The sequence below is a fragment of the Adiantum capillus-veneris genome, chromosome 5 (assembly GCF_014529385.1).
Source record: "Adiantum capillus-veneris isolate H3 chromosome 5, ASM1452938v2, whole genome shotgun sequence".
In the NCBI taxonomy this organism is placed as follows: Eukaryota; Viridiplantae; Streptophyta; class Polypodiopsida; order Polypodiales; family Pteridaceae; genus Adiantum; species Adiantum capillus-veneris.
In genome coordinates, this window is record NC_140935.1 from 12,409,487 (window position 1) to 12,481,575 (window position 72,089).

Consider the following 72,089-nt stretch of genomic DNA (forward strand, 5'->3'; position numbering starts at 1 on the left):
CGGCTTAGACAACACACCTGGCCGAGACAGGGAACACACCTCTGGAGTGAGAGGAGAGAGACTATCCACTTGCCCACTCCACACAGACACACACACACACACACACCCAAAAAACTCAGCTCAAAAGAGGATAATTTCTGATTTTTAGATACAATTGAGCTTGGGCCAACACCAATGGGGCAAATAGCTCACACAGTATGGGTAAAATAAGCCAGATACAATCACAAACTAGAGCAGAAACTTCGCTCATAGGAGAAACTTACACAGAAAAACAGCAGGAAAAGAGAGAGGAATTTGGCAAAATGGACAGCGCCATCGCGTCCGGAACGGCCCAAAACCCCAGTCTACAATGTCAAAGTGCTCAAATCCGACCTCGGATGAGCAGTTTACGGCCAAAACAGGCTCCAAAATGAGCAAAAACACACCTGCGGCTGTTCCTCCTCTCTTCTCCACATTTTTTCTGGTCTTCTCTCTGTTTTTTCAGTTCCCACACTTAGCTTTATTAGTTGGGCACCCTTGGCCTTTTAGATGACCTCAAATGGACCCCGAACAGGCCAAAAACTGACCTCGCAGTGCATAGTTGTCACCTTTTTGCATCATTCGCACACCTGGCACTCAACTTTTTTCCAATAATGCATCTCGCCACCACGTGAAGTGGCCCCAAAAAGTGATCCTAATGATGACCTTTCTGCGTATCTCTCACAAGAAAACACCCACGTTGTGTCCGTCCTCATCTGCGTGCAAATATTGACCTCGTTCGCCCTCCTGACGACACTAGATGCCATCTGACGCACCTGCTGACCTCATGTCGTTGGCCCGCGGATAGCTTCCTCGAGAATTTTTACGCGCTATAAACTCCTCATTATTGTAGAAAAAACATATTGGTACCGGTGATAGTGAAAATCGATGCACTATGTACATGCTGTCCTACCTGTACACATGTGGGCCCCACGTAACCACCTGGCTAAGGAAAACGGGCAATCCTTTATTTGATGCACCATGCATGTATATGTACATATGCACAATCCCTTGCTCAAAAAAACTCCTGACAGCGTGTTAGGTGACCGACACGGAGGATCTCTGCCAGTGATTCTACAGTTGGACTACACTTATAGTGCCAGCCTAGCACGCTTCTAGCGAGTTTACACTTAGTGATCGCATGTACATATGTGTTACTTTTCAACTTTTGCAGTTAGTCATTTTGTACTCTCTTTTCTTAGTGAAGAAGAAGAAGAAGCTTTCCATCTCTGTGTGCTTTGTGCTTGTCTTGTGTAGCTCTCTTGCATGCTTATTCTTTACAAAATTGGTGTCAAAGATCATAGTTATAGAGATGTAGAGCAAACCCTGGGGGAAGAATTAAACTCCACAACTGATTTTGAAAGCAAAGCGCATATTTGGATGTACGGAGCTCCTAAGATTGTAAGTCTGAGGAAGGAGGATTGTATTCTCGATCGACCTGTGGAGGAAACACACTATGTTCCAGAACCATTTCCAGAGGAGTTATTTGAACCCTTTGGATGGGATCAAATACTGGCCACTCTTGATGTGTGTGTGAATGAGGTGACCCTGAATAAATTTTGCAATGAAGATGGGTATAATATAACTCCCTTATTTACGATAAAGGTGTTGAAGGAAGCTAATGAAGTTTGTGAGTGTGAAAGCAAAAAATATGAGACAGATAGCTACATCATGGAGCATGATGCCAAGGTGTAAATGAAGGAATGAAGGAAGCACAAAGAAATCACAAGAATATGTCATCATTGACATACTTGAAGAATTGACAAAGACTGTTTCAAAGAAGTCCACTTCAAAAAGGGTGCAAATAAAAGCACGTGAAGGAGCAAAGTTTCTAGTTTTAACGTCATATGTTCAACAAATGCAAGATCAAAAGAAGAATAGGGACAAAGAAGAAGATCGAATGTCTCCTCCGATGATCAAATTCAGCATATGCGGAGAAACAGGACTCAAAATCACATGTTCAGCTGTGATAGAGCCAGAAGCAACAAAGAATATAATGACTTATGGTACGTGGATCATGATGGGAAAGCCACCAATCAAAGAGCTAAAGGAGATAGTGTACACAAGTTCTAAAACGCCAATTACTAGCTTCAGAGTGGTAGAAGTTGTACTCAAGTTGAGTACCGGGGAGTATAAGGATACTTTCCACATAATCGACTCCCATCACATAAAAAAGAGTCTAGTCCTAACAAAAAGTTGGAGGAACATCTCCTTTTGACAACAATCAAAAGCTTCAACAACAACAACAGTAAGACTTCATGAAGCTTCTCAAATCCATGCAAAGAAGAAATAGCCAACCATCATGTAAAAAGGTAAAGGAAATATAAACACTGAATTATATCAACCTCGCAAGACGACTTTACCTTCAACGAGCCTCTATCAAACTTCCCACATAGCCTCTACATCAAGAGCCAAACCATCAACAATGCAATGAAAACCAAAGCACAAAGTGCACCAACCAAAGTTTCCATCACAAAAAAGAATCCAGAAGAAGCCAAAGAATGTCAACCAAGTGTTGGTATCCAAAAAGCACATCAAAGTCAAAGACCCAATTTAAATACATGAAACACAAGTTCAGCATCAACAACAAAAGGTGACAAGGTGGGTAGTATCAAACAAGTCAATCATTACTCAGGGCTACTTCCAAGGAAACGCTAATTTTTTGGCCAAAAAGCCTAAAGTAATAGCCTGGACCGACCACCTCAACTAATGTGTTCTACTAGAACAAGCCGAGCTATCAACAAAAGACAAAAAACTCAACTAGGAGAAAGAAAAATAGCAAAAGACAAAAGAAAATACCTTCATAGGAGTAAGCAATGTGACAAGTATGGGTACCAAAGCTAGACTTCAATGAAGCTACCCAATACAAACAGGTGCAGCATGGAATGATTCCAATCAAGCTAGTCGAAGCACAAGGATTTTATGAAGGTAACACTCAAATATGGTTACCAAAAAGTGTAGCTCAATCTGGAACAACCAAGAGAAATCATGCAGCACAAGCTTCCACCCAAAGGCAAGCAATGATAACCAAACAACCAATAAAATCCAATTACAACCAAGGCTGCTGCAATCTCCAGATGGATACCTTGTCATCAATTACAAAAGCAAGGCTTCTACAACGTAAATCATCAAATATGGCTACCGAAACCTAGTGTATCCATCAAGCCAAAGCAGAAGAGAAGATTCCAAAGATGGTCACACAAGGACCAAAAACAAGATGGGTTCAAAAATCGCTAGTGGAAACTCAATTACAAAGAAACCAAACATATCAACAATTGCTTCTCAATGAAATAACACAAAGGCTACATCAATCCCTACGAGAGTTGAAGGACTTGTTTCACAAAAAGTAGTGACAACATACGACAAGTAAGTCAAGGGGAGTCAAAGTAGTGACAACATACGACAAGTAAGTCAAGGGGAGTCAAAGTATGCCAATCTAAGCAACACAGTGGTGGTATCCAAAGACCAATAGAATGGAAGATCCTAAATTTCTAGAACTTATGGAGTTTGGGTTTCTGGCTTGAACAGGTAAGTCCAAGTCGCCATTAAAAATACATGGCATAAAAGTCAGAGTCAGGTAGCTAAGCCACTAAACAAGCGAGGTGTGAGTCCCAAACCTTCATGTAATATTATATGTGGTCTAAACGTCATAGTTATTCTAGGTACTACTCAATCTAGAAGAGTTGAGCATAATTACTTTGTTTTCGCTCATGCTGGTATAGGTGAGCATAAGAGTAGAAGTCGTTGTAGTATAGTGGTAAGTGAAGGAAGAAGTGCAAAAGAAACTCGCGCATTTAGCATAGTGAGGTATGAGTGGAGAAGCTTCTACATCAAAAACCCTTCTTGGAAATGTGGAAGCTATTGAGACATTCTTTGATGTCACATGTGCTACATTTATTCCTTGAAGCACCCATCAACTCCATCTCTTACACTACATGATTTTATTCAACAAATTTCTTGTATGCATAGAGTGTCCCATAATTGACACTTGCATTAGGCACTCTTCCTTTGTTTCTCCCAAGCACTCACCTTGCATGACAAGTACTTCAAGTCCAAATGCTCAACTCCAATAAGAGCGTATACGAAAGGCACTTTTTTCCCACCAAATTTTTTCCTTTTGGTCATCCAAGTTTTAAGACCATAATCTAGAAACCCTCATCATCAACTTCTTGTATATATTCCTTCTACATCAACAATAAGGAAATGGCTACCCAAATCAATCAGAAACAACTTGGAGCTACAACTGTAGATATCATCGTACTTATCAAGAGCATATCTTACATTCAAGTAAACAACAAGTCTTCAGCAAATAATGGCAAAATGAAGAATGGCCCACAACAACAAGCAATGAAAAATTCATCAAGCGAGCTATCCACAACAACCATATGTAGCTCAAACAGTGTTTCAACATTGGCTACCTATTGCGGAAAACTCAATTGCAGTGGATCTTGAAAGAAAATACATCATAAATTCCACGCAACAAAGGGGATCAGTTCTAAAAGCTCAAACAAATCAAGATCCATCTTTACGGTAGCTAAGATTGGCAACAAAGATGTCAATGCACAAGAAGAAGAGAAGTTGCATCAAAAATTAAAGATCAAATCACGTATCAACAACATGGAAAATATGAATCACTCAAGAAAGGGGGGAGAGTCATCAAAAACAAAGCACTTCCCAAGCTGAAGACCAACCTTGAAGACAAAGCTGAAGACAGCCTATGACAAGACTGCACAAGGTCGTGTCATGGGACGACACGATTTAGGAAGGGGGGAATGTTTGAGGACAAACCAAACGGGCATCCACCTGGCCGGATACATAGCCGGACACCATATTTTTAGTTTATTATTTAGCCGAGCTAGTGTAGTGATACTCTGTGTAAATCCTAATTCTAGCGTAACAGGTCAATTCCATGAGTTGTAATTCTGTCATGATGATTGTAAAGGTCCCTGTGAGTAGCCATTTAGAATGCCCTAGGTATAAAGGTCAATAACCTTAATATGAAAGGGAGGGCTTATTTTTAAAAGAAGGGAGCTTTGAAAACATACGCTCAAGCTACGAGCTTCTCCAACTTGTAATCATCACAGCTAATGATTGGGTAATCAGCTTTCAATTCCAAAACTTGCATTGTGTTCCTCTTTCTTTGCTCTTTCATTCAAGTGTAAGCATTGTCAGTTTTGTTAAGGTTCACGACCACACATTAGTGAGCCTAATCATCAAATTTGAGTGCTTAAATCATTGTTTTTAGTCATTTTGACCATAGGAGAGTGTTCCTAGACCATAGGGCGACCTTTCTAAACTAATCTCTTGCAGTTTTCTACACCTTTTTAATGATGGATTGTGACTTTGATACCTTGTCGAATTGCGACCAGAGTTGGTAGGATAGTGTCCTTAGGTGTCCTAGACATCCTCCTAAAGTTTTGTTGCATTTTGAGTCTATGCACGTCTGTCACACGTGTCAATGCAAGGGACATGCCGTACACTGTGTGCAAGCCACAAATGGCTACAAGCACACAACTAGACTAGTCTAGCAAGCTCAAGAGAGCAAGGGTGTGTCACTCACCGCCCTACGCTCGCCTTCGTGGAGGATTCCTTGCCGCGATGAAGAGGGGAGCTACCGTCGTGCCGCGCTCAACCGCCTCGCCGTCATCATGCATTTGTAATGCTTGATCTCTCTCTCTCTCTCTCTCTCTCTCTCTCTCTCTCTCTCTCTCTCTCTCTCTCTCTCTCTCTCTCTCTCTCTCTCTCTCTCTCTCGCATACACACACACACACAAGGAGAGGAAGAAGAAGAAGATGGAGATGGAGCAAGAGAACTCTTCAATTGCACAATGAGAGAATGAATCATTTTTAGGTTTAGGTGAATTTTATATGAGCTCGCCCATTCACACTTAGGCACCCATGCTTAGCCAACTAACCCTTGAGTGTTCCAGTAAGAGTGCACCTCTCATCGATTATCACTCTTACCCTTTTCCTATTGGACCGACAAGCCCGCGGGCCCATGACTAAAAAAAATGTAATGTCTGTGGATGTGCCAACACCTTTGCCAAGGTTAGCACCAATCGATAGGTGGTGTTGGGCAGTCCCCAACCCTCCTAGTTGCCTAGTGTTGACTTCACTGTCGCATATCAGTCTTTGACACCAAGGTCAACACCAAGCGATACGTGACATTGGGAAGTCCCCAAGCCTCCTATTCGCCCAATATCAACTCTATTGCCTCTTGTAATGTCTTTAACCCCAAGGTCAACACCAAGTGATAGGTGGCATTGGGCAGTCCCCAAGCCTCCTATTCACCTAGTATTGACTCTATTACATGAATTTTAATCACATCACAGAAAGGGTCTCCATCGTCTATTACACCAAGGTCAACACCAAGCGATAGGTGGCGTTGTGCAGTCCACAAGCTTCCTATTCACCCAATGCTGACTCCACTGTCTGACTTGTCGGTTAACATGCCCCCCTTCTTGATGTAGATTCCGTCCTCGGAAGCTATTGAGTTGAAGCTCGTTCATCGAGGTGGAAGAGCCTTGGAGATGAATGTCCTTAGCCTTCTGCAAAATCAAACAATATTGGCACAGTAATTGCACTCTCATATACAATTAAAAAACATATGCAATTTAACACAGACAATTTGATTGGTAACAAAATTTTAAACCATTTGCAGCAATAAACATTAAATTGTAATATAATCAAACACATAAATAATTGTAAAGGTCAAAAACTAAACAAGTCTGGGGTCGCTTTTTCAACGGTCAAAAGGCACTAGAGATCAACTATTAATACCATGGGAAAGCTTCTCAATCTTTCTCGTCAATTAAGTTGTTTAATCGCGAGAGCCAAGTATTTCATGTTCTAGGGCTGACTAGAGGCTATACCTAGAAGACCTTTTAGTTAAGCTACAATAAAAGGAATTTCTCATAAAATCATCGCGTGACTGATTCCCTTTTCTTTGACCCCCCAAAATCTTTTCACCTTGATTCAATTTTAATGTGTGTGCTTATTTTGTATACCTTGGGTTTTTTGCTTTTCAAAGAAAAGCACCCACACTGGGAACCTCTAGGGCTCTAGTACCATAGGCGATACATGTAAGTGAAGTACCAAATCAAGCTGAGATTTCTCTCCCGCTAACAATTTTACATTATTGCACTTTGATGCTTTTGTTTTTTTGTTTCACCGTTTTAATTTTGTAACTTTGGGGGGTTATATAACATTGTTACCCTCCCCAGGCTCATCACACTAGTAAACTCCCTTTACAATACTTAAGCTAAAGGTCAATAGGGACTAAGCCCACTAGAAAGCCCTAGTACATTGCACATAATGCTGCCTAAATTGGATTAAGAACCTAAGTAACCATTGATTATTAGGAAGGCATTCCCCATGGTATTAAGAGAAGATCTCTAATGCCTAGCTTGGTCAAACTAGCTTAGTCAGGCTGCTTAATTTTTAAAACTAGACAAGTAATTATGACAAAAGTTTACATTGAATTTAATGTTTGATACTAATACTAAGAAATTGTGCTCAATATTATGCTATCTATCACAATTAAAGCAGAAAAACATGGATGCAAAAAAGATAAGGAACAATGCTAATGGATAAGAAACACCTGTTCGTGTTGATGATCATGATTGATTTGAAGCGTGAATGAGAGAAAGATTCCATGAAGGTCCAAATCCTAACAACAGTAACACTTTCATGTACACACTAGAAAACACAAAGAATACCTCTAGGAGGCACATCAATAGGAAGAGGTACCAACCCTTATTGAACAGAATTAAACAACATAAGGAACCCTAACCTAATTATTTCACTCCCCCTAGAGAGTCAAGGGAATAGGATATTGTAGAGATTGAGGGGAACCGGAAAGCTAAACCCCTATCCTTATCGTCGAGAAAAACAAAGTCATCATCCATGAGACCATATGTGTCATCTGTGTAATCATGTAAATTGTCTTCATCGTTAGAGGCACCAATGTCCACTAAAAAGGTCACTAGACGTCTATAGTTATCTTGGTCAAAAGGGTAGGCTTGTGCAATCGGGGTGACGTCCTCTACTAAGTATGGATCAATGTGGTCAAGAGACGTATCAGCCATTCTAACTCCTCGAAATTCCTCTCACATGCTAGTGTACCTACCAAATCCCATTCACCGAAAAGACCATGAGAAACACTTGTGAAAAGTAATGAGGGTACCTCTCAACCAATGCAGGAGTGGATGACTCTAGCATACTAGCCATATCTGTACACACAGATAGAAGATGTTTAGAGTGTAAATATTTTAAGGGTTGTGTCAAATGGTCGTGTTCTTGTGCATAATGTTTTTTTTTTAAATGATTTTGGGCTATGTATAGAACTCGTAGGTTTACAGACTTTTGTTTGGTGGCTCTTACTCTTTACTATACTTTTTTGTTTTTTGTGAGTATAAGGCTTTATATATATATTCCCTAAGATTGGATATTGAGAGGTCAGGGAGGAAGGTTGAGAGGGAAGCAAGTGAATGATGGATGTCAGCAAACACTGCCCCCTTCCTTGGGTAGATCATACTTTTTGGAATGATGACGTCACCTTTTGAAACCAATTGTTCGAAGTTGTTATGGGTGAAGGCTTTAACCAATAGTTTTTGGCCGTCCTATGCGTTTAATATTGTTGCAAGGGTGGTAAGGTACTCTCCCATGATTTTATCTGCAACGTTGTTGTAGGTGGTGAACTTACAACAGGATGTGCAAATTCTTCCTTGTTTCTATGAATATGTACAATGGTAGGTGGAGGTTGTGTTGAAGCTTCTATTTTCGTATAGGAACTACATGAAGAGCAAGAAGCTTCATTTGACATCCCTGTTTCTGAGTTAGGTGGAACAAATCATTCTTTCTTTGGTAACCAAACTAACTCTGGAGCGGGTGTGTAGCATTCTGTGATTTTTTTCCTTTCTGCGATCATCAATTTGTTTTGGAGCTACAGGATTGGGCTCACATAGGCCAGGTGACAAGTAAGAGAAAAATTTACATTTTGGCACCCATATAGGAACTACATGAAGAGCAAGAATCTTCATTTGACATCCATGTTCCTGCGTTAGGTGGAACAAATCATTCTTTCTTTGCTACCCAAACTAACTCTGGAGCAGGTGTGTAGCATTCTGTGAATTTTTCCTTTCCGCGATCATCAATTTGTTTTGGAGATATAGGATTGGGCTCACATAGGCCAGGTGACAAGTAAGAGCACAATTTACATTTTGGCACCCGTATAGGAACTACATGAAGAGCAAGAAGCTTCATTTGACATCCCTGTTTGTGAGTTAGGTGGAACAAATCATTCTTTTTTTGGTACCCGAACTAACTCTGGAGCGGGTGTATAGCATTCTGTGATTTTTTCCTTTCCACGATCATCAATTTGTTTTGGAGCTACAGGATTGGGCTCACATAGGCCAGGTGACAAGTAAGAGCACAATTTAAATTTTGGCACCCAGATTTGATCATTTCCTTCATAGTAGCCTTGGGCTTCCAATAGTTTTTTAGGAATCCAACGCAATGTTTCTTTACATTTCTTGGGGTGAGCGGGACGTCTCTTACCAGGCTCCTGTCTTTTAGCACTAGCTATGGTCGCTAAACAAGCTTTTGGGACCCACTTGTATGTTTTCTTCGTTATATTGAGATGGGTCTTGTGTGTCTCAAACTTTATTTCAACTACAGCAATTGAAATCTAGAGAGTTGGGCTATGGAAACATATGGTTCAACCTCTTGGACATGCAATGTTTTGGGTTTTATTTCCTTAAGAGAAAATATCTCAAGGACTATCGCTTGAGTGGCAGGGCTAAGAGTTAGTTTCTGCGTTGTGACACCCCCAAGTCCCCCAATCAATAGTCCATTTGGCGGCTATCATCCACGTGTGTCCTAGGTTTATATTACCCTCGATAGTTCTAGCAGGCATGACCAAAAAGTCTTGAGCTACAACCCCATTGTCATAATTGACAGAAGTGTGACAGATTCCAAAAACCGTAGTTTTTTTCTTGTTGACACCCTTCCTTTGAAGTGTATCGTTAATGATCAAGAAAACATAAATATATATATGTAAGAAAGAGAAAGAAGGGGGGGAGGGGGTGCTTGTTGCATTAATACCTTCTTACAAATCTGTCATGACAAATCAAGTGAGATTAGTATTTGTTCAACAAAGCTTGCGTAAATTTCACCACAACACATCACAAGAAAAGCCACCCCACTCATTGTCTTAAAGCCAGGGGAGTCCTCTCCACCCTGTCGCCCTCTTACAGTATGTGGGATTTATGGCTAAATTGATGACAACACTAGAGACAAGCTATCAAGAACTTTTTAAAAAAAAAAAAAACACCAAGACACTTACACATCATTGTTGTCCATTACTTCACGTGGGAAGGGAGACAAAGTATCCAAGCTTAGTCCAAATCCACCCTCCTTGATTCAGCAAATGTTGGGCTTACACTAGTAGGAGAAATGATAGATTTCCTACTCTCAATTGAGTGATCACTCTCTCTCTTACAATGGCATAGAGTTCCCTTGCTAATCCCCTATTACAACACATGCACATGCATAAGACAATGAGCTTCCACTCAAGAGCTCCTTCTAGAGAGGTTGAGCTCCCTCTTTTGTGCTAGCTACACCCTCCTTTTATAGCAATTTTGAAGGCTAGGGTTATTCCTCTAACCATGGTTGGGTTAGATTTTCAACAATTTATCTAATTTCTTTTGCTTGGAATTATCAAGAAGTTTGTGGGGAAAGAGAGAGGAGAGAAATGGAGGTGATAGGACTTTTCATAGTGGGTTAGTGTTAGTAGAGTTAGTATTAATTTACAAATGGAATTGGATATTTACAATGGGAGTATCCATGTAGGATACAAATAAGGAAGAAAAACTCTTAAGAGGTAAGAAAAGGTGGCTTTCTTACAAGGTTGATGCTCCAAGTGTCTTGAGTAGGGCCAATTTTGACGCTTGTTGACGGTCCACTAGCTTTGACGGTACATTTTTTCTCCACTCTTGACCTTCCTTGAGAGACAAGGTAATTGAAGCTGAGTAATCAACCACCATGATGCTGTCTTTTAAGAGAAGAGGCTGAATTTTGTGGTTTTTTTATAGATATGGGTAATTTGGAAGAGGAAAAATGAGACTATGTGCTCAATTTTGGAATGGAATTGTGTGTGGGAGGTATGAGTTCACCATGGTTTCTCTTATTCTTCAAGGTTGAGGAGAAGGTGAGTAGGGTGCAGAGAGGAGTGGTGAGAGAGGTGGGGATGATGAGTGGAGAAGTTTGTGTGAAAGAGGAAAATGATAAAGTGGAAGAGAGAGTGTGGCTGCATAGCATGGAAAAACTGGGGTCCACTAATAAAATCATAGCTCACAGCTCGTAGCTCAAAAAAATATGAAAAAATTTGAGGCAAAATTCAGCTCACGAGCTACAACTTTTGTTTGTATCACCTTTTCAAATTCGGAGAGCAAGTGAACTTTAAACATTCAGCAAAACCGATCGTTTTTTTCCACTGCACAAGGTCCTTGTGGGGTCCTTCTTTGGATGATTCTTTTGAATACCTCCAAGAGTGAGCCCTCCATAGTGCATGTATGCATGCCACCTACCCTTGACCCTATTTGGTAGGTCTATAATTGAAGATATTGTTGAGATTATGATATAAGTGAATAGTACAACTAAGAAAATCAAATATTGAGGGGTCTAAAAAATATGTACATGTCAAATATAAATAATATAAGTGGAAAAAATATAAAGGGGTCAAAAGAAATCTCTCTCATTATGAGGCTACCATAAAAAGATAAATATTTTTGGTGTTCTAATTTTTTAGAAGAAAAACAAAATAGATGTAGGAAGGGAAAAATCACAATAGTGAAAAAATATACACATAAATAAAACTAGTTTTTTTGGATTTTTGTTGGGGTGGAGTTACACCAAATATAAGAGAAGCTTACATGAAAATATTTCTATATGGAATAAAGAGTATGAAAAATGGTAAGAAAAATTGTGGTAATGGTAAGTCAATGTACATAGCATAAATAACACACCATAGGTAGAAATATTTAAATAAATACCACAATAATTATGAAAAATCCTTTTATTTAGGCCCTATATACAATGAAATATTTACACACAAATGGGCCATAATATACTTATAATTTTTATTTTTTATTTTTTTTGGCTCAACTAGCCCAATGACTAGCTAATTGAGGGTTTTTTAAGAAGATATGGGAAAAGTCCCGTTACTCACGCACGCCTATATACAGTGAAATGGTAGGGATAGCCACAGTGTTTGGGTGATTTTGGTAGGGTGAGGTAACTCACTGTGGCAATTACAAAGAGCCGAAAAACGGCTATCATTAGCCCTCCCCCTGGATGATGGTATATTCATGTACCATCATAGAGCATCTTTTCCAAAGAGAGTGCTTCAGAGTCCTTGACGAGATCTTTATTGTTTGGCCCCTCAGAATTTTGGCTGGAGTTACACTCATGCTGCATGTAACAATACTTACATGAGACAGTGGCCTTTTGACAGATCTTTGGTAGATCCTTTGGTAGAAGGCGACTCAAATAGGGCTTCAAGAGATACCCGTTTACTTTCCTGGAGTGCTCTTTACCATTCAAGTCCATAAGTTGATAGTAACTTGAATTGAAAGCCTTCTTGACTATGTATGGCCCTTGCCATCTTGTTTCAAATTTGGCATCAAAACGATTATCGAGTCGATTGTCATACCTTAGCACAAGATCTCCTTCATTGATGCCTTTGTCCTTCAGTTTCTTGTCAAGCTTCTCCTTTGTCTATGTGGCTTTCCTCTTATAGCACTCGTATGCTGCTTCTCTTTTCCACTCAAGCTCAGCTAAGGTAAGAAGTCGATCCATCCATGCTTCTTGATCATATTGTGCTGATTTTCCATGAAGTCGCATTGTTGGAATGTTTAGTTCAATTGGCTGTAAAGCCTCTTGACCATAGACCAAGTGAAATGGTGTGAACTCCGTGGCTTCCCTATATGTGGTTCGATACGCCCACAAGGCACCATCCAAGAAGTCATCCCACAACTTTGTCTTGTTTTTCACCATCTTTCTAATGATGCCTGCAATGACACCATTAGCTTTTTCTACCAAACCATTTGATTGGGGATAGTAGGGTGTACTGTGACGATGTAGAATGCAAAGTTCTTCACAGACTTCTGTGAGCAATCCCTTTCTAAACCCTGGACCATTATCAGAAACAATCTCCAAAGGTGTGCCAAATCTACAACAAATGTGAGTGTAGACGAATTTGCTCATTGTCCTCTCATTTACCTTTGCCACACTTTGTGCTTCCACCCACCTAGTCATATAGTCTACAGCCACTAGAATGTAGAGTTTACGATTTTTTGTCCTAGGCAGAGGACCCATAGCATCAATGCCCCACTTTTCAAAGGGTCCATTTGCAAGCACAATTTGCCTTGGACCATAAATCAATCTTCTATTCCCATTTACCTGACAATTGTGACAACTTTTACACCAATGTTGGACATCCACATGCAGACTTGGCCAAACATACCCCGCAAGCAAAATCTTCTTCACAGTTAATTCTTGGGCAAAATGACCACCACATGCCTCTTCATGCAAACCTTTTAGAATGGCTGGAATTTCCTCAATAGTTGGTACTCGTCTGCACACTTGATCCTTCCCTCTTTGATAGAGGGAGCCTTCTAGGAAGAGATATACGCTTGCCTTCTTCATGAGTCTCCTCTTTTGAGCTTTTGTGAAGTCTGGTGGAAACTCACCCTCCAAAATGTAGCCAATGATGGGAGCCAATGACTCCAATCCCTGGTACCTCGATTGCTTCACAGCAGCCGCCACCATGATGACCTGCACTTCTTTCTTTACACATGCAACGGCTTGTTGTGCAAGTAAATCAGCATCTTCATTCTGTTTCCTAGGAATATGATATAGTTGCACTTCTTCAAATTGATTAAACAATCTACGAATGGCATGAACTTTTGTCCGTAAGCTCTCATTCTTGCATGCCCAAATGCCTAAAATCTGTTTAACAATGAGAAGTGCATCTCCCTTTACCATGAGGCGTTGTATCCCTTGGACAATGCACATCTTCAAACCATGAATTAGTGTGTCGTATTCTGCTTCATTGTTGCTAGCTGAACTTGGTAGATTGAACTTCTCTTTCATGACCACCTCTCCACTTGGGTTGAGCAACACTAGCCCTCCCCCTGCTTTTCCTGTGGCTCGACGAAAAGCTCCATCAAAGAACAAGGTAAAAGCATTAGGAATACTTTTTGGTGGTGGTAATGGTAGGGTATTTACTTCAGGCACCTTAATCTCCTTTTCATGCACCCTATAAGTGAGAATCCCTGCCAATTGTGCACGCACACTGTCTTCTACCTTGAAAGAGTATTGAAACTCTTGCAACTCCATAATCCACTTTGAGATCCTATTACTAAGATTCATTTGAGATGACACCCAAGGGAACAAATTCTCTGCAGTGAGAATTACAAAAGGTTTTGGTAGCAGGTAGGATCTAAACTTTCTCACCGCAAACATGAGAGAAAGCATCATGAGTTCTGCTTTTGTGTAGTCTCTCTCCAAAGCATTCATGACCCTACGAGCAAAGTAGATGGGTCGCATCCTTGTACTATGGGGATCTTGTTGTAGCAACACAGCACCAATTGTTTCCTTCCCAACACTAGAGCTAACAAAGAATGTGTACTCCCAACATGGAGGCATGAGTGTTGGTAGCTCTGACAAAATGACTTTAATGTTACAAAAGTACTCTTCAAGCTCATCAGACCATGCAAATTCTACTTGTTGTGTCAACTTTTGCAAAGGATGAAGCAACTCTGAAGCTAAGTGAATAAAGCGTGACATATACTTCACTTTTTGAATGAATGATATGACCTCTTTGAGATTCTTGGGTGAGGGGAGCTCAATAAGAGCCTTTGCCTTCGAAGGATCCACTTCAATGCCTTTGTAAGAAACTTTATGACCAAGCAAGATTACTTCATCCTCACCTATATGGCACTTGTTGGGGTTGAGTTGACCTCCCATGTCGTAGAGCTTCTTTAAACCTTCTTCTATCCTTTGTAGATGCAATGATTTTGAGCTATAAATACAGAAATCATCAATGAACACCCTAATTGACTTTCCAAAGAATGCTTGAAACACCATGTTCATGAAACGTTGGAATGTTGCAGGAGCATTTGTCAGACCAAATGGCATGACTCTAAAAGCATAACAACCCCAAGGAGTGATAAAGGTTGTTTTCAATTGATCCTCCAATGCAATCCCTATTTGAAAGTAACCTGAGTAGCTATCACACACAGTGTACTTCTCATTACCAGCTACCTCATTTAGTATCTCATCCTGAAATGGGAGGGGAAAGTGATCTCTTTTTGTTGCCTCATTGAGTGGACGGTAATCCACACACACCCTCCACTTTCCGTTTTTCTTAGGAGTGACAACAACGGGAGAGACCCACTCTGAATTCTCCACTGGATAAATGAAACTTGCTGCTAGAAGCTTTCTTACCTCCTTGAGTAGAGCCTGCTCCTTTATAACTCCTAGCCTTCGTAGCTTCTGAGCTTTAGGTGTGGCCTCAGGCTTTAACTCAATCTTGTGTTGAACAACATCTACCCCACGTACGTCGGTGTAGTCTTTAGCAAAAAGCCTAGGAAAATTCCTTAGCACACATTTGAACTCCTCTCTTTCATCCTTTGTAAGTGTTGTTGATAGCATACCTCCCAGCATCCCTTCATCTTGAACACCTTCGTTCTCTTGAGGACCTACCTCCTCCAAGCCTTGACAAGAGGTCTCCTGGTTGTTTGGCTTAAACCTTACCCCCATGACTTCAATGGAGGACTCCTCTTCAGTAATGCTGCCGCTACTTTCTTCTTCTGAAGTGTTTTCAGTCCAATCTTCTTCCGTCTCACTTCGAGATGATTCTTCATGGAGCTCCTCTTGGCGTTGCTCCTTCATGTCAAAGACAACCTTCTTGTGATTGTCATTCCTGCAAATTAGCTTTCCACTCTCCCAATCCTGCAAAGCTCGCATTTTCATTAGCCATGGTCTTCCTAGGATAAATGGATAACCACTTCCCTTGGTCGACATAACATAAAAATCCACCGCTTTCTTAATGCCAAAGGCCTCTACAAAGACATTTTTACAAATGCCTACACACCTAGCCTTGCTATTGTTTGCCATCTTGACTTTGATTTCAGGTGTCTCATGGATGTGCATGCCTAGTCTTTGCATGAGTCCCTCTGTCATGATGCAAATTTGTGCACCCCCATCCACTAGACCTTTCCTAACCAATCTTCCTTTGATGTAACAGTCTAGCACCGGTGTAATGTCCTCATTCATTTCAGCTTGTGCAATTTTTACAACAAGCACACTCTCTTTTACCTTTCTCCTAGTGCTAACTGCCCTTGTTAAATCCCTCCTTACTTGTGGACATAATGTAAGAAATTGAGGCCATGAAATATCAGGACCCTTACCTCTCATGTCTTCCAACAAGTTGTACGGAGCCATACCATGTCCAAGAGGGAAGTCTTGGAGGTTGATACGACGTACAGTCCTCTTGGTTTCCTTGGTCTCCTTTGCCTTTTTGCCTTGTCCATGGTCACTCTGTGATGTGACTCCTTCTTTCTCTTTACCTTTCCCTCGGCCACGCTTAATGCCATTGGCTTCCATGTCAACCTCATTTGAATTTGTCACCTCTACCACATGCACATTTGGATCTGGCAAAGGTGGAACTCCTTCTACCCCTTGTGGAGGTGGTCTCGGTCCATTTGGCCTTTGTAGAAGCCTTGGTTGTTGACCAGCTCCTTCTCCTGCATTCATCACTGGGTAATTCAAGTTAGGTCTCCCTGGCTCTCCACGGGGCCAAGGACAATTATACATCCCATGTCCAGACTCTCCGCAATTCCAACATTGCAAGACTCTCCTAGTTCGTGGCTCTCTCTCTTCTGACTTCTTTGCTTGTCCCTTTGGACCTACAGCTTGTGCAAGGTGAATTGACAGGCTGCTTAAAGATTCATTTAACTTCTCAATCACTTCAGCCATTACCTCAGGAAGATCCCTAGATGTTGATGCTTGTGACTTACCTTTGGGTCTAAGAACTTCTATTGGAACCTCTCCCCTTAAGCACTTGAGTTTCCTATACTTCTCAGCAGCCCTAGTTTCCGCTGCATCAAAAGTAGCAGGTGCACCCGCCTCAACTTTTACCTTAAGGTCAGGAAAGAGTCCGGCTATGAACCTCTCCTTCTTTAAAAATTCTGCACCATCACCAGGGTTAGCAACATTTCGTATCCATAGAGCCCAAAGACGTAGAAACTCTTGCTTGTACAAGTAGTAGTCATCTAAGTCTTTTTGCTTATGAGAAACAATGTCTTGCCATAGTTTTTGAGTGTTTTGGGGATCAAAGAAGTATCTCTTAAAACGATTCAAAACTTCTGTGTAATTCCCCTTAACTTCCTCAGGCAAAGAGTCAAACCAAGTACTAGCATCTTTCCTAAGGACCACCTCAAACATTTCTACACGTTCTTGATCGGTTACTATCCTCTTGATACGGCAAGACATCTTGAAATTTGCTAAAAATAATTCTGCATCCTCTCCAGGCTCTCCAAAGAAAAGAGGATATCCAGACATTTGGCGTTGGCTCTCCATTATTATGAAAGATTACAACACGAGTTACGATACGGGATACAATAGAGATTTAGAACCACTCACTTGCAAATGAAGAAGTAAGAAAATACCACTCTAGGTTTTCTTCTTCAGCTATCCAAACTTCAATAAGGTCTCGATTTGTTTGATCAAAACAAAAAGGTAGACTATTGATGAGCTCTAAGAAGGGTTGAAATTCTTCAAAGCTAAGGCGATAAACAGAAATCTCTAGAACTTCATTTTCTGGATCCAAAAGAGCAACCACGTCCCAAGTGATAAATTGCACTTGCTCTACAATTCCCAACGCACAAGCGGTTTGTATAAAAACTAGATCTTCATGCTCGTCGAAGGCCGTGAGAAAGTAGCAATTGACTAGGAGCTCCTTTCCTTCGAGTTCCACACAGTCGGAGTGAGGCAACCTTCTCACAATTTCATAAAGAACATCCTCATCAAGTCCAATCAAGTTTGCAAGATTTAAAGACTCCACTTGTGCTACAAAATTCCTGGACAAAAACTCCTTAGGATTATGGTTAAATCATTCAAAAGCATAAAGAGATTTACAATGTCTCTATGAACAAAGTGTCATAGAAGGTAGAGAAGGATGAGAATTTATACAAATTTGCAATCTTCTCTATGCTCTCTTTATTAAGACAAGCTCTGAATAGCTCCCTATCTCCTTTGTTGAAAGCGAAAGGAAGACTATTAATAAGACGCAAATGAGGGAAAAATTCACCAAATGTGAGTCTATGGAGCATGAACTCTGGCCGCAAGTTTCCTGAAGAGTCTTCCTCAATGGTGAAATGCACTCGCCAAACGCCAAATTTCACTCTATTTACCAATCTTAGGGCACACACTAGTTGGATGAATGCGCGGTCTTCCTTAGTGCCCAACAACAAGAGAAAAATGGAATCCACGCGTAGGACCTTCCGTCTTAACTTCACCACCCTCTTGTTATGAGGGAGACGCCTTACTACTTGCTCCTGCAACTCAATTGGTAATAGAGCTAGATCTCTAAGGATTGAACTTTCACTGCACACACATTCCCAGTTAGAACAAATGATCGTTTTTTTGTTTCTTGTAACAACTTGGACAAAGAAAAAACAAACATACACACTATTTTGCCGGGCTGCACTTCATTTTAAAATAAAATGAACACATGTACATCAAAAGAAGTGTGGTAGTTGATTAGAGGTAGAATGACAGGGTTTGGTGATGCAAGAATTTCTCCTACTCTTTGGGCACCAAACATGAACACCATTCGTTGTTGAAAATGAATCTTTCTACTAATTGCAACGTTTATTCTAATGTGTGGAGTAAAATGAAAGGGAAAACCCTCTATTCCTGGGTCATTATCCATGGCCTATGCATGTCCTAATGCTTAAAATAACACAAAAATATAGACGTCCAAGCTAATATCGTACCTAATGAGAGGAAAAATAAAAGGATTTACCGAAGTGTTTATCTCGGCTAACCTAAGAGGACCTAAAATTCTACGAATTACTCGTTGAAATTGCAACTTAGTACTAACAATTATGTGTAACTTTTGCCTTGCAATGGGAATGAAGGGATCATACAAATTCTCGTGATTCATGCAAGCTACTTGATTATGCTAAAGGTTGAGCCTTCACAAAACATACACAAGCCTGTCCTCCGTGGGGGCACCAATTTGAGGCGGTCCGGGGCGGGCAACAAGAAGAGCAACCTCTAGACACCCTTCAAGGCTCCCGTGCTGCTCAATGGGGCTGGGGCACAACACAACACAAACCAAAACAACAAACCCACAGCCAAATCCCAACTACACAAGGGGCACCACCTAGTTTAAGAGCGAACTAGGACGCAAAAGAGGAGAATCGTTAGAGCAACCCACAAACAAGCAAGGAATTTACACTAACCCTAACACCAATGGAACACTCTCACACACTAAAACACGAGAGAGAGAGAGAGAGAGAGAGAGAGAGAGCGATGGTGCTCGGGCTGCTTTGAAGTGTATCGTTAATGATCAAGCAAACATAAATATATATATGTAAGAAAGAGAAAGAAGGGGGGGAGGGGGTGCTTGTTGCATTAATACCTTCTTACAAATCTGTCATGACAAATCAAGTGAGATTAGTATTTGTTCAACATAGCTTGCGTAAATCTCACCACAACACATCACAAGAAAAGCCACCCCACTCACTGTCTTAAAGCCAGGGGAGTCCTCTCCACCCTGTCGCCCTCTTACAGTATGTGGGATTTATGGCTAAATTGATGACAACACTAGAGACAAGCTATCAAGAACTTAAAAAAAAAAAAAAAAACACCAAGACACTTACACATCATTGTTGTCCATTACTTCACGTGGGAAGGGAGACAAAGTATCCAAGCTTAGTCCAAATCCACCCTCCTTGATTTAGCAAATGTTGGGCTTACACTAGTAGGAGAAATGATAGATTTCCTACTCTCAATTGAGTGATCACTCTCTCTCTTACAATGGCATAGAGTTCCCTTGCTAATCCCCTATTACAACACATGCACATGCATAAGACAATGAGCTTCCACTCAAGAGCTCCTTCTAGAGAGGTTGAGCTCCCTCTTTTGTGCTAGCTACACCCTCCTTTTATAGCAATTTTGAAGGCTAGGGTTATTCCTCTAACCATGGTTGGGTTAGATTTTCAGCAATTTATCTAATTTCTTTTGCTTGGAATTATCAAGAAGTTGGTGGGGAAAGAGAGAGGAGAGAAATGGAGGTGATAGGACTTTTCATAGTGGGTTAGTGTTAGTCGAGTTAGTATTAATTTACAAATGGAATTGGATATTTACAATGGGAGTATCCATGTAGGATACAAATAAGGAAGAAAAACTCTTAAGAGGTAAGAAAAGGTGGCTTTCTTACAAGGTTGATGCTCCAAGTGTCTTGAGTAGGGCCAATTTTGACGCTTGTTGACGGTCCACTAGCTTTGACGGTACATTTTTTCTCCACTCTTGACCTTCCTTGAGAGACAAGGTAATTGAAGCTGAGTAATCAACCACCATGATGCTGTCTTTTAAGAGAAGAGGCTGAATTTTGTGGTTTTTTTATAGATATGGGTAATTTGGAAGAGGAAAAATGAGACTAGGTGCTCAATTTTGGAATGGAATTGTGTGTGGGAGGTATGAGTTCACCATGGTTTCTCTTATTCTTCAAGGTTGAGGAGAAGGTGAGTAGGGTGCAGAGAGGAGTGGTGAGAGAGGTGGGGATGATGAGTGGAGAAGTTTGTGTGAAAGAGGAAAATGATAAAGTGGAAGAGAGAGTGTGGCTGCATAGCATGGGAAAACTGGGGTCCACTAATAAAATCATAGCTCACAGCTCGTAGCTCAAAAAAATATGAAAACATTTGAGGCAAAAGTTCAGCTCACGAGCTACAACGTTTGTTTGTATCACCTTTTCAAATTCGGAGAGCAAGTGAACTTTAAAAATTCAGCAAAACCGACCATTTTTTTCCACTGCACAAGGTCCTTGTGGGGTCCTTCTTTGGATGATTCTTTTGAATACCTCCAAGAGTGAGCCCTCCATAGTGCATGTATGCATGCCACCTACCCTTGACCTTATTTGGTAGGTCTATAATTGAAGATATTGTTGAGATTATGATATAAGTGAATAGTACAACTAAGAAAATCAAATATTGAGGGGTCTAAAAAATATGTACATGTCAAATATAAATAATATAAGTGGAAAAAATATAAAGGGGTCAAAAGAAATCTCTCTCATTATGAGGCTACCATAAAAAGATAAATATTTTTGGTGTTCTAATTTTTTAGAAGAAAAACAAAATAGATGTAGGAAGGGAAAAATCACAATAGTGAAAAAATATACACATAAATAAAACTAGTTTTTTTGGATTTTTGTTGGGGTGGAGTTACACCAAATATAAGAGAAGCTTACATGAAAATATTTCTATATGGAATAAAGAGTATGAAAAATGGTAAGAAAAATTGTGGTAATGGTGAGTCAATGTACATAGCATAAATAACACACCATAGGTAGAAATATTTAAATAAATATCACAATAATTATGAAAAATCCTTTTATTTAGGCCCTATATACAATGAAATATTTACACACAAATGGGCCATAATATACTTATAATTTTTATTTTTTATTTTTTTTTGGCTCAACTAGCCCAATGACTAGCTAATTGAGGGTTTTTTAAGAAGATATGGGAAAAGTCCCGTGACTCACGCACGCCTATGTACAGTGAAATGGTAGGGATAGCCACAGTGTTTGGGTGATTTTGGTAGGGTGAGGTAGCTCACTGTGGCAATTACAAAGAGCCGAAAAACGGCTATCAACACCACACTCCATATGATACCAGATTATACTTAGAACCTGTGTCCAATAAGGCGTTATATAGTACTTTTCCATAGGTGTTGTTTAGCTCAATAGGGTATCGTAGAGGTGTATCAGAGTCCAACCAATCCTCATCGGTTTCAATGTGGAATGCATGTGTAACTCCAAGGTTAGCCTCTTGTTGGCGTCTTATGAGTTGGTGTCGCTCCTTAGCCTTAGCTTGAGCTTGTATATTCTTCAATTCTGTTTGTGCCTTGGCTGCTTTCTTTTCATTTATTCTAGCACGCACATTTTCTCAATATCGTTGTCTCTTGTATGACCTACTTGTCTTGCTAAGGTTGCGATTTTGGGTTATGTTTGAATTAGACCCACTTGACATGTCTTTGCTTGTACCCTCTTCACTCTCGGATAAATCACCATAGGTTGTTGTACTAGGCCTTGAGTGTTTAGTTTCTTGACTTGATTCATTGGTCATTTCCTCTAGCCTTGAATCAATCTCCCCCTAAGATTCCGTTTCTGAGGTGTGTTGGTTAGAATCCCCTTAGGTATCATCAGTTTCACTCTTAGGTAGGTATGCCTCTCTTTTATTGTCAGAGGTTATATGCGCTACACCTAACATGTTTATTGGTACGATTTGTGGGATCTCTTGCCCCTTATTTACATCGATAGCTCCATGTTCGGAGCGAGTGGCTCTACTAAAGATTTCCTTCAAGCAGCTAAGCACGCTCGGTCCAGATCGTGGGCCCATGGCATGCATGTCTTGGCTTGAGCTATCAGGATCAGGCATTGGGTAACCCTCCATGACGTCGTATTCAGAGGAAGAGTCACTGGATGCAATATGCGGGTCTTGAGTGGTACTACCTTGGGTCCCCGCCGAGGGCCCGGAACCTAAGGTAGGTAGGTATAGAGAATCAGCGTAAGTCAAAGTGCTCGCTAGTTGCTCGGCCTCTAGCACATGACAAGAGCGCAGATGCATGTACCTTTGGCACCCTACAAGCGTCGGTGAATACCCTCGAAGGTTAACCGCTTGAGTTTTTAGGCGTTATGCACCCCGTTTTCACTCCTTTTTTGATGTTTTTAATGCTCGGTTTTTGGATTAGAGCATGTGATAGCTTGAAACAAGAATATTTCTCAGGGGGTTGTGGTGTGCTTTACAGCATAGCGTTCGGTTACTCAAAGCTCCATTGGTCCTTAAAAGGGTCGATTTTTACTTAGAGGTGAGGCTAAAAATAAGTAATTTTAAAGGGTGATTGAGGCCTGAGCCTAAGCGTGGGCCTGGGCTTGGGCCCAGGGAATGTTACGATTCCTGGTCCTATCTTTAAAAAAAATTATTTTTATTATTTTATTATTTTATTTCTTGGATAAAGTCACCGTGGCCACGCTGCGCGCGTGAGTACACAACACCTAACCTACCTATTTACAACTAACAGAGCTACTATTATACACTAACACAGTACTACAACAACTCATTAGCTAACAAATCTACTTACCGTACCTTACAGAGCTAACTTTATAGATCTAATACCTTAATTCTAACAGCTTATCAACAGAGAACACAGTACCTTACATCAAAAAACTAACACCTTATTAACAAAAACAATACACTGCAGCAAAAAAAAACTCCTTCTCAACACACACACCTTCCTTCTTTACCTTTACTACATTTCATAATGCACCACAAAGCAGCATAGAGTGCTACTCGAGCTTAGTGTAGGACATTTCTCCAGTAGTGGCACCAAAAATGTGCACCTCTGTCGCACGTGTCAATGCAAGGGACTTGCCGTACACTGTGTGCAAGCCACAAATGGCTACACGCACACAACCAGACTAATCTAGCAAGCTCAAGTGAGCAAGGGTGTCTCACTCACTGCCCTACACTCGCCTTCATGGAGGATTCCTCACCACAATGAACGGGGAGCTACTGTCGTGCCGCCCTCAACCGCCTCGCCGCCATCGTGTCTTCATAATGCTCTCTCTCTCTCTCTCTCTCTCTCTCTCTCTCTCTCTCTCTCTCTCTCTCTCTCTCTCTCTCTCTCTCTCTCTCTCTCTCTCTCTCTCTCTCTCGTGCGCACACACACACAAGGAGAGGAAGAAGAAGAACTTTGGAGATGGAGCAAGAGCACTCTTCAATTGCACAAATGAGAGAATGAATCATTTTTAGGTTTAGGTGATTTTATATGAGCTTGCCCATTCACACTTAGGCGTCCATGCTTAGCCAACTAAACCTTGAATGTTCCAGTTAGAGTGCACCTCTCATTGGCGATCACTCTTAGCCTTTTCGTATTGGACCAACAAGCCCGGCCCATGACTCAAAACAATGTAATGTCCGTGGATGTGCCGACGCCTATTTGCCAAGGTCAGGACCAAGAGATAGGTGGCGTTGGGCAATCCCCAAGCCTCCTAATTGCTGGGTTTTGACTTCATTATCACATATCATGTCTTTGACACCAACGTCAAAACCAAGCGATAGGTGGCATTGGGATGTCCCCAAGCCTCCTATTCGCCCATTATTGACTCTACTGTCTCTTGTAATTTCTTTAACCCCAAGGTCAACACCAAGTGATAGGTGGCGTTGGGTAGTCCCCAAGCCTCCTATCCGCCCAGTATTTACTCTACTGCATTAATTCTAATAACATCCCCAAAAGGGTCTTCATCATCGGTTACACCAAGGTCAACACCAAGCGATAGGTGGCGTTGGGCAGTCCCCAAGCTTCCTATTTGCCCAATGCTAACTCCACTGTCTGACTTGTCCGCTAACAAAGTCCGTTTGAGTGCCAAAATGGCGTGATGACCTAGAGTTGTGAGAAAGGGCATAGGCAGATTTCCCTGATCATTGAGTGTTGGTTTGCTTTTAAAGTTGTTGTGTTTTCTTATTAAGGTTCACTTCTTGAGATTGACGATCTCAAAGATTCTATGTGTCCCATCCGAGTCACTTACCTGAGTATTGACATTATGATAGTACCAAAAAGCTATGTTGCAAACGTCCATTCGCGGTGACCTGCTAACGCACTCCTATCAAGCCTACATGCACACACAAGCAAAAGAGGGTAATCACACAAGATTAGAGATGGATTCACCACTAATTAGTTACAATCTAGCTAATCTAATCATCATAGGCAATCATAAGAAGTATGAGAGATGTATAGTGAAAGAGAATTAAGCATTGATTAGTGTTAACCAAGTCACATGAGCAAGGAGAAGCTCAAGGACTCCATAGCCACACACCTCAAGAGCTCTCACCAAAGAGTGCTCTCAACAAATGAGCTTGAGAACCCTAATTTCCTTTACACACTGCCTTATGTACCTAAGGTAAAAATATGCAATGTCCGGGTGTCCAAGGCCTTTAGGACTCCACCACTTACTGAATCTGCTACCTAGGCACAGTAATTGATCTATTATTTACAGTTTGGAACTCCCATTGAGCCCATAACACATTAAAATATTACAATGGCTTGAAATAAATTGGGAATTTACAATACGTGACCATTTTGGAAAAACGTGAAAAATGTGTAACTCCAATTTTTACTGCTTCTTTGTATTCATCCTCAATGTGCATTCGTAAGGCTTTAGTCTTTAGCAACTTCTCTTAATTGACATTGACTCAGTTAACTTTCCCCCCTTCTGATTTTAGTGTCCGTCCTCTAGCACTATTGAAAAGTTTTCGTGGAGATTGTGGAAGGTTTTTGATGGTCTAATTGTTTTCATTTGTCATTGAATTTGTTGATGAGGTTCAATTTGCTGCACCATCTTCATTGATCCGAATAGGCCTGATGTGAGAGATGATGTTGCATTTGTCCATTGTAGCATAATGATGAGACTTTTCTTTATTTATGAAAAGTATGTACAAGGGAAGTAGAATGATGAGATTCTAAATTAGGATCTAATACCTGGATGACCAAAGGGAAGAAAACCCAGTGGGAAAAGAGTGCCTTTCGGATAAGCTCATTATTGGAGTACTTATTAGCATGGAAAATATTAATAAAGTACTCAAGGGAATATTTGCTGATAGATATGGAATTAAAAAGGTAGCAAATATGAGAGGGTAGCATGATGGAACGTTGGTTTTCATGTTGTAGTTCACTCAAGGTGCATAGGTGGAAGCAAAAAAGAGTGTCTAATGCATATGTCCAATGATGGAACATCATTGGACATATGCATTACACATAGGTGGAAGCAATAAAGAGTGTCTAATGCATATGTCCAATGATGGAACATCCTAGTTATGCATACACAGAAATGCATGGAAAAAAATATGTTGTGCAAGAAAGATTTTGAGGGGTTCTTCAGAAAGATAGTGTAGCTATAAAAGCCTATGACATGGCTTTGCAAGCTGGCACCCCTTTAAGAATGGCTTTCTTTGACGAGGATATGTGCTCTCATCTTACTATGCACTGCGTGAGTGTTGGAGTCTACGACACTCCACCAATTGTAAGTTGATAGACTTTGCCTCTTATGCTCATCTCATCCAGCATGAGCAACACGACTTAGATATGCTCAAATCTTCTAGCTTGAAAGTAAGCCTAATAACTACGACTCTTAGCACAGAGTTTAATATGACTTGAAGCTTTGGGACTAATGCTTTGCTCATTTTATGGCTCAGCAGTCTGACTCTGACTATGCCAAAGAGTGTTTTTTACACCCTGGCGACTTGACTTTGTACATTCTTGTGCTTACTACAAACATTTCTTAGGTAAAAGTAAGCTTGAATCCTCGAAAAAGAGAATTAGTGAAGGACCAAGCTGGCATTGAAGGTTTCTTTTTCCATACTTGCTTTATATTCTTCGAATTTGCATTCGTGTTGGTTGGGTTGTCCTTCTTTGATTGTGAAGACTCCATTATCGGTTTGATTCTCCAATTAAGCCTGTTGTAAGAATTCTTTAATGTTGTTGTAGGCCTCTGTTAAGACTACACCTCGGTGGAGTAGGATTTTGACTTTAAAAGTGACTATGTAATGAACCTTAATATGGGGTGTGTCTTTTGGGATCTTAAGTGTAGGGATGTTTATTTATGTCAAGAGGTGTTCGGCAATAGGCAGTTTTTTAGTTACGATGATGAAGAAGATGTGATGGCAGATTCCTGCAGTATCAAGAAAGTGCAGAATGTTTTGTCAACACTGTCGTCTTCTTTCTCTTTCTATATTCATCAATGTAGTATTCTAAATGCATAATGGAAGCAGCGAGTCTTTCCAGAGTATGTATGCAAGTCTGTACTGAAGTTTGTAGCAATGGTGGAATTCTATGAATGTCAGAGTGTTTGTCAGATTGTTTGTCAGAGTTGAATGATGTTTAAATGGGAGAGTTAAGGGCAATAATACACTGGCGATCACGGTGTTGGTGACGTGTGTTCATGGTCGAAGTTACTCTCTTCTGTGAGAAGGTGGAGTGCCAAGATGAAGTGGAATCAAAAAGGCATTGGCAGTTATTATGACATTTTGGTTTTGAAGAGGTCAAGTGCCATTGGGTAAGTAGTTCTGGATATTTTACCACAGCCATCACATTCTTATTTGACAAGGTTGGTTGCGAGGCAGTGGGAGTTGCAGCCAACAGGAGAATCGTGAAGACAGAGGTGTCCAAGTTGACAATTGGAAGGAAGCATCAGAGCCGAGTACGGAGGATTTAGAGGACAATGAGCAATATGGGGGAATTTTCCATGAGGCTGAGGAGAATAGGCCATTAGACCCTGGATATGTTGGAGGTGAAGTGTTGCAGGAATTGTTTCTAACAAGGAGAAGATTAGAATATGACTCTCTGGGCATTGGCAAAAATATTCCACGGCAACCAGTAATACCAGGATCATCATCATTATCCTCAGCAAGGTAGTTATCTCCAAATCATCATCATCATCCTCAGCAGGGCAGTTATCTCCAAATCCGCAAAGGAATATGGCAGCAGCGTCTAGAGCAGATTTATGCATTAAGTTTAGGACCTTCTCAGGGAAATCCAAACAGGACCCTGATTGCCACGTAGCTCAATGTGAGACAAGATGACAAGCCAGAGGATTTGACAGAGTATATGATGTAGCAGCCAAAATGAGACAATTCCAAGCGACATTGGAGGGGAAATCCATGCAGTGGTTGAGTAATTTCAATGTGGGACATTTTGTGGATTATGATGCATTGAGAAATTCATTTCTGAACAGATTCCGAAAGGAGAAGACACCAAATGATGTGCTTAATAAAGTGAAGGGCATTTAGCAGAAGAAAATGTTTGTTGAGGATTATACTCAATGGTTTAATCAATACCTGAATAGGCTTACCTATGTAGAGAGACCTACAGATGAAATGTTAAATGGATATTATATGAATGGGTTGTAGAAAGAATTGTGGAATGCAGCCAGGTGTTGATGTTGGAGCAGGATTGGATAATTTGGTAGAAACTTCCACAAGGGCAGAGAAGAGGTTTGGAGTTGTTAACCCGGGTTCCTCTAAAAAGAAGTCCAAAAAGAAGGAGAAAAAGGGTAAAAATAAGAAGAGATCAGTAGATGACAGTAGCGAGGATGAGTCAAATTCCGATTCAGATTCGGATACGGATACAGATATAGATTCAGATTCAAATTTTGGTAGCAATTCAGACTCCGATGAGAGTTCAGACTCCGATTCTGATTCAGAGAACGAGGACAAAAAGAGGAAGCATAAGAAGAAGGGTAAGAAGAAGGCCAAAGGGATGTCTACGAGTAGTACAATGGAAATGATGGTAGAGAAGAAATTGAAAAAGTTGAGTGTCAAGCCGGAGTCATCTACCAGGAAGCTCCATTGTGACATTTGTGGAAAAGATGGTCATGTTACACTTAATTGTTGGTATAATCCAAATTTTCGAGGACCAATCCCAGAGAGGATTCAGCAGAAGATTCAAAAAAATTTGGCACAAGCAAGTGGAGTCTTTTCGGATACACGTGGACAACAGAAGGTATTTAATAATTTGGGATGGCAAAGAAATCAGCAAGCCGTTCTCGGGGTGGAGACTGCCTTTTAATCAGAATCGACCATTTCGGGGAAATTTCATTCAAGGATTTTGACCAAGGTTTGGAGAATATTAGAATTTTAGGCCATGGGGAGGAAATTGGAATCAGCATCAAGACTGGCAGCAGCCACCACAGGGGTGGCAACAACCACAAAATTGGAATCCACAAGGGTGGAATCCGCAAATAGGGAATGCACAGGTACCACAGTTGCCTGCACCACCAGCACAACATGCAGCAACAACGGAAGCGGCTCAGAGCAATTTAGTTGGTGTTGAGGTTCTTCCAGATCACAAAGAGAATACGGTTTTGGTAGATTATCCTTTAGAATGTAGTCCTTCAAAGGATATGTGGGAAGATTTGGATAGTTTGGTAGTAACACGTTCAAAAGCACGTCTTAAACCACCTCTGGATTGGGAGGAGAAAAGAGATGTAAGAGATGAACAGTTGAGGAAGTTCAGAAGTTGGGTCCTAATGAGACAATTTCTAAAAAGATGCAAAAGCAGATGCAGAAAGTGGTCAATTCTAAATTACCGTCAGCAGCATTGTTTGAAGAACTGCTAAATGCTCCTATGCACTTTACATTGGATCAATTGCTTTCGTTGGTACCAATTTTTCGAGATAGACTTTATTCTGCAACCAGGATGACAAAAGTCCCCATGATTTCAAATGCATTGGAGAAATCAATTGGGAGTTATCAAATTAATCCAAATGATGTGGATTTCACTATACCAACAGTGCGGCTCGAGTTTGATGGCCGTGTGTTTCTAGAAGTTATGTTGGATGGTGGATCCGGGGTGAATATTCTGTCGGAAGCTGAATTTCAAAACATGACAAATGTGAAGTTGGAGCCTGCACCATTTCAGGTGCGGATGGCGGACAAGCGGAGAGTGCAGCCTATTGGAATGTTGAGATGTCAAACTCTTAAAGTTCATGGATTGTCTTTTACTGCAAATTTTGTGGTGTTGAAGATGCAAGATGCTGGTAATGCTTATTCTATGTTGTTGGGTAGACCATGGTTTAAGTCAGCAAATCTTAAACAGGATTGGGAAAAGAATGAGGTCATTTTAAAGAAGGGTAAAAAGTCAATAAGGATTCCGATGAGTTCCAAGAAGCATTTGTTGACATCGATGAAACCAATGTTGGCTCAGACTATAAATTTATCTGATGAAGTTGAAGATGATGAGGAAGCATGTTTTATAGAGGCTAATCCTACAGTGGTTCTAGTGTTTGAAGTGGATTTTGTGAAGATTGTTGATAAGTATGTGAATCAGGGAGAGTTGAAGAAGTCAACTAATAAGTTAGAAGCAGTAGATGCAAATCTGAAGTCAGGCAAGAAGTCAGAGGAGAAGTCACAAATTGGTCACAGTAGTGCAGAAAAGAATCAAGATAATTTAGAAGGGGATATTGCACCAAAGGAGGCAATCCTCAGAGCAGACTTTCTTTATGATAAATTGATGGAGAAGGTTTCCAGAGTTAAAGAGGATGAATTGCAGGATCTTGATTTGGGATCTCAAGGGAGTCCTAAAGTTGTCAAAATAAGTGTTCATTTGGATGATGCATTTAAGAAGAATTGAAGCAGTTGTTCACAGAGTTTATTGATGTTTTTGCTTGGGATTATTCTGATTTGAAGGGCATGGATCCGGCTGTGTAGAAGCACAAAATCAACTTGAGGGAGGATGTAGTTCCAGTGATTCAGCAGAGATATAGAATGAAGCCCAATTATGCTAAGCAGGTTAAAGAAGGGTTGGACAAGCTTCTCCAAGTGGGATTTATAGTTCCAATTGATCAAGCAGAATGGTTGTCACCTATAGTGGTGGTTCCCAAGAAGTCAAGGAAGATCCGTGTTTGTGTGGATTACAAGAAGTTGAATGCAGCAACTATAGCAAATCCATTCCCATTGCCATTTGTGGATTCAATCTTGGATGATGTAGCAGGACATGAGATGTATAGTTTTCTTGATGGATTTTCAGGGTATAATCAGATTCGGATGGCAGATGAGGATGTAGCTAAGACAGTATTTATTAATGAGTGGGGAGCTTTTGCATCCACAGTGAGGATGAGTTTTGGATTGAAGAATGGACCCCCTTCTTATTCAAAAGCAGCATTTAAGACATTTGAACCTTATTTGACAAAGTTCATGAGGATTTTTATGGATGATTTTTTGGTATTTGGTGAGAAGATTAAGCATTTGGAATATTTGAGGAAATGTTTGGAAAGATGTCGATTGTTTAGGATGTCGTTGAATCCATATAAGTGTGCAATTGCAGTCCAAAGAGGGAAATTGTTAGGGAATATCATTTCTAAAGAAGGGATTTCCATAGATTCAGACAAGATCAGTGCAATTCAGAAGGCAATAGCACCTGTTAATGTGAAGGAGATTTCTAGGTTCATGGGACGGATTAAGTGGCATAGTCAAAATTTGAGGTATTTGGCAGATGTTAGTGCACCCTTGACTCATTTGACAAAGAAGGATATTGATTTTATCTGGGGAGATGCTCAGGAAAAGGCTTTTCAGTGTTTGAAAAAGATGTTAGTGGTATCACCTATTATTCATCTTCCAGAAAGGGAGTTGCCTTTCCATGTGTTTGTGGATGCATCGGATATTGCAGTAGGAGTGGTGCTGATGCAGGAGAAGATTCGCAGATGGTTCAGACCAGTATATTATGCAAGTCGGATGTTGAAATCGGCTGAGAAGAACTATACTGTTATGGAGCGTGAGGCTTTAGGGATGCAGTTTGCCTTGGAGAAATTTCGACATTACTTGTTGGGGAATAAAGTGGTTTTCCATGTTGACCATCAAGCACTTATCTTCTTAGTTAAGAAGCCAAATCTGGATGGTAGACTTGCCAGATGGATGCTTTTGTTGCAGGAGTTTGATTATACAGTGTTGCATACATCAGGGAATCAGCATGCAGTGGCGGATTATCTTAGCAGATTGGAGCATTTTGAGGAGACACCAAGAGTGTCAGATCAGTTTCCAGATGCGGATTTTTTTTTTGTACAGGGGCAAAATTGACAATTGGTATGACCAAATGTTGCAGTTTTTGACAGATGGAGTGTTGCCTTCTAATATGTCATCAGATCAAAGGAAGAAGTTTGCATTGAGGAGTAGGCCATTTTTTATTATTGCTGGAGCATTGTATAGAAAGAGAGCAGATCAGATCATCAGGAGATGTGTGCCTGATGAGGAGCAAAAAGCGGTTTTACAAGAAGCCCATTATGGAACAGCAGGAGGACATTTTTCTGGAGAAATAATAGGGAGAAAGATCATGCAAGCTGGCTTGTGGTGGCCATTGTTGCTTAAGGATGCACATCAGTTTGCAAGGGGATGTTTGTAATGTCAAAAGATTGGACAACCTACTTCAATGGATAGGATGCAGGATCACCCAGTTTTACCACTTGAACCATTTCAAAAGTGGGGACTAGATTTTGTTGGGCCAATATCACCAAAAGCTAGCAGAACAGGAGCAAGATACATTTTGGTTGCAACAGAATATTCTACCAAATGGGTGGAAGCAGTATCTTTGAGGGATAATAAAGCAGCAAGTGTGGCTCGATTTTTTGTATTCAAACATTATGACGAGATTTGGATGTCCCATTGAGTTAGTGTCAGATCAGGGTGTGCATTTTCTGAATATAGTAATTGCCGAGTTGACAGCTACATGTATGATTTTGCACAAGAAGTCAACTCCATATCATCCACACAGGCAAATGGTCAAGCTGAGAGTACAAACAAGGTGCTAGTGAGAATTCTAAAAAAGATTGTCTCAGAAAATAGAAAGGATTGGGATGACAAATTGGATTCAACTTTATGGTCGTTTTGTACAGCATTTAAGGTTGCCACAGGGATGACACCTTTCAAATTGGTTTCTGGGATTGAGGCTGTTGTTCCCATGGAGTATGTGATTCCAAGTCTGAGATTGGCAGTTCAACATAGGCTGAGTCCTGAGGATCTTGTGTTGCATAGACAGAGGGAGTTGTTGAAGTTGGAAGAGGATCGGATTCATAGTGCATATGCAAAAGATATTGGACAAAAGAGACGATAAGCTTGGATGACAAGGCAGGTTAAGTTCAAAAAATTTCAGAAGGTTGATTTGGTGATGTTGTACAATTCCAAGTTGGGACCACACCCAGGAAAACTGAAGTTAAGGTACTTTGGGCCTTATCAAATTGTAAAAGAATTAGGCCAAGGAACATTCAGATTGAGGGATGTTTTTGGTACACCTGTTGTGAAACCGGTCAATGGCTTTAGGATGAAGAAATTTTATGGCAAGGTTCCCAAGATTCCAAGATGGATGGTAAACAAGGCTGAGGAAATTGGAGTGAAATGGGTACAACCAGTGTTGGAGTTCAAGGCGGACTCTTTGGGGAGCACTAACCGCCATACAGTGTCCAGCAGTGGGTTCATGTTGCAGAATGTGGTCGGATTTGGTTTTGACAAAAGTTGGCATTGGAGAAAATCCACAGCGGAATTGCATTGGGTGGCATTGTCCAAGGGTTATGTCATCAAGGAAGTCACCAGTTTACGACGCAGAATGTTTTTAAGGGAGATTCCCTTGAAGTGAGTGGTCCAATCAACACATGTTTGCGGGGTATTAACACGCACTTTCAGAATAAGGACCATCATGGGGTGGTCAACACCCAATTTGAGGTGAAAGGCCACACTCATTTTGCATGCAAGTATCTTGCGTTCATCGTCAAAAGAAGCTTTCCCACTGTGCGTGCGTTTCCTATCACCTTCGATGCCATGTCTTTTGAAAGCTTCAAAAAATCTGTCGTGCCTAAATAGCAGGAGCTAGGTGAGGAGGAGATGACGCAAACCCGTTCAATGAAGATGGCCAGGGAGGAGCTGTTACGTCCCCGCAGAGAAAGTATTCAGAGCGTGGAGGACATTGAGGGGGCAGAATCCAGTGGAGACGATGCTGTGGAGGAGATGGAGGTCGACGAGATATTCGACGTTCATGATCGTGATATAGAGGTATGGTTGCGCCGGTTTGGCCTTTATGAGTATGAATGTTTACCATGGGCTCTTTGGGAGAAGAACGAGTTTGCAGAGTCGCACCTTTGCCACCTTAGGAAAAATGCTGGCTATATCATGGAGGGGAAGGACGTTTCCCCAAAGTTGGTGGTAGAGGTTTTTAAGGTTTCTCACAATCCTTTGCACAAGGCAAAGAAAGTGACAGATGCGATGATGAGATCCGAATTTGGGCAGCTAGAAGGCAGCAGGGCTTATTACATGGTGCGGAATTGTGGCAAACTCCGCAGTACTCAATTATTTTGGTATTCGGATAGGGTTTGTTTGTTGGCAAAAACCACCTATATGTCCAAAGAGGTGTTTGCCCCAATTCATCATGCAGAGCGAGGGAAGAAGGTGGATTGGGCATCCTTCATTTTTGACAGGCTGCAGCTTTCAAAGCCAAGGGATAAAAGGAGGTCACCATTTGTTACCAAGGTAGCTCCTTACTTGCAGGCACAGATGAAAAGGTGCAGTCATCAGGGAAAGTCACTCTTATCCCTTCTAGGACAGGATTTCCAAAAATCGACACCAAGAGCCGTACCATAACTCTGTTTCTGTGGAAGGTTCGTGAGGGTTCAGGGGAACACACCCCGGTGACAGAGGCCATTAAAACAACCCCTTTTGCTAAACCTACAAGTGTTAAGTTGGATGGGGTGTTCTCAATTCAAGATGTTGTTCAAAGTTTGTCGGACTTGAATCGGTTTATCTGCAATCAGGAGGCTATGATCCTCACCCTCGAGATGCAAAAGGCTCAGGGGGAACGCATTGATAGCTTGGAGTGTGAAGTCGGTCAGATGCAGAGTCGGGTGGATGAAGTATTGAAGGTTATTACAGGAGGAGTTAGCTCGGATCAATGCGGATATGCATAATTGCATTTCTGAGATGGCAGGAATTGCACATGAGTTTCAGATATGGGCAGATGGGCTTAAGGATGCCACAAAGAAGCGGTTTCATGAAGTGGAGGATAAGATTGCACATCTTATTGCATATAACAATTTCTTGATGAATAGGTTAACTCCATTCGTGGATCTGGAGAGGTCCACTTTGGATGGCCAGGGTGTCACAGGTGTGTTGATCTCTGATGCATATTTGGATGTTTTGAAGAAAGAGGTGTTTGATTACACCAAGGAATTGTAACACCAAGCAGCAGGGATTTTTCAAGAACACATGGCAAAGTCGATTGATAATTACAAGTCGTGGTTTGAAGCTGCTGGAGAGCATAAGGTCCGAGAGGAGAATGTCGAGCTGCGTGAGTGGAATGCTGAATTGGAAATGAAAATGGAATCAATCTGCAAGCAGCTGATGGAGCAGCAGACTAGTATTCAAAGGGGAGCACAAGCTGCAAATGTGCAGGAACTACATGAGAGTAGCATGGAGACAGTTGCAAAAGGTTCACTTCTTGTGGTTGATGTGGATGTAGAACCGATGGCAGTACAGTTACCTATGGTAGAGGATGCAATTGTTGAAGTGGAGCAAAAGCAGGGATTGAATGCAGAAAATCAAAGTGGCTGAACATGGATCAAGGGATCATGGATCCGAGGTCAGCCTATGGCTCAAGCCACTGGGCTATGCCAAGTGTTAAGGCTACACCTCGGTGGAGTAGGATTTTGACTTTAAAAGTGACTATGTAATAAACCTTAATATGGGGTGTGTCTTTTGGGATCTTAAGTGTAGGGATGTTTATTTATGTCAAGAGGTGTTCGGCAATAGGCAGTTTTTCAGTTACGATGATGAAGAAGATGTGATGGCGGATTCTTGCAGTATCAAGAAAGTGCAGAATGTTTTGTCAACACTATTGTCTTCTTTCTCTTTCTATATTCTCATCAATGTAGTATTCTAAATGCATAATGGAAGCAGCGAGTCTTTCCAAAGTATGTCGGTGAGTCTGTACTGAAGTTTGTAGCAATGGTGGAATTCTGTGAATGTCAGAGTGTTTGTTAGATTGTTTGTCAGAGTTGAATGATGTTTAAATGGTAGAGTTAAGGGCAATAATATAGCCTCTGTTCACTATCGGCATTTGATTTTGACTAGGAGCATTGGAAGACTTAGAAATCCAAATCTTTTGAGGACCTTTGTATCTCCATTGTTGACTTTGCTTCGCTCAAGGTCTTGTTAAGTTCTTGAGATCTTCATGTAGGTCTACTGTAGTTGCAGTTGGCTTATGGTTGACTAGTCACCAAATCTGTGTATACCCTGTGTAAAATCCTTGTCCAAGAGGAACATTCTTTGAGATCCATCTTTGTTCTGTATCCTCTTGAGAGTCATGGTTGACTTTAGCAACTTTTAATGTTGTTCTGTTGTATACCTGCTTCTTAGGTATCCTAGGATATTGTTGAAGTTGATACCTTGTGGGCCTTCTCTCTTGGGAGGTTCTTGATGTTACTTCATATGCTCTAACCTACGGTTTTGGCACCCATATATGTATGTTACCTCCATAGTACTCCTAGTATTTTAAGCCCCATTATGATGCTATCCATCCCATGTGTTTGTCTTTCTATGTTGAATTCCTATCTTTAATCCAAACCGGATCATTGACTTTGACTAATTTGCTCGGAAAAAACACTTGCTCGACTTTCCTTTGCTTTTGTGAGTAGTTTGGTTGATATACCTTTGATTTTTTGGGTGTCTCCTTAGAGGTTCTAGTTGGGCCAGCAATTGACTTTAAGTTTTGAAAGCCGATCCATGAGGGTTCTTTGATGTAGAGGCATATGCTATCACAACTTCTTTGCTAGTCGATGAAGGGTCCACTTTGGCCTTACCTTTGTCTGCAAGATTTATCTTTGATTCTTTTAACTTTTACAACACTGAATCTAGCCTTAATAGTACCTGTAAATTATGTTAGCTACCTCTTGGAAAAGAGAGTATTAGCATTTTATATTCTTTGTAGGCCTTGTGTTGGTCTAACCAGTGATGTCCAAGGATGACATCTGCATGCATTTCCTTTGAAGGCTTCACCTGAAATTTTACTTGCTCTTCATGTTACTGGATGCTAAGGGTAGCAACCATTTCTTCTTGACTTGTAGCCTTACCCATGATTTCACTACTATCTGGCTTGCTCTGAGTAATCTCTAGAATGCTTTGAACGTTGTTTGTAACCATATTGAACTTTGCTTCCTTATCCAATAGAGCATTGCATCAGACACTTGCTCCTTTTGTAGTGCTAAGAACTATAGCTATTCTTGTTGTTGGTTCTATTTGAAGATCTTTGTCTCATGGTCTCATCTTGATCTAGCTGTGTCTTTATGGAGAGTAGCTGGAGACTTTGTTTTCCAATCTAAATTTCATCAATTGATTTGACTGGCAATGACTGATTGATCTTTGGATTTCCTATTGCTTCCTAGTTGATTGCAACCTCGTTCTTCTTGTAAAGAATGAGGATGCAAGAGAGCTACACAAGACAAGCACAAAGCACACAAAGATGGAAAGCTTCTTCTTCTTCTTCACAGAAAAGAGAGTACAAAATGACTAAGTGCTATAGCTGAAAAGTAGCACATATGTACATGCGGTCACTAAGTGTGAACTCGCTAGAAGCGTACTAGGCTGGCACTATAAGTGTAGTTCACCTGTAGAATCACTGGCAGAGATCCTCCGTGTCGGTCACCTAACGCGCCAGTGAGTAAATGCCGTAAGCGGCCAAGACCCGTAGTGGATGCCAGCTCAAGGTGTAGAGCTCGACATCTCAACACTCCCCCTCGAGCTCTGCATGTCGCAGAGTCCAAGCATAGTGCGGAAACGTCGAAGCTTCTCAGCTCCAAGGGCCTTGGTAAAGATATCCGCTATCTGCTCCTCTGTGCTGACGTAGACCAAGTCGATGTCGCCCGCCAACACTCGCTCTCGAATGTAGTGGTAATGGACCTCTATGTGTTTGGTCCTGGCATGGAACACTGGGTTCCTAGCCAACTGCATGCTGCTGAGGTTGTCACAATGGATGAAAATCTGTTGGTCCACCTGCACTCCCAAGTCCTCAAGTAATGTGCGTAGCCAAGCTACCTCGCACGCCGCAACTGCTGCACCTCTGTACTTGGCCTTTGTGCTCGATAAAGCAACCGTAGGCTGCTTTTTGCTGCTCCAAGTAACAGCAGCACTCCCAAAAGAGAACATGAAGACACTCGTAGATCTCCTATCAACAATGCTACCTGCCCAATCTGCATCTGTATACCCATACAATGCTAATGGTGCATCTGCTGCATAGAACAATGCGTAGTCAAGAGTCCCTTACACATACCTAAGTGTGCGTCGTACTCCATCCAAATGTGGCTTCCTCGGAAGCTGCATGAACTGACTCTCCAAGCCTACTGTGTAGCTCAAGTCTGGCCTTGTGATAGTCAAGTAGATTAGACTACCCACCATCTTCCTGTACATATTGACATCCTCAACAACATCACCCTTCTCTGCACTCAGCTTTGCATTCACATCCAAGGGAATGGAAATCGGCTTACAATCAGCCATACCATACTTTGACAACATGTCCAAAGCATATTGTCTCTGTGACAGCCATACACCCTCTGGAGTCCTGATCACCTCAATGCCAAGAAAGTAGCGCAACTCGCCCAAATCTTTCATTTCAAACTCCTGTTTGAGAAGACCCTTCACATGGTCAATCTCCATAGCATTGTCACCAACAATAATAAGGTCATCTACATATATGGTAATGACCACAATCCCCACATCACTCTCACGTACATAGAGTGAATGATCAGCATGAGCTCTCCTAAAACCAATACTGACAAGATACTTGGCAATCCTGTCATACCATGCTCTAGAGCCCTGCTTCAAACCATACAAAGCTTTGAGAAGTCTGCATACATAATCTGGGTAACCTGGGTCGACATAACCAGGTGGCTGATCCATATACACTTCCTCTTGCAACTCACCATTCAAGAAGGCATTCTTTACATCCATTTGATGCATAATCCATCCTCTAGATGCAGCCACTGCTATGACAGCTCTCACTGTCGTCATCTTTGCCACTGGAGCAAAGGTCTCCTCATAGTCTATGCCATACGTCTGTGCATAACCCTTTGCGACCAGCCTTGCCTTGTGACGCTCAATGTTACCATCAGCCTTATGCTTGGTTTTATACACCCATTTACAACCAATAGCTTTCTTGCCACTTGGCAATGGCACCAACTCCCATGTGTCATTTGCTTCCAATGCAGCCATCTCTTCATTCATTGCATCATCCCAATGCACATTTCCAACTGCATCCTCAAAACATGTGGGCTCCACATCCTGTATCACCTTAGCCATGTAGGCTTGGTGATGTGCTAGATACCCATCATAAGTCAATTTCTGAACTGGATTTCTGACTCTATTAGATCTGCGCGGTCCTGGGTCACTCCTTTGCCCTCTAGCATCTTCTTGTACTTTCCTTACACCAGGTGTCCTGACAACCGGAATTCCAAATTCCTCATCAAGACTTTGTTCAGAATCATCTGAATCCATGTCTACATGTGAAAAACCTGATGATGCATCAACCATAAAGGGAGGTTCATCAACCTTTTCCTTTCCTTTTCGTGATACATTCCCTGTACCTGTTGGTGGAGTAACCTGCATACGTAGTCTACCATTCCATGGTTTCTCAACAGAGCCACGAGAAGAGGACTCTTGTGGTCCACTCAAAGCCTGCGACTGTGGCCTCACATTTTGTACAACCACATCATCTTTTACATCAGCCCCAATAGTGCCATGTGCATTACTGTACCAGCTGCTCATCTCATCAAAGACTACATCTCTGCTCACTCGTAATTCTCGTGTAGTAGGATTGTAGCACCTGTACCCCTTTTGTTCAAGGGAATATCCCACAAGAATACATTTCTCTGCTTTAGGATCCAATTTCCTACGCAACTCATCTGGTACATGCACGTAAGCTATGCAGCCAAACACTTTCAAGTGTGCCAAATCAGGCTTTGTACCTGTAAACTTTTCCTCAGGTGTTACATCATGCACCGTAGCTGTAGGTGTCCTGTTCATAATGTACACAGCTGTATTTACAGCTTCAGCCCAGAAATGATGAGGCATGTTCTTCTCATTCATCAATGCATGTGCAACCTCTGCAATGTGCCTGTTTTTCCTTTCTGCGACCCCATTCTGCTATGGAGTATATCTGCATGTAAACTGCCTGTGTATACCATGCATTCGCAAAAAATCTGAAAAATCATTGGAGAAGTACTCTCCCCCTCCATCTGACCTCAATGTCTTGATTTGCATATCTGTCTCCTTCTCAATCATGACTTTGAAGTCTTGAAAGTGATCAAACACTTCACTTTTGTTACGCATGAAGTAGACCCATAATTTCCTTGTATGGTCATCAATGAAAGAGACATAATACCTGCAACCATGTATACTTGCAGTATCGGTTGGACCCCAAACATCTGTGTGCACCACCTCAAGTGGCCTTTTACATACTGATAGCCGTTTTTCGGCTCTCCATAATTTCCATAGTAAGTTACTCCACCCTACCAAATTCACCCAAACGCAATGGCTATCCCTACCATTTCACTGTACATAGGCGTGTGTGAGTTAGGGGGCTTTTCCCATATCTTCTTAAAAACCCTCAGCTAGCTAGTCACTGGGCTAGTTGAGCCAAAAAAATAAAAAAAATAAAAAAATAAAAGTATATTATGGCCTCTTTGTGTGTAAATATTTCATTGTATATATGGCCTAAATATAGGGATTTTTTATAATTATTTTGGTATTTTATTTAAATATTTCTACTTAGGTGTGTGTTTTATTAAACCTATGTACACCTTCTTTCATCCTCTTACACCATAATTATATTTTTTGCCAATATGTACATACTCTAACCTCATATTTTTCCTTTATACAAATCACTCCCACATTTTCACCCTCACCCTCGTGAAAACAAAAAATTGATTTCTACTCATTGGTTACTTTTATTATATTATTTACTTGCATACCTTTTCCTCTTTCACCCAAAATAATTCAAGGAGGGACCATATCATATGATTCCAATATCTTTCCATATCCATAACTCCTCCATATTTTTATTATTATTTTTACTCATTATTCTAACACCATGTGCTCATTGAGCTAAAGTCTGAGCTAAAGTCCATGAATAGTCCATACACTAGTCCCACCATGTATATATTTCTTATTTCACCAATAATCCTCCTCCATGCATGGGTCAAGGGCAACTTGAATGCTTTGTACTATAATATGACAAAGGAGGGGCTCACTCTTGGATGCATTGTACAAATTCAACAAAGGAGGGGGCCACTAAAAGACTTTTGCAGGCATAAAAAACAGGCTTTTTGGTGAGAATTTTGGCACCTATCTCCACTCCGAATTTGGAGCAGTGGTCAAAAGAGAAAATGTAGCCCACGCTCTGAATAATCACTTCAAATTTTTTCATGATTTTTGGAGCTACCAGCGGTGAGCTATGATTTTTTGAGTGGACCCCAATCTGCCCACTTTTCTCACAAGTAGCCCTTAGTCTTCTCTCACCCTTCCACACACCTACTCACTCTTACACATCCCTCCCTCTCCTTCCCTCACTCAAACCTGCAATTTCCATGGCTTCTCCCACCCTCTTCACCATTACCCTTCTCTCTCATCCCTATAGTTCTTTTATGAACCTCTACATACATACACCCTCTCCATGTCTCTCTCTATTGCTTCTATGTTACAATTTCATTTACCTCTCCTAAAATATCTAAAATTCAGCATGTGTACCATGCTTAACCTCTGCCAATCAAAAGATCTCATCAACGGAATTACCATTTTCATCACGATGATCAACCTTGGCGGCGGTGGCATAAAGAAGAGAAGACGAAGAAGAAGATCGATAGTCATTTTGAGAACCTACACAAGTGAGTTCAAGCTTCTTCAAAGCTTCACTATCTCAATGATTCTCTTTTAATTCACCCCTCTTCCTTCATCAAATCAACTCACTCTACCCATTGTAAATGTAACATTAACTTTCTAGTGATTACTAACGACTAACATACTAACACAAAATAGCATTGACCTAACCATAAAAGACACCTCACCTCAAGACATGTATAGTAACTCTCTCTCTCTCAACCATGACTCAAGCAGACAAAGAAGGCCCGCAATGTTTTGATATTCAAAAAAGTCATAATCCTGATTTGTTAGCTTGTAAATTAAGATTTCCAATAATCTTAATGAGGGGTCTCCAACCTATAAATAGGCCCCTCTCCTTCTTGTAAAACAACCTCCAACATCTCACATAGCACCCCAACACTCTATGCGTGAGGAGAGACTTAGGTGTAGCAACCACTTGTGAGCTTCACTCTTGGTGTGAGAGAAGCCTTCAAGCTACACATTGCAAGTGAGAGAGCGCGAGTTCCATAAATCTCAAAACCACTATTGTATATGCTCCTTCATCATCAATAAATTGAGGTTTGGTGCATCAGAGGCGTGATTCGACGTTCAAATCTTCCTCCTTCCATTTGTGCAATACGGTTTGGTGAATTCAAGGTGACTTGTGTATTTGAGTTTTTATCGGTTGATCTTGATTTTAGAAAGTGTTTTAGTGTGTTTTTCATTGCCAGTTTTGTGTCCATTGTAAGAGGGTATTGTGGTGAGAGGTCTCCCACACCCTAAGACAGTGTGTGTGTGTGTTTTGGCAATGTTTAGCAATCACTAAGCATTGAGTGAGTTTATTACAAGTTCTACGATAGCATCATAACGAACCATCTCCATTTGCAAGTCACAAATACGGTATTACGCAAGATCCTTTTCTCTCTCTCTTCCCTTTGCTCTAGCTCTCTCTGGTCCAGTTTGTGTGTGTCTTGGTGTGAGGTTGTTTGTGTGCGTTGTGTGGTGCATCTTCTTGGTTGTGCCAAAATCTCTCTTGCGTCCTAGTTCGCATACCATAACTAGGTGGTGCCCCTATCTTGTTTGGGTTTGGCTGTGGGTTTGTTGTTGTGTTGTGCTTGTGGTTGCCCCAGCCCCAATTGAGCAGCACGGGAGCCTTGAGGGGTGTTTAGAGGTCGCCTCTCTTGTTGCCCGCCCCGGACCGCCTCAATACATTGCGCTCATGTGGAAATGAGCCCTTTGACTATTTTCCAAACTGGCATGCTGCACACACTTTATGCATACCATCCACCTTGAATTTGGGCAAACCTTTTACAATCTGTTTTGATTGCATGCTGCGCAATCTCTGCTCATTGACATGGCCAATGCGTTTGTGCCAAATGTCAACATCAGCCACAACACCTGTGCCCTGTGCAAATAATGCAGCTTTTACCTCAGGCATGTCTACATTCAGCGTAAACATTCTGCCCACACATTTGCCCTCTGTGATCAGCTTACAGCCATTCTGGAAATCTTCTACATAACAGCCATTTGGATTGAAGCGAACCTGCAAACCCTGCTCAACCATTTGTCCAACAGAAACAAGATTCTTTGTAATTTTTGGGACATGAAGTACATCTGCTAAGTACTTTGATTTCCCACTCTTCGTATTTAGAGGTATGTCCCCTACATGAGCAATGGGGTGAGCTGTATCATCTCCTGTCTGCACATAGCCTGACACATCTAGTTTGCGCATATCTCTAAACCACTCTCCACGAGACGTCATGTGATTAGAGGCACCTTAATCCACATACCAAACATCATCTTGGGTGGAATTCTCTGCAGTCATTGTATTCATTACATGCTGCATAACAAACATGCACTCGTTTTTGCTGTCATCTGCATCTCTGCTAGTAGATGCATAGTTGCCCTGTTCTCTCTTTCTACTTGCTTTTCCCTTTGGATAGTCACGTGACATGTGACCTCTTTCACCACAAGTCCAACATTCTCTACTATCTGGAGTATGTTGCTGCCTGCTTGATCCTGCACCACGACCTCTTTGACTCCCCCTGCCTTGAGACTGGTTTCCCCTGCCACCTGTATTGTTTTGATTTGATTGACCTTCCAGAAATTGGCCCCTGCAACCCCTTGGGCCTCGACCACGACCTCTACCTCTACCTCTGTTGGAGTTAGAATAGAAGGCCTGTTCAGAATTATTTCTGCCATGAGAAGAAGATGTGTCAAGGTTCTTCTCCTCAAGAATAAGCATAGAAATCAAATCTTGGAACACGGGGATGTCGTCTCTTGTATTCATGGAAGACCTAAAATGTACATACTCATCTCCTAGACCATCCAAGCATGCACGGACAATGTCATCGTCTTCCATTGAGACTTTAATAGATCCAAGAGCCTCAATGATACTCTTGATCTTCAAAGCATAATCATTGATGGAGAGGTTGTTCCTCTTAACCTGATTTAGCTCCGACTTTAGTTGAAGCTTCCTGGCCTTGGTGTTCACCTCGAACACTCTGCCTAAGTTTTTCCATGCAATGGCGGGGGTTTCATCATCCTGTAGATAGCCCATCATGCCATCTGTGATGCTCATAGAAAGCCAATACATCACTTTGCTCTGGCCTTGTTGCCAGTCCCTCAAAGCTTTCCTTTGTTCTGCTGTAGCATTTGCCTCGGGAATCTCTGGTTCCTTTTCATTGTCTCCTTCTACATAGTCCCAATAACCTTTTCCTTTTAGGAAATTTGTTATTGTGAACTTCCATGCAGGGTAGTTATTTTTCTCAAGCTTTTCAGTAACAATCTGAATGAAACCGTCAGACATCTTGAAGCACTAAGACAAAATAGCTGCAATCTGCAAAAACCTGCAAATCTGCTGAACCTGCTATCGTGGTTCTTGTAACGCTTTCTACACTCAACGAGTGTCCACAATCAAGCGTACATACAACCACTGTACTTGTACAGTAAATCTCTGTATACTGCACTTTGGAGACCTGTTCAGAAACTTCGTCGTGGATTGCGAACGAAGGGATTGGGATGCTCTTGCTCTCTTAGCCTCTCTTGCCTGCACCAGGCTCTGATACCATGTAAAGAATGAGGATGCAAGAGAGCTACACAAGACAAGCACAAAGCACACAAAGATGGAAAGCTTCTTCTTCTTCTTCACAGAAAAGAGAGTACAAAATGACTAAGTGCTAAAGCTGAAAAGTAGCACATATGTACATGCGGTCACTAAGTGTGAACTCGCTAGAAGCGTACTATGCTGGCACTATAAGTGTAGTCCAGCTGTAGAATCACTGGCAGAGATCCTCCGTGTCGGTCACCTAACGCGCCAGTGAGTAAATGCCGTAAGCAGCCAAGACCCGTAGTGGATGCCAGCTCAAGGTGTAGAGCTCGACATCTCAACACTTCTTAACTTTTGGTTTTGGTGGCATTCTCTGCTCAATAGCTATCGTGGTTTCTCTTTATTTTTTTTTATCTGCACTTGTTACTACCTGATTTGCTTTAAGCTCTTCTCAAGTTCTGTTCGATGGAAATGAATCGTCTTCAATAAGCTTTGCTTTGGCATTGGTCTCCATTTCAACTGTGCTTGAGGACTTTGTGCTGTCGTCCGGCGGGTGACCGGTCCTCGTCTTCATTCTTTGTTTTCTCTGAAGATTGCATCTTGTTTGCATTTTGTATCTCTTACATCTTCTAGGCCTTTGGAATTCCAATTATGATGTTGTCTGGCATATCTTTTGCTCTAATCACGTGAAATTGAGCTATGATGATCTGTGAACTTACTTCAATGGTGGTGGAGATGATTCCCCAGCATTCTGCTCATTTGTCTCCAAATATGCTCACATATTTAAGAGCATCTTCCAGCTGTGGTTTTCCACATCTTTTCTAAGTGCAAAAGGGCATGAGGTTCGTCTCTTACTGAAAATATAGCTTTACTTCACTTGACAACTTTTCTTTGTTTTCACTCTGGTGATGTTGCACTTGATCGTCTCAGGATTTGTGTCTAAATTGATTGCTTTTGTTGTGGCAATGTCCTTTGGTTGAGCTTAATCTGCATTTTCTTTGTTTTGATCACATGCTTCCATTGATGTCAACTCGTATGACTGTGATAGTGCACTTTTTGTTTTCAATTGATGAGCATTATCTGCCTGCATCTGAGTAAACTTTGATCTTAAAAGATCCACTGTACTTTCTGGAAAAATCTATCTCTTCAAAGGAGATTTTGGTGGTGACCTTTATGTATCCTTCTGGACTTTAGATTTCATTGATTTTGACTTTTCTATCATCTGTTCTGGCATCTTGAGGCTTTGCATTATCTTCAGATAGTCTTTGACTTCAGTCTTACCATCTATGTGGGTTTGTACAAGATCATGATCTTGTTGATATTCATTACCATGTGCATCTTGATATGCATATGTGAGCTTGGTCACATTTAACTGTTTGAACACTATTGGATTTGTTGGCTTTTGGATTTGACTTGTGGAGATCAGCTGGAACTTTTGTCCTTGATGATCTTCATATAAGCATTTGTCTGCAAATTGTGAGGGAACCTGGGTCAATTGGAAACTTCCAACAACTATATGATCTTTCAATGGTTTCTGCTTTGAAGAGGTCTGTTGGCTAGAAGACCTAGGGCTTCTAACTGGTGTAGCATTTCTCGGTACATAAGTTGAGCTTGATGGATTTGTAGCTCCCCCCTTCCTAGGGTGATCACTATAGCCTACTTCATTGTTGTAAGAGTTCAAAATTGTCTCACTCTAGTTTAGTCTCACCTTTTGGGACTATGAAGGCACACTTTGGGTAGCATTGTTGACATTTGGCATCTATAAACCTTTTGCATAGTTTCCTATGTATCTCCTTGAAACATGACAAATTATTCCCCAAGTCAAGCTATAGATAGCATTATCTGTGACCTGATATTGTCTATCCCATGGGTCTCCTATGATATGAGCTTCTCTGATTCCAGGACACAAGGAATCATAGATGCTAGACTCTTGTCTATATCTACGACTATTTTGGTCAAAGTATATGCTCTTTTGGTCACAACGTCAAAGTTTGATTTTCAATGGAGGAGAGTTTGGCTTTGAACAGATTTTTGGGTTCACTCGGGTAATATCCTTCAGCTCTAGAGAGGATGAGCTATAATAAATTCTTTCCTCTGAAATGAACCATCCTTTCTGGTCTATCACTCGAGGCACTTCTATGAGCTAGCATGTGGGCCGTTCAAACACTGGTTGATCCTTTTTGTACAGTTGCCCTTTTTTGTCTACATAGTGTGCATAGGAATTATGTGTACCATAAAATGCTAATAACATTCTGTTTGATGTGTCCCTTAGACTCGTGAATGATTGCACAATTGTGACAGTGGATGTAAAATCATTTGCAAACCTAACAATATTTTCAAAATTCGGTCTCACACGTTGACCAAATTCATGCAGGAATTTGTTGTTCAAAGAATCAATTTTAAGCTTTTCAGGTGTATGTGCACCTTTATGTTGATTTTCAACTTGCAATGCTTTTATTGGTGCTTCTAATGGTAATTCAGAATCATTTGATTGCATTAAAAGTGACGAGCTAGATGCACTTACATCGAGATTCGCATTTCCAATTTTCTATGTACCTTGCTTGGCAATTGATGTGTCCTTGTTGTCTGGATTTCTTGGACAATCTTCAGAAAAATATCCACCTTTTTGTCCACAATCTGAGCAATATGCCATGACTGGTGGTATTTCAATTGGCTATTTCATGTCAGTCTCTTGCTGAGAGGTTTCTGCTTATATGCTTGCCAAGTTGTCAACATTTTCTTTTAAAACAGTGAGCATCAAGTTGTAGACTGCTCCATCTTGACCTTTGTGTAGTCTTTGACTTGGTTCTCCAATTAGATTTTCTTTTATTGGTTGATATGTTGGATCTTGCATTATTGGCTCTCGATTATAGATCTGACCACTATAATCCATGTACAATGACTTTGATTGCATATGCACCACCTGTATGTTTTGCTGGCTTGTACAAATTTTTGGATAAACACTTGGGTTGACTTTCTAAACTTCTATTTGCACTTCATCTTTGAGCTTGCAATACTTGGCTCCACTGAAATCTGTGAACATTTGGGAGTTATGTAGATCTGGCTTTACTATGATCAATAGGATCTTGGCTCCTATGCTGCTTTTACTGGTCATCAAGTATCTATGGCCTTTTAAATCTGCATATAAGACTTTATCTCCATTGTAGCCATATAGCTGTAAAATCTGCTCTGTTGCACTTGTATCTTTGTTGCCACTGCTACTGGCTTGCTCGGTTGTACTTGAATTCTTGGCTCGATTTGAGTCCATGTTTACTTCTTCTGTAAGCAGGTTTTGGTATTGATTAGCAGAATTTTTGCTAGTCATACTAGCCTAATCTGTTTTTTGCTTTGCACAATGACTTATAGTCCCTGGTGTTCTTTGTCTGAACTGTGGGAACACTATCCAAAATTGGGCTAAAACAATGATGTTCTAAAAGCTGGAGTCCAATTCCCAAGGATTTTCCAAAATCTAGCTCGAATTTCTAAGCTTCGATGAGTTTTATAACACTGACTTGTCGATTTTTGGCTTGATTTTGACAAATTTGAAAACTTTTTGTTGCTCACGGCTTCGAGTCAATCTTTTCTCTCGCTTCTTCCGGTTGATCTCTGGTTCCCTTTTGCGGCGCACTTCCCGGCTTTGCTTTTTGGCTTTTGATTTACTTGTGTGTGATTTTTTTCGGCGGTGTTTTTTGCTTTTCTAACCCTTTCTAGCTCTTTCGACGACTTTCTTTTCATTTTTATTAATTTTTTGTGAGATTTTAAATTTTCTATTTTTTTGTTATGATTTTTTTGAGAAAGTTTTGATTTTTAATAAATTTTTTGTGAGTTTTACAATTTATTGTGATTTTTTCGAGAAATTTTGGATCTTTATGAAATTTTTATGTTTTTGTGAGTTATTAGATCAAGTTTTTATTTTTTTATGAATTTTCTATGAGGTTCTTAGTTTTTTTGTGAATTTTTTATGAGTTTTATTTTTTTGTGATTTTTAAACCCTTTTTTAATTTTTTGTGAGTTTCTTTTTTAATGAATTTTTTGGTGTGTTTATAATTTTTTATTTTCTAAACCTTTATTTATTTTTTATTGAATTCTTTGATTTTTTATTCTTTTTTTGTTTTTATGATTTTTATGTGAGTTTAGGGACCATAAAGATCTATCCGACGTGGAAATCTTGTGCGTCGCAAGGCACGGTGTCGAGCTCGAATAATGTCTTTTTATTTATTTTTTTATTTCCAAGCGTCCAAAAATGCCAAAAATAGGCTGAAATTTATCCGAGAACATCGAAAATCATCCAAAAATCCAAAAAATTGCCAGAAGAATTGAAAAAATTCTTGGAAAATTCGAAAAATCTCTAAAAATCATTGGCAATCACAATCAAACACTTTCGACATGCAAAAGCATACCAAAAGTAGCAGTTTTTATCAAAAATGCCAAATTTAACAGAATCGTCAACCCGGCTCCTCGAAATAGTAAAACACTCAAAATTTGACGAACGAAAGCCCAAATGCACTCGAAATCAAGCAATAAACACATATTCAAAACAGCTTGTAAAGATCGCAAGATGTGATTTTTTTATGGAATTAAGCAAAATTAATGCAAAAATTTGCCAAAAATTTACAAAAATTATCCAAAAAATATCTTTTTTAAAAACAAATGTCCACACATAGGCGATTAGTGTAGCCAAATAAAATCACAAAAATCTCATCAATTCAATTGCCAAACAATTTCATCATTCAAATCAAAGACTAGGCAATTAAACCGGCAAAATTAGCGATAAAATTAGATCAAAATTTGACGCAATTGAGATGTGTAAATCCCTGTTTTGAGCTCAAAAAATGCAGCAATCAACCATTAAACACATCAAACATGCAATAAAAAATTGAATTAATCATGCACATTAAACACTTTTTAAGCACACACACACTAATAAAATTGGCAGTTTTTACCAATCTTTAGGTGCGCACACAAAAGGGTTAACCTTGTCGAAATTACAATGTGATTTCATAAATCATTAGTTGGGCATGACCACAACACAAATCAATCATCACAATTGAAAAATCATTAAACACACATTGATTTTTAGGTGCACAAACAAGGGAAAAATAGTGTACACATACCTAAAATTAGACATACACACACTCAATTAGAATGCGCACACACTTGATTTTAGTGCACACACACTTGCAATTGACCATTCAAGCATGGAATTAACTTAATTAGCCACCCAATTAGCAACACACATTCACCAATCAACAATTGAACTTGTCAAATCCATACGCCACCAAATTTGGAAAACTTTGGCATTATGACGGCATGAAAATGAACAATCCAAAAATTTCATAGCATCATAGTATCAACATTGCATTGCAATAACATAGCATCAACATTACATTGCATCGGTGGGATCTCTACACAATTCTACACATCTTTAGATTCTAGGGAGGTTGAGAATACCACCTTGATTACCTTTCCAATGAAGATCGATTGACTGTTGAATGCTCCAATCCTTCATAGCAAATTAGTAAAGTAGCAAAATTAGTCAAATTAGCAAGGGATTAGTGTGAAATTAGAGTGTGTAAACACATAATTGGCAAGATACGATGACAAATTAGGGAATTATGAACACATTGTTTCATGCACACACATCCAAAATCCACAAAAACATAAACACACAAGTGAAATTTGTAGTGAAATTAGTGAGGAAACACATCCAATTATGCCACAATTACACTAGCGTAGGCCATCATCCCCAGCAATGGTGCCAAATGTTGGGGGGTTTCATCATTGCATATCTCCAATGACCAACAAAATTATCAAGCCAGAGGGATGAGCTACCCGGCTAGGCCATGGAAACACTCACACGATTAGTGATCTAATCATGGCAACACGAATGGTAACTCTACGAGGTGAGCTTCTTGGCCTATGGAGGAGCTAAGCCACAATGAAGGGCAATCTCCACATCCACTTCTCTTCACCTCTAATCAACCCAATCACACACACTAACGATTGTAAAACGCACACAACACTAATCCTCTCATGCAACACACTAGTCACAAGCACACAAACATAGATTTATTGATCACCACACTCCAATCAAACCTTACATGCACACACAAGCAAAAGAGGGCAATCAGAGAGGGATTAACCACTGATTAGTTACAATATAGCTAATCTAAGCATCATAGGCAATCATAAGAAGTATGAGAGAGGCATAGTGAAAAATAATTAAGCATTGATTAGTGTTAACCAAGTCACATGAGCAAGGAGAAGATCAAGGACTCCATAGCCACACACCTCAAGAGCTCTCACCAAAGAGTTCTCTCTACAAATGAGCTTGAGAACCCTAATTTTCTTTACACACTGCCTTATGTACCTAGGGTCCGGGCGCCCAAGGCCTTTAGGGCTCCACCATTTATTGAATTTGCTACCTAGACACACTAACTGACCTGTTCTTTACAACTTGGAACTCCCATTGAGCCCGTAATACATTAAAATATTACAATGGCTTGAAATAAATCAAGAATTTACAATACATGATCATTTTGGAAAAACGTGGAAAATATGTAACTCCAATCTTTACTGCTTCTTTGTATTCATCCTTGATGTGCATCCCCATAAGGCTTCGGTCTTTAGAAGCTTCTGTTAATTGACGTTGACTCAATTAACACTTTTCCAAGTTAAGGACAAGAAATTTGAGCATCTCAAGATGAGATGGCAACGTTTTTTTTTAATGGGCGTTTTGATATGCATCCAAAACTATGTAGCAATAGGTGTTTCAAAATTCCCATACAACGTTGGCAACAAGCCTTTGATATAGGCAGGGTTTTGAGATGCTTTCTTGTGCTGTGTCGCCACCCCTTTGTGCCAAAAGCGATTTGATATGCACCCGGGTTCAGCAGTGCTACCTGGGGATCTCAACAGCATTTTGATATGCTACCTGGAGCATCGCCTACGGCTATGCTTTTGACTGCATTTTAGAATGCTAACTTGAAGAGACTACTGTTGGGGTGTAGACCAGGTGGCTGTGGGAAACCGCCCCTATTTATTTTCTACCTAAATGAATATGAGGGAAAGTGAGAGAGTTGACAACTCTCTCACTTTCCTCTCCACTAACCCCAAACCTACTGTGTATCTCCTGATTCATCCCCTCCCCCCTTATCCTTCCCTCTCTTGCACACACTCTCTACACTCCGCCTCGGCTCCAACAATTGATATTAGAGCCGGTCAGCTTCTCGAGCCCCGATTCCTCCCATCACTAGTGTGTGCAAGCCTTCCAACCTGGACCTTGGAATCTTAGGAGATTCGGATGCAATCTTAGCAGGGAATCAAGATCCATAGGGAAAGCAAGCTCGGAATCTAGGAGCTCATATAGCAGAGCTTGAGAAACTCTCCATGGCTTGAGAGCAAGAAAATTGGGCAGATCCGCAAGGGATCGAAGGTAGAGTATAGCATCATGAGCTCGAGAAGAATGTGGATCGAGGAGAATTGAGCAGCATCGAGATGCAATAGAGGGAATGCGAGCATCACAAGGTCAACCAAGGTGAGCTCATGAGCAACAGGTTCTAGAAGAGTTAGCAAGCATTGCTTTGTTGAAGGCTTGAAGCATTTGCATAGCAATATAGGGAGCTTGGGAATACGTTTGCAGGCGGACTGCAAAGCTCCACTCAATTGGTCAACGGGCACTCAACCGACTGCAAAGCTCCACTCAATTGGTCAATGGGCACAGGTTTTTTCGGCTGCAGCAAAAGAGGGGGACTAAGACCATAACAGTAGAGAGACAAGTAAGTTGAAATTCGGCTGGAGTGAGAGAGAGCAAGCAGCTTCACTTGAATTCTTGGAGCATACACACACACACAGAGCGGAATTTTGAAGCATTGGGTAAGCATCAAAGGAAGCAACAAATTAAGGGGGAAATCAGCAAGTAGGAGCAACGCTGAGCAAGGGAATAGAGCGCGAGTCCGGGCAGTACCGAGCAAGCCCACATACCCATCCTCATCTCGTCAATTCCTACAGCATTCAGCAGTGCAGTAGAAGTAATTAAAAGTTTTCTTTTACTTTAATCCCACACACTTTGTGTGTGCAAGCTCCCGCTCCCACTGTTGAGCCCCGAGTTGCAAACAAAGCAAGCAAGTGAGAGAGAGAGAGAGAGAGAGAGAGAGAGATCAAGGCTTCAATGACCTGATTTTGGCAATTCCTCTTTGGCTTGGGCTATGACATTTCGGTTGAGATAGTCTCTCCTAGACGATTCCTTTTCGACTTTGAGCATCGACAACATCGACCTTGGCTTTGAGTATTGAGAGCTTAGCGCATCGGTTTTCAACAATGATCCAGCTCAACCTTTATGGCTAGACATGTTAGAGCACAACTACTCCTAAAAGGAGGAGAGGAAAAGTTTTTTGACTTTCCAAACGAGAAACCAAGAAGACAGAAATGGTATAGAAGAAAAAGTAAAACAAAAAATTTGAAATCTATATGAAAGGACGGTGGTAATGTGTGTGCTAGTCTCCACCCACCAACCGTGCTATCTTATACCCTCCCCCTAGCGTACACACTGTTTGGCCGTGCCGGTGGCCTTGCCCGTAGTACCCATGTCCTTACATTACCCCTCCCTTGGAGAATCGTTTTTGTCCTTGAAAAAGAACGTAGGAAAATGTTTCTTAAGTGCAAAGACATTCTTCCATGTAGAACCTTCTTCAGGTCTATCTAGCCATTTTACCAACACCTATCATCTGACATGATGTCTGGTGCAAAACTCATGAGAATCCAAAATCTTTTTGTGTTAATGAGGAATGCTTGGCGGTTTGATAAGGTCAGCTAACACACCTGTGTCAATGACATTATCATTCTGTCCTAGTTGTTTTTGTAAATGGCTAACATGAAAAATAGAATGAACTCATGAGTGCTCTGGAAGAGCTAACTTGTAGGCCACTTGACCTATTCATTTGAGAATGGTAAACGGTCCACAATAGCGTGGTGAAATTTTAGCAACTTTTCTATCTTCAGAATTTTTGAATGCTCGGAAAATTTGAGGAAAACCTTGTCTCCTTCTTCAAAAGTAGCAAGACGACAATGCTCATCTACGTACTTCTTGTATCTATCTTGAGCTTGCTTAACATTCTGTTGAGCAAATCAAAGCATGTCAAAATGGTCTTGGAGAAAATCCTTTGCTTGTTGTATCTTCTCCTTAGCCAACCCCACCGTAACGCGTGATCTAGGTTGAAATCCATATAAAAGCATAAATGGACTAAACCCTGTAGTCACATGCTTTGAACTATTATAAGAAAATTCCAATATAGGTAAGCAGTCTTCCCAATTGGTTTGCTTCTTGTTAACATACGCTCGTAGCATATCCTCTAGACTTGATTAACTCTTTTGGTTTGACTATATGTTTCTGGATGATCAGTCGTACTTAGATTAAGTTTAGTTTCCAACTTTTGAAACATAGCTCTCGAGAAGTGATTATCAAAATTTCGATCTCTGTCACTAATGATACTAGCTACAAGCCCGTAGAGTCTATATATATGCTCTACACATAGCCGTGCTAATTTTGGTGTCTTAACCGTAGTCTTAGTAGGAATGAATCGACCCATATTTGTGAGACGGTCTACAATTACCCATATGGCATCATGGCCATGATTTATAGTAGGTAGTTCTACTACAAAATCCATAGAGATACTCTCCCACTTACCTTGTGGAATCTCTAAAGGATGTAAAAGGCCACCTACCTTGAGGCTCTCTGCCTTATTAACGTGGCACTGTTGGTAGTTTAGTACTTACTTTTGAACATCATGATGTAAGCAGCATATCTCGTTTGTACTAACATAATGTCAATATGCAACGAAGCGACTGAGGATGGGGCACGGAGACTTAATGAGAGTGTCAATCTCATCAAAGTGAACTCAAAGGGCTACTCAGCAGCATAGCTCGTTTGTACTAACATAATGTCAATATGCAAGGAAGCGACTGAGGATGGGGCACGGAGACTTAATGAGAGTGTCGATCTGATCAAAGTGAACTCAAAGGGCTACTCACACTACGAAGAAAGAAAATCAACCACTTCCTAGTCAGAAAATCAGTATGCATCCAATCTCATCGCTCTAGGTCATCACGCGTTTTCGGCATCCAAATGGATTTGGAATGCAATGAAACTTTAGGAGATGTATTACAACACCTAGGGAGCACAATCCTACCAAGTTCTTCCACCATCTAGGAAGGTACATAAATCACGATCTATCACAAAAAATGTGTAGAAAACTGAAACAAAACTACTCAAAAAGGTTCCTATAAGCATAAAAACACTTATCCATGGTCAAAACATCAAAAAACAACCATTTAATCTTCAAATCAATGCATTTAGCTCACACGCAATGCATCACGAACCACTACAGAATTGAGAATGGTTATACTTAAATTGTAGAGCAAGACACTAGGAACACAATGTGCTATTCAGAATTGAATTTTGATTACCATTCCATGAGAAAAGAGGATTACAAGTTGTAGCAGCAAGAAGCTCTCACAGTGAACGTTCAAAAACTCCCTTCATGCTAATGATAATTCTTTTCTCTAACACTAAGAGTTTTGAATTAAGGGTTAAGGGAACTTTCCCACAACCATTTGGTCACTTAGAAGGGTGTAGACTGTTTTGTGTACATCCGACTGTCATGTGTAAGATTGTTGGATCCACCAAACATTCCCCCCTTCCTATTTGTTACCATATACATGTGGTAGTGATGTGTGTGAACACACTAGGACCGCCGGGGCATTTTTTCCCTCTTTAGGAGGTTTTTTCCCCCAAGCATTGTATATACACCCATCACTCTAGGCCTATCTATCTTTCAATTGCACACTAAGTAATACACTCTCCATTGTGTGCCTTGAGCTTCCTTCGTCTTCTCCAAGATGTGTGTGTTTCTCTGCAACCCTAATTCCAACAATTGGTATCAGAGTAGGTTGAGTCCTCCTGGGCTTAGTCGCTAGTACACGCCTGCTCACTTTCTCCGATTTCAGTGAGCTTTGGCGAGCGTTCTCGCAGGTCAACAAATACTTCGAGAGAGCTCTTTTCGGGCAATTTTCACATCAGGTGCAGCATTTACCATGGCTGACAACAACAACACAGATGTGCTCAAGATGTTTGCTGCGAGGACAGGTTGGATGGGGACAACTACCCTATGTGGGCTTATATGATGCAACATGTTCTTGTGTCAAAGGGCGTCTGGAACATTGTGCAGGGCATTGATGTACATCCTGGTTTTGAGGATGTAGGCGATGTTGAGGATGTTGCAGGTCTATAGTACATTTCGAGACATATTCAGCCATAGCCAAAAATTGTTTGAAGCACATAAAAACTTTGGACTTCGCTTTAAGCGGAAATACCCATGCATGCCTGGAGTAATCATCAATGAAAGTCACGAAGTACAGGTAATTGCCCAAGGACAGAGTTTGCATGGGCCCACAAACATCACTATGCACAAGCTGCAACCTGCATGTGGTCCGAACTGAAACATCCTTTGGAAACTTAGAATGCTGCATCTTACCCAAAATACAGCCTTCACAAACATGTTTGACAGGTGCTTCAAGAGGTGACAAAGAAGTAACCATATCAGATTTTTGCAAACGTAGCAAACTCGCAAAATTCAAATGACCAAAACGTGCATGCCAAAGTTTTGCATCTAAAATAGCCCTTGAATCTGCAACAGCATTTACAAAATTTTGTCCACACTTGTCATACAAAGTGAGCTTATACAGGCCACTTGCAACAGAACCATAAGAAGTGGCTGCATTACTGTTACCACCCTTTCTTTGAGAAGCAAGAAAAGCCTGTTCAACTGCACGCTGTCTAGTCCTGTTTTTTTTGGAAAGTGATTCTTGCAACAACAATGTGCATAATGTATCAAAATTGACAACTTTAGGATTTCCTTGGGTCATAAGTCTCCAAGTACTAGCAAAAGTCTAGTAAGAATCTGGTAAGGCATCAAGAACAGTCTGCACAAGGAAACTGTCTAAAATGACTTCTGCTGCAGAAATAAGTTGCTCATTGATATCCTTGACACAGCCTCATTGCGGCTTGCATAAAGACCTGCTAGAATATCCCAACCCTGTTTTGCAGATTTTGCTGAACGGATGTGAGGAACAATGGTGCGCTTCACAAACAACACAATCAATGCATGAGCCTGCACATCCTTTACATCCCAATGAGCTTGTTCTGCCGTAGGCAAAACAACTCTAACAACAGCAATCCTCCGTTCCAATCGAGGGGGGGAGTATATGTCTCATGAATTTAATGCATTTCTATCTAGTCGTGGGATAAAACACCAATGTATAGTGCCTTATACACCTCAGCAAAATGGTGTTGCTGACAAAGGAAAAATAGGTCACTGACGGAAATGGCACGATGCATGGTCAAAAGTCAAGCTTTGCCACATTCTTTTTGGCTTGAGGCCATCATGTGTGCCACTTATGTACTTAACAGGTGTCCTATGAAAGCTTTGCAATCTATTACTCCATATGAAGCATGGCATGATAGAAAGCCTTCTATTGAGCACATGCGTGTTTTTGGCTATTTGGCATATGCTTTGGTGCCACAAGTGCAGCGCAGAAAATTGGATGATAAGGCTGTCAAATGTATTTTTGTTGGTTATAGTGTTGAAAGAAAAGGTTACAGGTTGTATCATCCGCAAACAAAACGTATTCTGGTTTCTCGGGATGTAGTGTTTGTGGAAGATTCTGTTCAACCCTTGTTGTCATGTACTAGAGACAGTAATGTAAGCTCAAAGGACATTTATGACACTTTGTTGCCTCTTTTCAGTGGTGGAAATACGAATGTAAGTTCCAATGAGGCAAATGTACAGCCTATGGGGGATTCTGAAAATGTTCTAGACCAGCCTATTACTGATGCAGATGTACATGATGTACTTGATGAGGAAAGGGCTGAAAATGAGCAGGCTACAGGTATGCCAAAATGGCTGGTGCACACTTTGCGTGACAGTAAAGTGGACGCACCTTTGTCTAGTCGTACTTGTTCAGGCTCTCGCCATGCATCTTATGCATCAGATTGTTATGCTTTGGCTGTGTCTAGCTTACATGATGTTGAGGAGCCTCTATCTTTTGATGAAGCACAGAATTCAGAAAATTGGATGGCTGCCATGCAATCAGAATATGATGCACTTATAGAAAATGACACGTGGACTTTATGTGATTTGCATCTTGGCAAAAAGGCCATTGGTACGAAGTGGGTTTACAAGTTGAAACGCAAGCCGGATGGTGCATTGGCAGCTCATTTTGGTTGGGATGTACATTAATCAGACATTGTTACTACTTTCTTGAATGGTGACATATTTGAGGAAGTCTATGTAACGCAGCCTCGCGGTTTTGTCATAAAAGGACAAGAGGACAAAGTGTGCAAATGTAACAAGGCTTTGTATGGGTTGAAGCAATCTCCTCGTGCTTGGTATGAGAAAGCTGACACTCATTTGGTCAAACAAGGTTTTCATAATAGTCCAACAGAAAGCACATTGTATGTAAAGCGTGAGGGTGATGTACTTCTCATTGTGGTTATTTATGTTGATGATTTGCTGATCACTGGACCAAATGAGAGACATATTGATGAATTTAAGGCTGATTTGAATGCTACTTTCAAGATGAAAGATTTGGGGCTTTTGTATCATTACTTGGGTATACAGTTTAAGCAGTGTGATGGTGGTATTTCCTTGTGTCAAAAAAGTTACATAGAGACATTGTTATGTAAGTTTGGACTTGAGGATTGCAAACCTATTGCCACTCCCATGGAAACAGGTTTGAAGTTGAGTCTACATGATGCTCGCAATTCTGCTGATGTCACTCTTTACCAAACTGTTGTTGGCTGCCTCATTTATGTATGCAACACGAGGCCAGATATTCAGTTTGTAGTCTCACAGGTCAGCAAATTTATGCATAGCTCCAGGTCTAAGCATTGGCAGGCTGTCAAGAGGATTTTCCGCTACCTTAGTGGCACTTTACATCTTGTCTTGTTTTATCCCAAGGGGGGATCATTACCGCCAGACTTACATGCTTTTTCGGACTCAGATTGGTCTAGTTGTTTTGACACGCGAGTGTCCACAAGTGGTTTTTGTTTCATGCTTGGCAGTTCATGTATATCATGGTTGAGCAAAAATCAACCTATTGTGGCCACTTCGAGTTGTGAGGCTGAGTACAGGGCAGTCTTAACAGCTACGGTTGAGTGTGTATGGCTCAAACGCCTTATGGCTGATTTGGGTGTTGGACAGGACACTGCCAACACTATCTACATTGACAGTCAGAGCGCATTGGCAGTTGCGAGGAACCCAGTTTTTCATGCTCACACAAAGCACATTGAGGTGCATTACCACTATGTCAAGGAGAGGATTTCAGCAAGAGAAATCAACTTGGCTTATGTGCCAACACAGGACAACCTTGCAGATCTTTTCACAAAGGCATTGTCTCGCGATAAGCTTGAAGATTTCCGCAAAGCTTTGGGCTTACTCCCCTTTGTGGACTGATCATGTCCTCAGGGCATGGCACTTCCCTTTACTCATGTGCCAGCTCTTGTTCACCGCATCACTCCAGGGAGGATTTGTTACCATATACATGTGGTAGTGATGTGTGTGAACACACTAGGACCGACGGGGCATTTTTTCCCTCTTTAGGAGGTTTTTTCCCCCGAGCATTGTATATACGCCCATCACTCTAGGGCTATCTATCTTTCCATTGCACACTAAGTAATACACTCTCCATTGTGTGCCTTGAGCTTCCTTCATCTTCTCCAAGCTGTGTGTGTTTCGTTGCAACCCTAATTCCAACACTATTCATTACACATCCTCGTGCAATCTATCTCTGAGTGTAGTCTACTCTCTTCTCTCGAGCGTTGCAGTGAGGTGCGTGAAATTGTGCACCCTTGCCTCAATCTCACTTTTTTAGCTAGCTCTCTGAAAGGGTTGTTGCTGAGAGTAATTTGATACGCTATATAGCGTGATGGTGGGAGATATTTCATCATGGGATTGAATATGGAGGAGTCCACTTTGAAGAAGCCGGTCATGAATGCCTCCTCCAAGATCTGCATGTAGTGAGAGGGCAGGAACATGACTCTTGCATACAATCCCATGATGACATTCTTGCTGGGGATTTTTGTTTCCATATTCCAGCAAAGCCCTCTTGTGCCTTCCACAAAGTTTTTCCAGGGATGCTCTATTGCTTCTATATCATTGAAAGCTGTTATGTAGGCGATTATCATCTTTGGCAATCTTCACAAGCATCTGGAATGCAAGATCCGAGATCTCCTTCATCATGTTAATCACCCCTTTGAGAGTCTGAACCATATACTACTCGGACAGTGGGTTTTTATTGATTGTCTTTGTGATAATTGGGTAGTTCAACAATGCCTACCTTTTGCTTTGCCAAGAGTGAAAGCTGTCCCACAATTTCCGTCTGTTGATGGGACAGTAAATTGGGTCGATCCTGAGATGTTGGGGAGCGTTCCTGTAATAAGTTTCATCTGTTGGTCTCTGCTCAAACCATTTCTTTCGCCAGAGGGGTTGATTGTCAATAATGGTTTGAATGTGAATTGCCATGATAGGAACATCCCTGTAATCCCCTCGACTTTTTGGTTCAAGTTCTGGTAGCATTCTTTGTTGCCATAATCTAGCCTCCTGTCGCATCAGTGGTAGGGTGATCATCTCATGCCTGAGGTTCTTTACCACCTCGTTTGGAGTAATCATGAGGAGGGTAGCCGATCCTAGCACTTTCAATTCATATTGCAAATATGCTTTGTGCAAGGGATCTTTGACTTCTGAGATCCAGTGCTGAATTTTGTCCTTGGCCAAATCCAAGGTGGATGCTGTGGCTGGATCTGCAAATTCCTGCTTTGCTTTTTTGGTGCTGGTAGTTGGCACCTCTGTTTGGTGAGCCTCAAATGTGGACTGCTCAAAACCTCCTTCTTGCTCAAAGTCTATTAGGGTCATTTGTTCATGCTTTCCCAAATTGGCCCTCAGAGTCTCCAAGTTCCCCCGTGCCTCAGACAATTGCTTTCTCAATTCTTCAATTTCTTCATTCTTGGCTTGTTGTAGGGCCCTATGTCCTATTGTCATGATTTGTCTATTATATTTTTCCTGAGCAAGGGCCTCTTTTAGATCTTTAACTTCTTGGTTCAAGGAGGTTGATCTTGCAGCCACAGTTGAGGAGGTGGGAGTCTCTTGTATGGCTAAGAGCTGAGTGAGAGTCCTACTAACCACAATGTATGACTCTTGCAGCTTTTCATTCTATTCCCTTTCTTTGGTTAGTTCCTCCTTGAGACGTTGCTGCTCAACCTACAGTGTGAGTCTACCTTGTTAAATTGTTGTACCTCCTTGTAATAGTACGCTGCATTTTCTTGTTCCCTTTGCAACTCAGATTGGGCTTGGAGATGTGCTTCTTCTAATGCCTCTATTCTTTGCTTTAGCTGCAGGGCATCTTCAGCTACCTTTGACGCGTCTCTTTTAGTATCTTCCAATTCTAGCCCATGCTGGTTGTAAAGAGCCCTTTAGCATTGAAACTAGAGCTTGATCTGCTCTAAGTGAGCATCAATGTCAAATGACTTGACAATTTCTGTTGCGTCCTCCACTACAACTTGTGCTCCTGGTTTCTATTGGCTTTGTTGACCTTGATCTGATGTCTCAGCCTCATCAGTTGTTTTTTCTTTTAGTTTCAGATCTTCTACATCAAACTGAAGTTATGGTAGGCTTTGGTTGTGTTGCCTCCTTCTCCTGATCTGTCTTTTGTTCCGACTGTCTCCTCTCCGCTCCTTGCTCTGGTAGGTCTTCCACTTTTTTTTTCTCTTTTATTGAAATCTTGGAAGGGACCCCAGTGTCCTTGGGAGAATCAAACTTCTGACCCTGCTAGTCGAGCGTGTTTGGTTCTTCCTTCCCTTGTGAGTTATCTTCCTCTTTTTTACTTTGAGTAGATTCGTCAGAGGATTTGAGATCATCGACGCATGGTTTTTTTGCTTCTTTTTTCTCCCTCAACTCCATCTTTTGCTTGAGCTCATTATAGATTTGTTGTCGCATGGCGTTGGCAATCTCTTGTCTTTCCTGGGCTTCCTAACTTTTTTGCTATTTGATCCTTTCCAAAGCTGTTGTCTGCCTGCATAGCAATGGAATGTTTTCTTCTTCTTCTTCCTCTTTTTCATCATCAGCTTTTGTTCCTTGGGTTATTTCTTCTTCGTGCTTCTACTGGCAGAGCCTTTCTCACAAAGCATGTGCTTCTTCCATTGTCCTCGTGGCATGAGTAATAGAGATGGCTTCTACCACGCCGACAGTTTTCTTCCTCAATCTTGTATATCCTAGAGAGTACTGGTTGTCATGCTCCTCTTCTGAAGACTAGTACTCCAAAGGAGTGTCTCTCTGTTGGGACCTAGCTTCTTGGCTACTCCAAGCATGTGACTCTGTCTTTTTGTTGTCAGAATCCCTTATGGTTGCACTTTTCCTTGTTTGCTTAGATTTTGGTTTGGCCTAGTGGAAGGTCCGGCCACAAGTCTTATTGCTCTTTTAGACCTGTGAATCAGATCTATCTGCACTTGGGCGGGTGGTAGATCATCAATGATCCCTAGTGCCCGATAGGAAATCCGCGTCAGCATTGGTCCTGCATTCATGTAGGCCTTGATTTTTTGGCTCCCATTTAGGTTTGCTTCGACAATGTTGTCGAGAGGATAATTTCTGAAGTTGCAACTGACCACTCTTCTCTCTGCCAATTCCATTGCCATTACTACTACCATGTGCAGCAATGGTTCTGTATATCTGGGTGGCTTCTGCACTTTGAAGTGTTGTGATATAAGGTGCAATCACAGTTCAGTTTTTGAATATACCAAATCCTGATATGTCAACTTGTGGCCTCCTTGCTTCAGGAAAGCTTTGTCGTTTTCTATTGCCTTTGTCTTTTGCAATAAGTTGTGCGTCCCTTGTTGCAAGTGGAGCGCTTCATTGATTAGTTCTGCCATGATCTTAACCTTGAACGTTGCCCCATCTTTGTCAGTCAAAGTGGCTTCACCATTGTACTCAATCAAACTTATGAGCTCATGATCTCGTCTGAAATCCGTTCCCCAGGGAGGTAATCGTAGAAAGCTGTCTAATTGTAGACATTTTTGTGAGGTCCCCACCCCGTCGTCACAACAACGGATCTGATGGTAAACCTGGTGGCCACTAGATCTATAGCGGAAGCAAACAAAGTGGTATGGGTTCATCTAGCGGACGATCTCTCATCACAAAGTGAATTGAGTTCGAGCCTACTAGTAAGGAGATCTAGTTCCACCTCACAGGGGAAGCGTGATTTAACCTATGTAGCGATCCTAAGACCCACCTCCCAAGAGGAGAGAAACCTCGAGTGCCTTTTTCCCCATGTTTCAGAGGCATGTACTCTCGAGATTTCACCGCTCTAGGGGCAATGAGTATTACTAATATCGAAGTAAGCACTATGGGGACAGAGAGTTCTTGACCAATCGGGACCACCCATCTCGTAGGCATTGGCAACCTGAGCCAAGCCCCCACTTTCCACCCCCACACTCACACTTCCTTGTGTGATCTAATTACTACCACAAAGGTTGTTCAACATAAACATTCCTTGTTTTAATTCCGAAGCACATTGTTCGTTAAGACAGCCCTTCAACCAGTATTGCAAACAACACCAAGACAGTATTCTAGAAAAAATTCTACTCAAACTTATTCATAAAAGTTTCAATGTTCTGGAGGTACAACATCCCCCCTCCAGCGAGAGTTCACTCCTCCCGTTGTCGCCTAGCTACCCATACAACTAGGTATGTTCACCGCATAGAAAGCATGTCATGGACACTCCCACCGCATAGAAAGCAAGATGTGGGTTCCCACCGCATAGAAAGCAAGTCGTGGGTATCCACTGCATAGAAAGCAAGTCGTGGATTCAAGAGCCCTTAACGAGGAACTCTGCCCCTTGTGATCAGTAGGGGGGTCAGGACTGATTCAACATTGGAATTAAAATGAACATGTCGAGCTAAATTTTCCCTAGCAGACATTCTTTCCTATTGCAAACAGCATACCCATCAAACATTACCTTCCTACTTTAGAACTTAATGTACAATGATTTCAATGCCGAGGTTTCCGTCGGATTTCTCCAACATGTTTGGGGATATGAGCATTCCTAACTAGCATATGCAATGTTAATTTAAACAACTTGAATAAAAATATGATCTACCACTTCCACTTCTTCATCGATGGCCCGTGAGATGGCCGGTATTTTTCCTCCATAGGAGCTTTCCCCTTTCCGTTGACATTACTCGTTCCTACCTCGCGATCATGGGCTCCACCAAAGCGAGTCCTCTTAACCGGGGCCATTTTTAAACTCACTACTTTAAGTAATTAACTTGGGGAAAAGAGCTAATGTCCGTAGGCATCATAACAAGCCAAGGGATAGGTTAGCAACATCAAACAATCCCTGCTACATGAGAGGTTCAGATTTTTCCATATAGCAATCATTATGGATGACACATAATCCTATGGGAACAGGCTCTAAAGATAATTACTCGGCTTACATGATTAAGAATAATAGGATTTCATTAATGGAATTACCAGAGAGATGAATTAAGCACGATTAATCTCTTTCCTAGCAATTAGAGGGTGCAGAATCACTGCATGCATAGGTGTGAGAAAAACCACCTCTTAGAGACTTAATGACATATTAATCTTACCTTAATTATATCTTAATGCATAGGTGTGAGAAAAACCACCTCTTAGAGACTTAATGACAGATTAATCTTACCTTAATTATATCTTAATGCATAACAAAGATGGATCTAAATCAGCTACAATATCAATGCGTGATAGAAAGAGTGATTCTCATCAATCTACACAATTACCAGCTTATCGATTAATTTCTATGCTACCTAGAGAGAGAAAATTCTAATAATCGTGCACTAATCATTAATTAAGAGTGATGAATGGCTGGTAATTCAGCTATGGAATGATGATTACATAATAGAATATGGTTAAGGAGAATTTAGAGAGTGATTATAGAGAATTACGACTAGGAATAAGCATAATAGAGGAGAAATTTAAATGGTAATGAAAAGGATTTGCAGAAAGCATTAATTAAACCGTGGTTACCTTGATTAAGGGCTGATAATCCACTCGATTCTCTGATCTAATCGAGCTTCTTGAGGCGAGAATTCGACAGCACCTCCCTCCTTGCTTCTCCTTCAAAAGGTGTGTGTTCCGGCAGCACCTTCCCAGAGTGTGTGTAGGTGTGTGAGTGTGTGCACTGTGTGTGTGTGTGTGAGCATATGTGTGTGTGTGTGTGTGTGTGTGTGTGTGTGTGTGTGTGTGTGTGTGTGTGTGTGTGTGTGTGTTCAGGTCTTTAAATAGGCCTCCTCAAGCTGAAAATCGATCTGGGTTGCTAAATGCATCTGGGAGCTTCTCCAGTTAAGCATGGCAAGTCCAGTTCCCTGCCCACCAAGTGTCAGGTTGGCTTGGTTAACTGGTTTTGAAACTGAGCTGCTGGCTTGGAAACTCTCCCAGGACTCCCACAAAGCAAGAGGGAGCCCCCTAGCTACTAAAGCTGATCTCGAGTGGGCTGGAACCTGTTCCCACACAGTCCCGGGCCCCCGATACCTCCCCGGGCAATTTTTAGAAAATTTGATTCTAGGCTAAAATGGGTCATACGAGTCAGATTTTGATGCTGAAAATTGCTATAGCAAGCTCTAACTAAGGCGTACTGGCCCGAGTACCTACCATATTTAGCAGCCCTTGGGGTCCAAAAATGCATTTTTTTCAAATTTGGGGTATGGGTGCAGTGTTGAAGATGATGAAACAGGAAACAGAAGGAAGACAGCAACTCAGAGTAGGAAGAAGATGGAGAAGGAGAAGACACAGAGCTTGCGTATGAGATCTCTGTAGTCTATCTCTCTGTATTAGAATAATAGTGTATACAAACTCAGAGCTACAAAGCTTATATGAAACCCTAAGAGATAAGGTGTCCTTTCACACCGGATGTCCAGGGGGGAAAACCCAGTGGGAGAAAAGTGCCCCTAGTGATGCGCGTATACACACTAACACTACTACATGTCTACAAATCCCCGTGTAGTGATAGTGTGAATCCGTACAAGGTAGCAGATCATCATGTGTATGAGATTAAGCCCAAAGCTTTTCGGAAAGCTTCAAACTTTTCTCATGATAATGCCTTCGTAAATAGATCTGCAATGTTATCCTGTGTAGGACAGTAAGTTAGTGTGATCTCCCCTGCATGTAGCCTTTCCCTGACATAGTGGTAGTGAACCTCTATGTGCTTTGTTCTTGCATGAAATACTGGATTCCTTGCAATTGCCATAGCACTCTGACTGTCAGTGAAAATGGTAGTGGGTGCCTGTTGACACTCACAAAGATCTGCCAATAACCTGCATATCCATACACAATCAACTGTTGCCGTGAAAGCTGCCCTGTACTCAGCTTCACAAGTTGATGTAGCCACTGTGGGTTGCTTCTTGCTTAGCCAAGATATACATGCATTTCCCAAGAAAAAACAATTGCCACTTGTGGAATATCGTGTGTCAAAATCACCAGCCCAATCTGAATCGCTGTAACCAAGAAGCTGCATAGAACTGTGCTTTCCATACATATCCCCCCTTGGAAAGAACATGGCAAGATTAGGGGTACCTGAAAGGTAACGAAGTATGCGCTTCACAGCCTGCCAATGATGCATACCTGGGCTGTGCATAAATCTGCTTGCTTGTGAAACCCCAAATTGAATGTCTGGACGAGTGTTGCCTGCCAAATATATCAAGCAACCAACCGCTGCTGCATAAGTATGTACATCAAAAGGTTCTCCAGCATCGTGCATGCTCAACTTTGATCCAGTTTCTACGAGTGTAGAGATTGGCTTACAATTTTGCATACCAAACTTGTCCAAAATTTTATGCAAATATTTTGCCTGCAACATGTATATGCCATCCTCTGATTGCACAAACTGAATACCCACGTAATAATGTAGCAAACCAAGATCAGACATCTCAAAGGTTTTTCTCAAAGCATCTTTAAACGCTTCAATTTCATTTGCATTATTGCCTGTAAGAAGCATATCATCCACATAAAGTGTTAGCATAATGAGAACTCCATCTCTCTTTTTGACATACAAAGTACTTTCTGTTGGACTATTCTGAAATCCCTGGCCAATCAAATAAGTATGTATCTTCTCATACCATGCTCTTGGAGCCTGTTTGAGACCATACAAAGCTTTATGCAATCTACATACCTTTTGCTCTTGACCTTTTACAAAAAAACCACTTGGTTGACTTACATAAACTTCTTCCTGCAAATCACCATTCAAAAAAGCAGTTTTGATATCCAACCGATGCACTTTCCAACCATGATGAGCAGCAATTGCAACTAGTGATCTAACTGTGGACGCACGAGAAGTAGGAGCAAAGGTTTCATCATAATCTATGACTTTCTGTTGCGCATAGCCTTTTGCCACAAGCCTTGCTTTGTACCTGTCAACAGTACCATCTTGTTTCCTTTTTACCTTAAAAACCCACTTTGTACCAATAGGCTTTTTACCTGTAGGCAAGTCCACTAGATCCCATGTATGATTCTTATGAATAGAATCAATTTCTTGCTGCATAGCATCTTTCCACTGAACACACTCTAAAGCTTGTTGAAATGAATCAGGCTCATCTGCATCACAAAGAGTGCTAAAGCAAGACAAATCTACTTGCTCTCTACCAAAAGTAGTACCAGCACGTGTTTTTCGTGGCAACGGTGCATCCAACTTGCTATCCTGCAAAGTTTTCTGAACCCATTTAGGCAAGGTTCCTTCTTCCCTGAGAACTTTTTGCTCTTCACGCAAAATTTCCTCTACATCATGAGGTGTCACATGCTGATCAAAAGATTGATCAAGATTATCAACCTGTTGTGATTCTTGATTCTCCACAAAAGAAGGAAGCAAACCTTCAAATACATCATGTGTCTGCATATGCGGTACATCAAAAGCAACCATAGGTTGAGCAGTAGTTTCTGCAAAAATTACATCACGACTTTCAAAAATCTTGTTTGTAACATGATTGTAAAGTCTATAACCTTTACTTCCACTACTGTACCCCACAAATATACATTTGATTGCCTTATCATCAAGCTTCCCACATAACTGCTGAGGGATGTGAGCATAAGCAAGACAACCAAAAACACGAAGATAACTGACTGAAGGTTTTCTGTCATACCAAGCTTCATATGGAGTAATGGTCTTCAAGGCACGAATAGGACACCTGTTCAAAACATGTGTTGCACAAGCAACTGCCTCCATCCATAGCTTATGAGGCAAACTCTTAGCCTTGAGCATACATCTAGCCGTCTCTATTAAAGACATGTTCTTCCTTTCTGCAACACCATTCTATTGTGGTGTGTATGGCATAGTGCATTGGTGTTTAATGCATTTCTTTCCCAAAAAATCCTTAAATGCACCTGACATGTATTCACCTCCTCGATCGGTACGAAGAGTCTGTACTTTGCAACCTGTTTCATTTTCAACCATGGCGACATAATGTTGAAAAACTGCAAACACATCTGACTTTGCTTTGAGTGGATACACCCAACAAAACCTGGAAAAGTCATCAATGAAGGTCACAAAATAAAGGCTGTTTCCTATAGATGGCGTCCTCATAGGACCACATACATCACTGTGTACAAGCTGCAACTTTCGTGTCGCTCTAGCTGAACCATCCTACGAAAATTCAAATCTGTGCATCTTTCCAAGAACGCAACCTTCACATACATGTCTTGGTGGCATCTCCAATAAAGACAAATCACGCACCATATTATGACGTTGTAAAGTCATCAAACTGCCATAACTAACATGCCCAAATCTAGCATGCCACAACTCACCATCCTGCATGGCCTGAGTCTTTGTTTCTGCAATGCATACCTGAATCTGCTTTTCATAACGATCTAGCACAAATAGTCCATTTTTCAGCGTACCTGTAGTGATAAGAGAAAAACCATTCTCTCGATCTCGTACAACACATCTGTCATCCTCAAAAATGACCCGAAGACCATTTTTTGCAAGAGAGGATACAGACAACAAATTCTTCTTAATCCCTGGAACATATAAGACATCTGGCAAGCATAAATTTGAACCATCTTAAATGGTAATCAAAATCTTACCAACGCCTTTGATTGGATAAGAAGCATTATTTGCACATGTCACCTTCTTTCCTGCTGGAGCTGCATCCAATGAACAAAACAAATCCTTCCTTGAAGTAATATGCCTGGATGCACCACTATCAAAGTACCAAATCATTTGTGTCTTGTCAACACTGTAAGCAGAAAAATCTGAACATACTACGAAAGCATAAGAATCCTGCACAAAGTTTGCAGACTCTTCTTTAGCTGTAGAAGAATCACCAGAAGCTGAAACAACCAAACTTGACTCTTTCTTCTTTTCTTTAGCAATTCGCTTTTTACACTCACTAATGTAGTGACCAGGTTTTTTGCAGTAGTGACATTTACCTTTCTTCTTGGACTTGTCGGAATCACCTTTAGACTTCTCTGAAGATTGTCCTGCACTAGACTTGGAGTAATGAGCACTCTCTTTACCCTTGTTTTTGTTCTTTACAACAAGAGCATGATCCATACCATCCACCTGTAAAGACTTGTTCTTACGTGATTGATCCTCCTGTAATAGCAAAGCCACTAACTCTTCAAAATGAAGAGGCTCAGGATTAGCTCGCAAAGACAGAGTCAAAGAAGTCTGAAAAGTCAAATAAGATGGTGGTAGTGAATTGAGTGTTTTGGAAACCAAGTCCTTCTCTTGAATCACTTCATCAATGCTAAGAAATTTCTCTTTAAGATCCCTGATTTTTGTAAGATGCTCGACAATATCGTCACCTTCGTCCATCTGTATTTTGTCAAGTTGTTTCTTCAAAAACTCTATTCTGGCAGCGTTTCTTCCTCCAAACATAGCTTGCAGAGTGTTCCAAGCATCCTCAGAAGTTCTGCAAGATCTTATATGTGGTGTGATTGTCCTCTTTATGGTTAAGGCAATCACGGCCATAGCTTGTGCATCTTTAGTATCCCATCTCTTTTGCTCTAGAGTGACTTGTGAGGGTCCTGCACCAACAGCTGCACCACGACCAGGCGTGGCAGGTGCAATGCTAACTGGACGAACTTCATCTCCAGATACATAATCCCACAATCCTTTACCAACCAAAACATTTTTGGCCATAAAAGACCAAAGAGAATAGTTGGTACCATCCAATTTGTCTTCGGATGTAAACGCACCAAAAATCTCTTTCTCCGTAGATTGAGCCATACTGTGGATGCACACAAGAGAGCAAAAGAACCTCCAAGAGATTCACAAATCTCCTCTCCAATCCAAGAAAAAATCTACACAAAATCTCAGCACAAAGCTAAGACAAGCTGCTTCCCAAAAGAACTGTTTACCTGAAGAAAATCTATCAAAAAGCACACCCTCTTGATCTAAACGCCTCCGAAAAGTAACTTCTGCTACACTGCTCAGAAAAAAATTCTGAGGGCTTGAACGGCTTGGAAAGGGGGGTAAAACATCAGGTCACCTGCTCAGAATACTCCCGGAACGTCGAGGATGCTCCCACGAGCAAATTTTCCGAAAACTGCCTGAAAACTGTGATTGCGCACGCGGACGCGAAAACGCAAGTAGAGGTTCTGGAAATCACCTTGCTCTGATACCAATTGTTGAAGATGATGAAACAGGAAACAGAAGAAAGACAGCAACTCAGAGTAGGAAGAAGATGGAGAAGGAGAAGACACAGAGTCTATCTCTCTGTATTAGAATAATAGTGTATACAAACTCAGAGCTACAAAGCTTATATGAAACCCTAAGAGATAAGGTGTCCTTTCACACCGGATGTCTAGGGGGAAAAACCCTAAGAGATAAGGTGTCCTTTCACACCGGATGTCTAGGGGGAAAAACCCAGTGGGAGAAAAGTGCCCCTGGTGAAGCGCGTATACACACTAACACTACTACATGTCTACATGCAGTTTTTCGAGACGATCAAAACTGGACGGGTCGGGTGACCAAAAACTTGCTATTTTTGAAATTTTTTACAAAAATTATTTTAATTCATATTTCAAAGCTTTAAAACATTCTAAACATCATGGCACTGACAGAATTTGGAAAACTGCTAAAAATAGTAACTTATTCCATTATTTTCATTTCAAGGTACAATGGTGTTCTTTTTTGATCGGGGTCGGAGACCTTACAATTTTGCCCCCTGCTAACACTTCTGGCTTTTGGTGCAGCGTCCACATTTCTTGTGGGAAGATAGTGGCCTTCACTATTTCTTCGTCTGTGGTTTGAAACCTTCTAATGAAGATGTTAGCTAGAATTGCTTTAAGTACCTGTTCGGTGATATGAGCCTTTTCATTCGAGGAGATATCTGTTATCTCATAAGGTGCAGCATTCCACTCCCTTTGTGCTTTCCTTCAAGGCATCCTATGGTCAATTTAGTATTGAAAATAGGGTTTAGCAATTGATCAAAACCATCAAAAAGTTACAAACTTTGACCATAAAATGAAAAATGAGCATAACTTTGTCAAAACTACCCCAAATTTGACCAAATTTCACCAGTGCATCTAGGATTACTATAGGCACAAGGGCATAATGTAATAGATGAATTTTGGCAAAAAGGAACATGGATCGCGATCCATGTTGGGAGGAATTCTAAAATTCCAACTAGCGGAAGTTGTTCCTGGGCAAATGGAGATACTATTGTGAAATTTTCTCTGGATTTAGGTTTAGAGGTACATGGATCGCGATCCATGTTGGACATCATTTTGAAGTTCTGAGGATACCATCTAGTAGGGTTTATGTAGGTGGTGCCTTGGTCCAAAAATTTTGGGATTTGAATCAATGGTTTGACACTTGGGCTAAATTTTAAAAATCTTTTGCCGGACTTAGAGAATTTTAGCATTTTGAAGTGGATTTTGGAATTCAAATGGCTTGAAACTTCATGGATTTGCTTTCTTGAACATACTGGATCAGATGGCATGGGTTTTTCTTTGATTGGGCAAAAAGGTATATGGATCGCGATCCATGTTAGAATGAATTTTGATACAGCTTCTTTGCACATATGTTCCTATAGGTCTTGCTAGTACACTAGTGAAATTTTTTCAGATTTGGACATGTTTTTCCTTAGTTTGCTCCATTTTCTAGTTTATGTCCATGTTTTTTCCGTCTTGACCATATCTGTTTCTTAGAACCATTTTGGGCACATGCTTTTCCTAATATCTGTCATTGCCTTGATTCCCGATGATTTGGGCC

The 72,089-nt window shown here is 41.0% G+C and overlaps 1 protein-coding gene and 1 pseudogene across 1 annotated transcript; both read left to right on the forward strand.

The window, feature by feature from the left end:
• The first annotated feature begins 33,221 nt into the window (after positions 1-33,221).
• On the forward strand, positions 33,222-33,715 carry LOC147456882 (uncharacterized; annotated as a pseudogene).
• Positions 33,716-35,110: 1,395 nt separating this feature from the next.
• On the forward strand, positions 35,111-35,455 carry LOC147456883 (uncharacterized). The gene has a single exon (XM_086513469.1). The coding sequence runs from the start codon at positions 35,111-35,113 to the stop codon at positions 35,453-35,455; it is 345 nt and encodes a 114-aa protein (XP_086369595.1).
• The last annotated feature ends 36,634 nt before the right edge of the window (positions 35,456-72,089 follow it).

Bases quoted from the DNA above. Each gene is read 5' to 3' on its own strand.
- LOC147456883 (XM_086513469.1), top strand. From the start codon at position 35,111: ATGGCAAAGTCGATTGATAATTACAAGTCGTGGTTTGAAGCTGCTGGA.